General features: G+C 35.9%; 4 protein-coding genes and 1 long non-coding RNA gene across 11 annotated transcripts in view; 4 read left to right on the forward strand and 1 right to left on the reverse strand.

Annotated features, from left to right (window-relative positions):
• LOC132303544 (protein WVD2-like 7) overlaps window positions 1-3,857 on the reverse strand; it is a 10,780-nt gene extending 6,923 nt beyond the window's left edge. The window contains exons 1-5 of one of the 4 annotated variants that reach the window (XM_059800847.1): window positions 3,399-3,856; window positions 2,266-2,675; window positions 1,999-2,056; window positions 1,603-1,671; window positions 1,365-1,484 (exon numbers count right to left, since the gene is read on the reverse strand). In XM_059800847.1, the coding sequence (XP_059656830.1) occupies window positions 1,365-1,484; window positions 1,603-1,671; window positions 1,999-2,056; window positions 2,266-2,663 (645 nt within the window). In that variant the 5' untranslated portion in view covers window positions 2,664-2,675; window positions 3,399-3,856. The other 3 variants (XM_059800845.1, XM_059800848.1, XM_059800846.1) reach the window with 3 other exon arrangements.
• Window positions 3,858-5,160: 1,303 nt separating this feature from the next.
• On the forward strand, window positions 5,161-6,823 carry LOC132303543 (putative glucan endo-1,3-beta-glucosidase GVI). 2 transcript variants are annotated; one of them, XM_059800844.1, is made up of 3 exons: window positions 5,161-5,628; window positions 5,732-6,415; window positions 6,533-6,823. In XM_059800844.1, exons 1-3 carry the CDS (start codon window positions 5,562-5,564, stop codon window positions 6,685-6,687), a joined length of 906 nt encoding a protein of 301 aa, XP_059656827.1. In that variant the 5' UTR covers window positions 5,161-5,561; the 3' UTR covers window positions 6,688-6,823. The 2 variants fall into 2 exon arrangements, with proteins under 2 accessions (XP_059656827.1, XP_059656826.1); XM_059800843.1 differs by having other exon boundaries at window positions 5,195-5,628; window positions 5,732-6,823.
• Window positions 6,824-18,140: 11,317 nt separating this feature from the next.
• On the forward strand, window positions 18,141-19,178 carry LOC132305128 (L10-interacting MYB domain-containing protein-like). The gene is made up of 3 exons (XM_059802807.1): window positions 18,141-18,524; window positions 18,613-18,693; window positions 18,774-19,178. The coding sequence occupies exons 1-3, from the start codon at window positions 18,141-18,143 to the stop codon at window positions 19,176-19,178; spliced, it is 870 nt and encodes a 289-aa protein (XP_059658790.1).
• A 297-nt stretch (window positions 19,179-19,475) lies between these two features.
• On the forward strand, window positions 19,476-20,782 carry LOC132305129 (protein ALP1-like). The gene is made up of 2 exons (XM_059802808.1): window positions 19,476-20,208; window positions 20,290-20,782. Exons 1-2 carry the CDS (start codon window positions 19,476-19,478, stop codon window positions 20,724-20,726), a joined length of 1,170 nt encoding a protein of 389 aa, XP_059658791.1. The 3' UTR covers window positions 20,727-20,782.
• Window positions 20,783-22,495: 1,713 nt separating this feature from the next.
• On the forward strand, window positions 22,496-48,268 carry LOC132303545 (uncharacterized). Of its 3 annotated transcripts, XR_009481276.1 has the most exons (5): window positions 22,496-22,614; window positions 22,711-22,873; window positions 24,404-24,452; window positions 46,266-46,357; window positions 47,971-48,268. It is a non-coding gene; the product is annotated as an uncharacterized LOC132303545 (long non-coding RNA). The 3 variants fall into 3 exon arrangements; XR_009481275.1 differs by lacking the exon at window positions 46,266-46,357 and having other exon boundaries at window positions 47,971-48,263; XR_009481274.1 differs by lacking the exons at window positions 24,404-24,452; window positions 46,266-46,357 and having other exon boundaries at window positions 47,971-48,258.
• Window positions 48,269-72,089: the final 23,821 nt, after the last annotated feature.

Consider the following 72,089-nt stretch of genomic DNA (forward strand, 5'->3'; position numbering starts at 1 on the left):
CCAATAGCCAGTTTATGCATTCACCTGGACGAGAACACTTTGATGCAGTCTACAGAATTCTCAAATACCTAAAGGGACCCCTAGAAGAGGTCTACTGTTAAAAAACCGTGGGCATTTGCAAGTTGAAGCCTATACTGATGCGGATTGGACTGGGAGTGCTATTGATAGATGGTCAACTTCTGGCTACTACACCTTTGTTCGAGGTAACCTTGTCACCTGGCAGAGTAAAAAACAGAATGTAGTAGCAAGAAGCAGCGCAGAGGCCAAGTTTAGATCAGTTGCTCATGGAATTTGTGAGGTGTTATGGATTAAGAGACTATTGGATGAATTAAAGGTCTTTAATCCGTTGCCAATGAAATTGTACTGTGACAATAAATTTGCTATTTCGATTGCTCACAATCCAGTGCTTCATGACAGAACAAAGCACATGGAGGTAGACAAACACTTCATCAAGGAAAAGCTCGGAAAAGGATTGATATGTATGCCGTACATTCCTACTACCGAGAAAGTTGCAGATGTGCTTACAAAGGGACTTCCTACAAGACAGTTCGACAAACTAATTAGTAAGCTGGCTATGGAGGATATCTTCAAACCAGCTCGAGAGGTAGTGTTGAAAAGGAAAGATTCGGTAGTAATACTACCAAATTATATTAGCTGTAAATATAATTCTTTGGAGGATATTTGCTGTAAATAGAATATTGGTCAAATGCTGTAATTAGGAAATTATTAATTAGGCTAGCTAGTTATGTGCATGTATACACTCCTATAAAGAGAACCCGTGTAAACTTGTGAATGGTGTGCTAATACAGAGAAAATGTTTATTCCATATTTCTTTCCTTTCAAGTTTATAGACTTGAAACTACACCTCTCTCCATCATCTTGCACTTGAAGCTACACTTTTCACCATCTCTTTTGGAGTGCTAAGTGTCTTTCTAGTAGTTTTAAGTAGTTTGCTTAGTCCTTTGTGCTGCTACTTACCTTCTTCAAAACCCTTTTATCTTTGTCTTCTACTTTGTTCTTTTCTTTATTGTGCAGATGCTTATTTTGTTGGCTAATCAAAGGTGATTTGGGATATGTCGTCGGCATCTGTATTTTCTCAATCAACCATAATTATGATAAATTTAAGAATTAAACTCCACATTTCAACTTAATTTTACCTTAAATTGGCTTGAAATGTTACAGATATACCTATAGCTTGGTGTGAGATTTTCATATAGTATGCTTAGTTAATCAGATCGAGTTTATTAAAGAGTTTGGATCTGTCAAAATCCATATGTTGTTTGTTCTTGTAAGTTGTGCTACTATTAGCATTCCCAAAAATTTCTAACTTGCCACCAAGTTAACACACAAGTTCAAAGGCTTACCTTCTTTGATACTGGTGCTGAAATGGAATCTTTTCTGTGATAAAAGCTCGGCAATGGCAACGCTTTGAATGTGGAACTCTTTTGAAATTTAGTGCTCTCCAGTTCATCACCTTCCGGCTTCTTCACTCATACATTTATGGCAATAACTCTAATTATGTATTGAAAGCTTTGAATTCAATCTTATTAGGTAAAAAGATGGAAAACCAAGAAATAAGAAATGTTTAATCTCATTTCTCACCTTGGCATTGACTTGTTTCTTTCTTTCAACCTCTTTTACTTGAACTTTATCCTTTGTTTTAAGATGATTCTGTATCAGGAGCCAATGAAGAGACAAGTTTGCTAACTGCATAAAATTTTATAATAAGCATAACAAATTGGTTTTGATATATAACAACAATGGATGGAAAATGTTGTGTAAAGAAGCCTTAATCATCATCTCTGTTCTATATAGTGATAAAAGTAATACTCTTTCCTGTATTAGATATATATATATATATATATATATATATATATATATATATATATATATATATTTTTCAATCTTTGGAGAAATTCCTTAATTCAGAATATCTTTTAATTAGAACTTCAAATTGACAGAGGCTTGTGCTTCACAATTAGAATATATGCTTCTTACCTCTATATTTTTATCAACATGCTCATTAGTACTAACTTTAGGCCATTGAGCAGAGAACCTGTAGTTTCAAACAAAGCCAAGATTTCACATTCTTTGACTTTATACCAAGAATACAAGCCTTTGCTAATATATATATATATATATATAAGCCATAAAACTTGGGAGGCCATGTTATCCTTAGGAAAATATATTGGCTAGAAGGCAAGGTCCAATTTTTCCAAAGGAACAAATAATGAAAATTTGAGATTATGATATGTTAGAACTTACTTGTAATTCAAACTGGCAGATTTGGCTAGGGTTCTTTTCGAGTCCTTTAAATCCATTGACCCTCGCTTTTCTCTAGACATTCTTTTCTCCGTTGCCAAAGAAAATGGCTGAGGGATGGTGACCTTTGCCTTGAGATTATGCTTTGAACCTTGTTTTAGTTTCTTTGATGAATCAGTTTGGCCATCTCCATCTCTTCCTTCTTCCATTGCACGGTTTTCAACTTTGACTTCAGCTTCATTTTCATGTCTCTCTTCTGTCATATTATCTAGTAACTGCTTAGCTTCGAGCATTGGAATAACTCTCTCTGTTTGATTGCTGTCATCTTGTTTATCAGGCTTCTCTTCTTTACTCTGACCTTGTTCTTCAAGACAATGTTTAGTATATTCTTCCTCTTCCATTTCTACGGAGTTCTAAGGAACGAAAACAGATCGTAGAATTTTAAGTACAATAGAAAGCAAGTTGTTGAACTTGTTTGTCTAGTTTTAATATTAGGCTGCAAAAGTTATATCCATATATGAAATGCTTGCTTGAATGTTGCATGGTTGATAAATAAAAATAAAAATAATAATAATAATCTGTTTTGTTCTAAGCTTTGTCTCTTCCCTAAAGCTAATTTGTCCTGCAATTCTATCCGACACAGAAATCTCTTCAAATTTTTCCAGGAAAACCAGCTTCTGTTTGTTTTATGTTTGGTAACCATTAGGGTGAAGCATAAGTTGGTGATACTCATTTTGAGAAATTTCATTGGAGTTAGTTTCATCTCCGTGATTTCATATTATATGGAACTTTTGCAGTTTTTATGATTTCATAGATAAAATTTTGACAAGATTAAACTATGCTTATAACATATGATAATTTGTTAATCCCCTGAAGAGCCTAATGAATAATTAAGAAGTCTCCTAGTGTCTTGTCTGTCTAAACACTGTGAATAGCCAAGATTTAGAGTACAGTAATTGCAGAAGACAATCTGAAACATCCCATGAATATTTTTGTACATGGCTAACGATTCTCGTAGTTCACAAAGACTATCAAAACATCACAATTATAAAACCCAAATTCAATTTTTGTATACAATTGATCAATAAAGATGTGGACATGAACACAATGAGACAGAAAGAGATAGATGAACTTACCTTTAGGGGGGTCCTCTAAGCTCTCTCTAGAGGTGTAAAGCTTTCCCGTGAAACTGAACACTAAACACTACTTAAATGAATTCTTTTTAGTCAGTAAGATAAGCATTAATCGTAGTTTAATTGTAATTAGATATGGTCTGTTGATTCAGTTAAATATTATTTGATGACTATGGATTCCAAAATAGGTGCAATTGTCATAAACTTAAGGACGTACATACCCTATCTTGCAGTTGTCCTTGTAACTGTTTGTGCCGGCTACTTATTATATATCCTCAATGCAGTTGTCCTCACTAACACCAACATTTTACAATTTAGATACCAATCCAGTGGTGCATAAATCATGTCTATCTTGCTACTTCATCGATTCGAAATTAATTTCTTTAATGATTTTGCAGAAAAGTAAAACGAGGGGAACAAAATAGACCGAAAATGAACTCTAGAATTCTAAATTCCCTATGGTGGTATTGAAAAACTGTAACTTCTTAAAAAAAATATTATTTCATTAGCAGTGAAAATAAAAGTTAACTTTGTTTGAATAATCTAAATTCCCTCAAGTACAAGCATAGATGCAGCTTAAAATTGCAGATTATAAATATGCTTTACAATCTGTTTGTGGTCTTTAGACATACATTTTAGGATGGACAAGGTCAGGTACAAGGATTCAACTCAAGTTTCTGACATTGATTCTTGAATAATTACCATATAAATCAACTGCTGCATATATATAGGCTGGTGGTGGTAGTTGTTATTTGCTCATCTGGAATTTTTTTTTTTTTTTTTTTTGGGGGGGGGGGGGGGGGGGGGGGGGGGGGGACTATTTAGTCATTTGAAGCTTTTCCCAAACATTTTTATGAAGAAAATATGGCAACTTCTATGCTTATTGAATCTTATCGGCCAGCTAAAATGATATAAAATTAATACTACTTCTAATATAGAATCATAGTATAAAGTATGAATTATTGTTGACAACTTGATGAGCTTTGCTTGGAGCAATGCTACAAGTGACATATTCCATCTTAACCATATCTAAATCTTGTTTGCTAAGGATAAGAATGGAGGAGTTGTTTAAGACAGATACATTAGCAACTTAGAACCAATTCATTGTGCAGAGAACATAGATTGATAAATAATAATATATGATTAAATTACTAAATGCACCAAAACACACTTACAAAGGCATTTTGTGGACTGATTCAGATTTTTTACATTATTTGTGCACAATGTGGCTGGCTGTCCAATGTCCTTCGACTCGGATCAGTATTTTCGTGCTCGGCAGGCAGTCCAAAATGGCACTTAGTAGAGTTTCATGTGACCTAAAAATTAAAGAAGAATCCATCAAAGTTCCAAATGCCTCAAAACCAATTTCCTCCATGACACACATGTATATACTGCTTTGATCTAGTGTTAGGAGACTATGAAGAGGGCTTTAAATATACAAAATTATTTTTACCCACCATAAGAATAATTTTCTGAAATAAAAAACAGAACTCAGAGATGAAATACACTTAAGAATACAGGACAAAAACAATAATAAGAAACCACATCTCTTAACCTTTGGTCCTGCATTTGTCCCTTCTATCAACTGTGGAGCCAAAGATTAATGTCTGCTAACTATATTTTAATGTCAATATTTAAAAGACAAACTGCCATTTAAAATGATACACAAATGACAAGCAATATAATAAAAATCAACAGAATATGCCTTACTGTATAGAACAAACCAGATTATCAATTTTAATTTCAAAAGGGACAATAATATCAAACAATATTGAACTACTAGGTACCTAATGTCAAACCTGAAAAGAACTTTGACACATTATTTGGGCTTTGAAAATGCAATAATACATATGAAATCAAGAAAAATGTTTCTTGGCTATAAGAGATAAACCTTGAGAGACCCTACAAACAAACAATTTTCATATGTAAAATATGTATGAAAGTGTGTCCATATGAGTAATCCAGACGTGGTATTCCCCAAGTCATTTTCATAGTAATCGTCGTCAGACGAAAGGTTGCGTTAATGCTAGGAAGCTATAGTTTTAATTTACTAAATTCTCTCCTCTATATATATTATTGTATACATCAAGTGATACATTGAGATCTTTAGGCCATAGATGATCACTCTGTCTTCAGAGGGCAAAAAAGGTTGAGAAATTTGTTTCAATGGGTTGGCTTTTCTGTAGAATCGTCGTTTTCTTTCTTCTCGTGCTTCAATTTAATATATTTACAGGTATATACTTCATATGTGATTATAAATTTATATTGTCACTAGCATACATATCTTTTAGCTCATAGTTTTTGAATCATCCAATTTCAATTTCTTTGTCATGTAGAGGCTCGACTTGTTGGATTGAACTATGGATTGCTAGGGAACAACCTCCCACCACCAAGCAAAGTTGTTGCACTCTTGAAATCAAGAAACATTACAAGAATTCGCCTCTTTGCTCCGAATCACACTGTCCTCAGAGCATTAGAAGGCTCTGGAATTGAAGTTATCCTCGGAACCCTCAATGAGGATCTCAAAAATATTTCCAGTGATGTTACATATGCCTTAAGCTGGATCACAAGTAATGTAGAACCATACTCAGACACAATTAATTTCCGGTGCATATCAGCTGGCAACGAAGTCATACCTGGTGACTTGGCAGATTTTGTGTTACCAGCTATGAAAAATCTCCACACTGCCTTAGCAGCCTCTAATCTGATCAATATCCCAGTAAGCACATCGGTTCCAACTTCAGTTCTCGGGACTTCATACCCTCCTTCAAAAGGGGAATTCGCAGAGAATGTGAACTCTATAATGACATCAATCACAGCTTTCCTAGCAGCAAAGAAGAGTCCTTTGCTTGTCAATGTGTACCCTTACTTCGCATACATTTCTAACCCGAATGACATCCCATTGTTCTATGCACTATTCAACAGTACTGAGGTGGTTGTGCAGGATGGGAAGCTCGGGTACAAGAACCTATTTGATGCCATAACTGACGCAGTTTATTCCGCGCTAGAGAAGGCAGGGGGTGAGTCTCTGGACATTATCATCTCGGAAAGTGGATGGCCATCTGATGGAAATGGTGGCATTGCAACAATACCAAATGCTAAAATGTATAACAATAACCTTGTTGAGCATGTTTCAGGATCATTGGGCACACCAAAGAGGCCTGGGAAGAGTATAGAGACCTATGTGTTTGCCATTTTCAATGAAAATCTCAAGCCTCCTGGGACTGAACAGAACTTTGGCTTGTATTACCCAAATATGACACAGGTTTACCATCTAAACTTCTCTCAATAGACACCTTTGACATATGGAGGCCTATTTTTCTTCTATATTACCAATAATACCCTCTTTCTCTTTTCTTTTCTTTTCTTTCCTCTTTTTTTTTTTTTTTTTTTTTTTTTTTTTTTTTTTTTTTTTTTTTTTTAGATTTTTGAGGTTAGATAAGATATGCATACAAAAAGAGAAGGAAAATAGAGACAGCACCAATTGCTTTTACCCTTCACAATTCTTATTGATCAAACAATTAAGATGATTGACTTTCGTTTATCTCCTTTAATTGATCCATTAAAATTGAGCTTCTGGGATTTGAAAATTTTCCCTACTACACATAAAACTTGGTCACATCTGTGTGTGTTAAAGCTCAATTGTCATAAAAAGTGAACTAACATAAATGAGTGCTTTAGAAAGTAGAGAGTGCTAGTTCAATAGTCACAAACATAAAAGTTGATATTTGGAAGTAACATTGACTACAGAGCAGTTTTATACACTAGTTTTTAACATATGTAGTAGTTAATCAACGAGGCACAAGTAAAGTCACATAATTTTTTAAATGCGTGCCGCTCTTATACTCTGTGCGCGTTTTTACTCACACTTTACGCGCGCTCTTGCTCTGGTTCACATTTTGGGTAACTTAAATTTTGTCACTTTCACGCTCTTGCTCCCGCTTTATATAACTTGGGGCACAACTCTCCCTCCAATTCCCTTGAACATGTATCCTACCACTACCCGGCCTATAAATCTCAGAAACAATCTTTTATCCATTGAGAAACAATACCTAAACAAAAAACTGAATAATGCTTACACAAAGCTGACACATTTCTCAATCTCACATAATTTTTTCTAAATTAAATTTGACAAGTGGTATTGGATCCTACCACATGTTGAAATGGGATTTGTCTCGTAACACGTTTGGGGGGGGAAGAAAAAAATGTATGAGACTTCACTTAAATCTCTTATATGCACCCACATTAATGTATCAGTTAGTTGGATTTGGTAATTAATATTATTAAACAATAAATAAAAATAACAAGTAAAGTAATGGAATTCATGGGAAAAATTTTGTGAGTCTTTAATTGTCTCAACTTGATGTATAACAAGTAAAGTATCCTAATTATTTTTTCAAATTGGGCTATTGCCTTAAAGTGTACAACGAATAAGGCCCAAATTTACCCTAATGATTTATGGGCTTCATGGAATTGGGCCATGCCTATAAAGCAACCTAGAAGTATTTGACCAATTTTTTTTGTATATCCTCATACTCCAATAAAATTTTTTTTTGTATATCCTCATACTCCAATAAAATTTTTTTTTGTATATCCTCATACTCCAATAAAATTTCATTGCATTTACACATATATTGACAAAATTTGCATGACTTCTAAAAATTCAGGCACATTGCACACACATTATGCACTTCTATAGTGAGAGACTACCATCTAATGATCACATCCTTAAATAGCTGTCAATTAAGTTCCATTTGATCAATCATAAAGAGAGTATTTTCGGTATTCTCAGAAATAAAAAATGTAGTACTCCGACCAATGATTAGTTGTTGTTTTCTATTGTCAAGGGACAGTGAGCGTTTAGACCTAAAATATAGTGTTGAAAAGGAGAAAATAAGAAAAAGAATTATCCACTTAAAAAACTTTTTATTCCTTTCCTTGGTTTTTCATGTTCCACTTGATTTTTTTTAATACAATTAAAGCTCATTAATTTCACATGGTTTGAGGTGATTGTCATCGATTGTTCGTATATAACAAATTAGATTCCCAAATATATATATGATCCGTTATGTCATTTTCTTGATGCTTTCATGATGCTAGTAAGTTGATAAGAAATTAAATCAAGCGGGTGGAACGAACTACCTTTATGTTAATATCAAAGTGCGCAATTAAAGTTGCCTAGAAAGAGTAACATTCATGATTCAACAATCCAAAATGCGGTGGTAGTAACCATTCAACTCATTAGCTATTCCAAGGATTGTAATTTAGTAATATTTTTTCATCTTTTAAATAGAAGGTCAAAGTTTAAGACTCTACAAGGTCGGCTCTGGGTCTAGGTGGCCAGGGAGGTCGCCTAGGGTCTCAAATTTAAAACAAGGATCCAAAAATAAAAGACACAAACAAGTTTAAATGGCTACAACACAATTATCAATCGAATCGAAGTCCAACACACTTTACTTTTCTCTTCTCTTCCCCGAACGAACCCTAGACATTCGAATTCACATTGACAACTCCAAATGTATATCGGAAAAACTTGATTGGAGTACTTTAATTGATAATTTTTACAGCTCAAAATGCAAGACGATCAGATTTACTTTGATATGACGTTGAATTTTAATTTTTGTGAAAAAGTATTGTTAAATATTTCCTTTTAATTTTTTGATGTAAACTGGATCGTACTCTTCATAAAACACCAAGATCGTTTTAATGAAAAATTTGCACATGTGAAATCTTAAATATAAAGGGTCTCACATTTTAAAGTTCGCCTAGGACTTGTCAAAAGTTTAAAAATCTCAAACCGACCTTGATTCCATAGGAAAAATATAAGTCTGAATTTTTGTCAAGGTTAAAAAAAATAGAATAGAATACACTTGTTAACGGTGAAAGATTAAGTAGAGGCACTAAATTTGAAAACATTAAATAACAGATATGTCAAATTCATAAAAATGGAAGAGGTGAGATGGTGTTACAGATAGAGATGTACATCTACATTCATACTAGCATATTAAGGCATCATAATGATTGGCGTCACTGTTGTACTCATCTTATAAATTGAGTTGTGCATGACATTGGTTGGTGAATGATATGTCTTCACACATATATCATATGCATAGATAGTCTTGTGTTGTTATTTTCTAGTAATCAACAAAGGCACATGCAATGGATTGGACCCTTTTTACCAATTTCCCAGGTGAGACCAAAACTTCAATAATGATTTGAAATTTCCTTATTGTAACTTCGAAGCCTTCCTTTAGCTTATGTGCTAAGCTCTCACTTTTATAAAAAGTACTCTATATGTGTTTGATTTATACATGTTTGGTAATAGGGACAAGGAATTAAGAGGAAAAGAAAAAAAAAATTGACATGTGAGTCCAAAACCTCAATAATGGTTTGATATTTCTTTATTGTAATTTGGAAGTCTTACTTTAGTTTATGTGCTAAGCTCTTACCTTTATAAAAGTACCCTATATATGTTTGATTTATACAGAGTACTTATTTGGTAATGGGGATAAGGAATTGAGAGGAAAAGAAAAAAAAATTGGTATGTGAGTCCAAAACCTCAATAATGGTTTGATATTTCCTTATTGTAAGCTCTTACCTTTATAAAAGCACTCGTTATATGTTTGATTTATACGCAGTACTTATTTGGTAATGGGGATAAAGAATTGAGAGGAAAAGAGGAAAAGAGAAAAATTTGATATGTAAGTCCAAAACCTCAATAATGGTTTGATATTTCCTTATTGTAACTTGGAAGCCATACTTAGCTTATGTGCTAGCTCTTGCCTTTATTAAAGTACTCATTATGATTTATATGAAGTATTTATTTGGTAATGGGGATAAGGAATTGAGAGGAAAAGAATAAAATTTGATAGGTGAGTCCAAAACGTCAATAATGGTTTGATATTTCTTTATTGTAACTCATAAGTCTTACTTTAGCTTACGTGCTAAACTCCTACCTTTATAAAAAGTACGCGTTATATGTTTGATTTATACTGGTTTGGTAATGGGGATAACGAATTGAGAGGAAATGGAAACAAATTCATATGTGAGTTCAAAACCTCAATAATTGTACGATATTTTCTTATCGTAACTTGGAAGCCTTGCTTTAGCTTATGTGCTAAGCTCTAACCTTTATAAAAAGTACTCGTTATATGAATGGTTTATACTTGTTTGGTAATAGGGATGCGGAATTGAAAGGGTAAAAAATCATATGTGAGTCCAAAACCACAATAATGGTTTGATATTTCCTTATTGTAACTTGGGAGCGTTGCTTTAGCTTATCTGCTAAGCTATTACCTTTATAAAAAGCAATCGTCATATATTTGATTTATACTTGTTTTGTAATTGCGATAAAGAATTGAGCGGAAATGAAAAAAGAAAAAATTCATATAGGAGTCCAAAACCTCAATAATGGTTTGATATTTCCTTATTGTAATTTGGAAGCCTAGGAAAAAAAATAAAAAAATAAAAAAATAAAAACTTAGGGGCCTGGCTTTAGCTTATGTGCTAAGCTCTCACCTTTATAAAAAGTACTCCTTACATGGTTGATTTCCACTTGTTTGGTAATAGGGATAAGAAATTGAGAGGAAGATAAAAAATAATAATAATAATAATAATAAATAAATAAATAAATAAAAATCATACGTGAGTCCAAAACTTCAATAATGGTTTGATATTTCCTTATTGTAACTTGTAAGCACCTTATTTTAGCTTGTGCGTTAAGTTCTCGCCATTATAAAAAAATACTCATTAATATGTTTGATTTATATTCTCTCTGTCCCAAAAAAATAAATAAATAAATCAAAAATTCCATCTTTTCATTTTTGGTTATTCCAAAATAAATGTTCTAGTCGAAAAGTCGAAGTACAATTTTTTTGTAACATTGCCAATTTAACCTTCTTGTATTGAACTTATAAAAGTAAACAATCACATCTATGTGGACCCATGGATATTTTGGTAATTCATTCACTAACACTATATGTTGACACTAAAATCAGCTGGCTAAAGCCGATTCTAAATTTGTATGTTATGGGCGTGCCAGAACCACCAATGTGGTTCAAGTGTGTTTAGTTAATGATTGTCTCTTTGAGATTTTAACTTTCAGGCGATTATAGGAAAAAGAGAACGTAAAACCTCCTTCGTAGGTTCAAAATTACCTTAGTAAAAAGGACTTTCAATACTGAGTTAAATAATAATAGTTTAGATCATAGAAAGGGAAGAAGATATAGATATAGAAGGAGATAGAGAAAGAGATTGAGAGGAAGAGAGATAGAAACAGATAGAGACAAGGGGATCGAGAGGGAAAAATAGACCGAAATAGCAAGGTTGCTATATGGGAGAAGAGCTTGAGAAAGTAATAACATTAAAATAAAAATTCTAAGGGTGTTGGACCTCTAAAATAGCATGCCTCTACAATTATTTATAGAATAATAATAGGTAAAACAAACTCATACCCTTATGTAACCTAATTATATTATAACTCTATACCAACTAAATGTAAATTTAAAATAAACTAATTCCTATACATAAGCATTTTACTTGATTACGACTCTATCACCAAACCAACTGCATATTTAAACTAAACTATCCTAAAGATAACTATTAGCTATTACAAACCTTACCCAATTAATTCAAATACTACTATCCATACCACCTTTGCATACAGGTTTATGCAATTTATTCTACGTTTCCATTTTATCACCTTGCCCACGTGTTACATCATCACCAAAAAGGCTGCCACTTCATCAACACAAAATTTTATCAAAATGGGTGTCAACACTATAATAAAAAATATATATTAAAACTCATCTTCTTAAAAAGTTAGATTCCAAATGGACGTTTAATTTGAGACTGAAAGAATACTTGTTTGATAATAGGGATAGAAAATTGAGAGGAAAAGAAAAATGAGAAATGAAAAAGGTAACTTCTTGTCCATTCCCTTTTCATTTCCTTTCCTTCTTAAAAATGTTAAGAACTCTACTGATCATCAAATCTTTCTTCTAATTCTCGTACTCACATTTGCCTCCAACCCAATGGAGCATTGGACCTAACTCATCAAAATAGACATGGACTTTTCTTCATTATTTTTTATTTAATTTTTTTCCTTTAGAGAACGTGTATCGGCTCCATAACACACGCACTATTCAAGTCAGAAGTGCGGTTCAAAAGCGAAATCTCAAAGACTTACCTCCCTAATCCCTACTAACCATAGACTTTTCTTCATACAATATGAAAATGCCCATGTATTAATACTTGTTAGAAACAAGATATAGTAACATCACTTTCCAATAAACATGATATTGTTGCACCACATTAAGGGTATTCAAGAAAACCAATTGTTCGGCCATTAATTTAGGTGTGCATGTGTGGATTTTTGTAACACAATTTTCTACTTATATAAGATGGAGATGTTTATCCGTGAGATTGTTTAATTTGTCAAAATTGGAGAAGGGTCCCTTTAGTCATTAAATTCACGCAGATTCAATTTTCTAATATTAGTTTTCTATTCTTAAATATCATAAAAATAGAAAATAGTTTAAAAGATTGTTTGGTGGGCAAATTTGAAAACTGTTGAGATAAAAAGAATAATATTTACCCCCTCTCAACTTAGAAGGAACCTCCTCCTCACAGCTTATGTGTCGTGTACCACATTAGTAGATTGAGTATCGGTTCGACCAACTTTAAATAAATAAAAAAAGATTAGTTTTTTCCTTTTTATTTATTTTATAATTTTATAAAAAAAATAAGTGGTCCAGTGAAATTATGACACATTAGTTATAAAGAGAATGTTTCTCCATCGGCATGTATTGTTTATTAAAAAATGTTTAAAAAAATGACAAGACTTGCCTACTCACCAGTGAATATGTCATCCCAATGACAGCTGATGTGGTTCAATCACAAATGCACAAATAATCTGTAATTACAAAATTTAGAAAGTGATAAATAAGGAAATGAGGTAAGGTGACTGAATTTATTCCCAAAAAAAAAAAATTAATGTCCTTATTTATCACTTTCTTGATTTTGTAGTTACAAATTACTTGTACTTTTGTAATTGGACCACATTAGCTATAGTAGGAATGATCTATTCACATGTGAGTAGGCAAGTCTTGTTTTTAAAAAGATGATGCTATATGGATCCCATTTGAATAAATCAAAGACTTTCAAGCCCTCGGTTAGCCTCTTTGCAAGCCTTTTAGGCTTAATTAATACTTTCCTTCTAAAATAGTTTTTCAATTCTCCAAATACTATTTTCTACTTTTTAGAATTTTAGAAAATGGAACTAAGTATATTTTGTAATAATCTTTAGGGTAATGATATTCGCACTCCACTTTTCAAAATGAACTCTACTTATTCTTTTTTTTTTTTTTTCTTTCCTTAATGTGAAAAACAGTATATCTAATTTCATAAATGTTTAATTCTCTTATTTATTAAATTAGGACAATAATGACATTTCCTATAAAAGAGGAATGCATTTATAAAAAAGTGAAGTTGTGCTAATTAATTTTAGTATTTGTCTTTTTATTAGAGGGGAGGAAGGGAGAGGGAGAGATGAGAGGAGGGATGAAACTGGAGAATGTGAGATTTGAAACTAATACGGAAGCATTAATAATATATATATATATATATATATATATATATATATATATATATTGTAGAAAACAACTAAAAACTTTTTGGTATATTGTAGAAAACAACTAAAAACTTTTTGGTCATTGCAAAGGAAGAGTAGGACTTTTTTATTATTTTATCCTGGCAAGAAAAATAATCATATGGTATTTACAAACGCAGTCATAAATATCGTAAAAAGGCAAACAAAAAAAATAAAATAAAATAAAAAAGAAAAGAAATAGGCCTCCGATATATTGAGAAACAAACCAAAACATATTAGCGGACCACCCAGAGAGAAGAGCAGCAACAGGAGTGACCCAAAGATCAGGCCATCATTAAGGCAATAGCTCCAAGACTGCATTCACAAGGCGCCGCCGATTGGAAAAAAAATCATCCAAACCCCGCACAAAAAGGCGAGGACACCAAAACCCGATATAGATCAAAGATCTAAGCGGAGGCAAAACAGGACTTGTTAGTCTGTCAGACTATCACAACTATTTACATGTTTACAATGAACAAGTATAAACCCTTTGAAATAAAAAATACAAAATTTAGTTGCGTCAGATCCTAAATCACATAATTCTTCTAAACGGGTATTGCTCTTACACTTCGCGTCACTTTCGTTTTTGTGCTCTGCGCGCTCTCGCTGTTATTTCCTCCCACTTAACTTAAATTTTTACCGTTTTCAGGCTCCCTCTCGCACTCGCTTTATGTGACTTAGGACTCAGACCACTTAGAGCATCAATCCCATAATTCACATTTGATCATATTCAGTCTCTCATCTCACTTGCCCAAAGTAATTACTAGAAAATTTCCAAGATGTGATTTTATGGAATTCGAACTCCCGACCTCCAATATATGAAGTGGTAATCTTTGTCTTTGGGCAAGTTCATGTGCACCATATCCCGAATCTTAGTCAAAGGAATATGCTTATTTAATTTTGCCACGCCCAAAATTTTTTAGAATAATTAGGGCCTGTTTGGGAGATGTTTTGTTTTGTTTTAGACTTGCTACAGTAACCTCTTTTAAGCCCAAAACATGTTTGGTTGGGCTTGTTGTGTTTCAAACAGTTGTAAAACATTTTCAAAATTGGGCCCAAAATATGAAACACCAAATTGGTGTTTTTTGTTGTTTTGGTTTTATTTGGGGTAAGAATTACTGTAGCGGAAGAAGCAAAAACGGGCATTTAACTGTAGCGGATGTAACACTTGTTTCACGTATAAAATCAAAAAGTTGCAACAATCTAGGGTCTGGCGATTGTGGGCGATTCTTGGCGACGGCTGGGCAACAACTGAGAAGGACGATTCCACTGTTTTCGGCCGATCTCTTCGACGATCTCTAACCAGGTGCATGCCTCTCTCTCTTGTTTTTATCTTTTCCTCCATTTTATTTTCCTCTGTGAAACCGTTCTTGCCCCTCTTGTGTTATTTCGGCTTCCACCAATTGATCCTTTTCATTAAAACCTCAAATAAAACCCAAGTAAACCCTCAGTCACCAATCTGTAGAGAGAGAAAGAGGGAGGGAAGGAGAGTCTAGTGAGAGAAAATAGGTATGGCGAAGGATAGCTGTCTAACTCAAATTGCAGCAGGCGTTGCAATCGGTGGTGCTCTTGGTGGCGCCGTTGGTAATTTCATTTTCCCCATCTCTTTTTTCAAAACCCTAATCTCCGTTTGTTTGGTAAGAAAACGCTGGAAAAAGAAGAGAAAGAAAAAAAAAAATTGAAACTCGTAGTTACTTGTTGTGGATTGTTGTTTTTCTTAGGTACAAATTGTACCTTCGAGTTCTCAGAATCCTAGTTTCACTCCTTGAATACTTCACTGAAATAGCATTGGCATGATGATTGATGAATTTCCTAATTATTAGACTTGTTATATTAGATATGCTTCATGATTTGTTCTTCAATTTAGTTTCTGGGAGTCGGCCATTTTTTTATTATTACAAAAGCAACTTTTATAATGCTAATGCGTGTGTATGTTTGTATTTGTATGTGTTTGTACATGTGTTTGTGTTAACACAAGGGATTAGAAGTTGACTGAAAGTATGTATTGGGCAGATAAGCTTTGTTGTTAAAATTAATTGAATTGAAATATATGTTTGACTTCATCCAATCTCTGCAAATTGCAGTATTTGTGCAGTGCGCATTAGAACATTGTAGACATCATCTAGATTATTGGTAACTTGGGCCTACTGAATCATTGCAGTGCAATTTATGAATTTCTATTACATTGAAGTTGTGCTATAAGGAATGTGCCTTCTTGCTTATATATGTTTGTGGTGAAACTACATGCTTAAAAAATAAAACATTCTTGAATTGCAACAACTGGCTACTAAAAATTAGACCCTGTAAGGAAAAGTAAACTACTGTATTCTTACTTCGTCAAAACATCTCCCAAACAGGCCCTCATTCAACCCACATGGTTGATTCTCAATTTCTAAGGCTAATTTGCCTACTTGTATTGCGTCCAGTCTATTTTTGTGAAGGTTCTCTTGTTAACAGTGATAGAAACAACACAGTGTCTGTAATTTTATGTTAATTAATTTATCTTTCTCATTATACTGGTCATATCTTCTGCGTTCATTTACAACTTTTTATAAATTTGCATAATTTTGACAGGACAATGGTAAAATTTAGAGTCATAAGTCTAGTACATTGCACAACTTGAGTGGAAGGTTTTATTATGCAATTTAGCTGTAATCTCTTGTAACAACAACACAGACTTGTATAAATAAAAAACAACAACAACAACATTGTGTCATTGACGTTTGTAGTGTTTCCCTTTCTGTAAAGTTAAAAAATCATCCTATAATAAGTAGTCCAGAAAGTGCAATAGAAAAGAAAAAGGAACAAAAAGGAAAAAGAAAAAAAAGAGGAGGTTTTTAATGGTGTTTATTTTGGTAGATATGTTGATTTTAAGTTGAATTGGATGTGGCACAAGAGTGGTGTTGGATTTTGGGTAGATAGTGGTGATGCAGGTTGATGTTACTGGAGCGTTGTGACTTGGGTCAATGAATGACTTTTTTTTTTTAAGCAAATATGTACACATCCTACTACCTCCACCGAGGTTCAAACTCCCAACCTCCCATTTGGAAAAGAATGAGTGATAATGCTGGGCCATTTGGGTCAATGGATGATCGGTAATGTGGTAGTTGTGCACTTGTTTGGCTTATTGGATGGTTAAAATCATGTCCCAATATTCACCCTATTTTATTGCATATCTTCATTCATTATATATCTTACTGCTTATGCATTAAAAATTTGTCTTAGAAAGAGGGGGAAATATATATATATAGACACACGGGTTGGTTTGAGCTTGGTTCAAATTTCTTGAATGTGGTATGAATTACAAAAAATTAACAAATGTAGTGGTGGTAGAGAGGAGAGGCAGTACCGTAATTTAGTAATACTTTCTCGATTTTTAAAATAGAAGGAGTGAGGATTGAAGTTTAAATAGGAAGAAAGTGAGTGCGCATGTGGGGTTTTTTTTTTTTTTTTTAACATATATAATAATAATAATAAATAAATAAATAAATAAAAATTAACTGAGTGATTAATGGGTGAGATAGTGGAAAGGTGGGTCCTATATGTTGCATCACTCTAGAGGACCAGAGAGCCCAAAAAATGGCCTAGCGAATATAATGATCGTTATAACTTCCAAGTTACAAACTTAGAACTGATTGTACACTGTATCAATTCTATTCCCTTTTCTCGCCGCAACTTGTGGAGCTGCATCTGTCAACATCTTTTTGAACCACCATTTGTTCACAGTAATTCTTTACCATTTGGCTGCGAAGAAAATAATATTGAAAACTGAGTAATAAAATGTTGAAGTAAACGAAAGGGAATATATATATATATATATATATATATATAATTGGTCCAATTCAAGGGTTCGTGCCCTAATTCACATTTCCATCCCCAATTGTTTTACTTTTAACTCATTAGATGCTTGAATTGCTGCTAGAGATCTATTTTTCTCTTCTATTTTTCTCAAGTTCCATCCCCAATTGAATTACTTTTAACTCATGAGATGCTTGAACTTATATGGCTTTGAGTTATTGAAGTAATAGTATGAGTTATTGAAGTAATATATATTATTTTTGTTGTTATTAATTATAGTGTTGTTATTAATCTGTTAGATGGATATCAATGTTGAGAATGTGGAACAATGTGGTGAATATCTGACAATTGAAGAAGAAGGGGTGGCTGAAGTTATGAAAGATGGAAAAGTGTTATGGGATGACTCACTTACTGAAAAATTCTGTAATATTATGGAGGAACAAGTTAGGGCTGGCAATCGTACTAACACAACATTTAATCCAAAAGGTTGGACTACTATGGTAAAAGAAATGAAGGTTCAAACAGGGATAAAATTTGACAAAACCCAACTTCGGAATAAGTTTAACCAATTGAGGACAATTTATATCGAGTTTAAGAAATTGTTATCGGAGACTGGCGTGGGATATAACCATGAGACGGGCATGGTTATAGTTGAGGAAGAGAGATGGGGCAGGTTGAGCAAGGTTAGTAATTTAATTATTAGTCCTAAATAAATAATAAAATATCGTATATTATTTGTTATGAGGTTAATATTGTAACAAAATTTTGTAGGTTATTAAGGGTACAAATAAGTTTCGTAGACATGGATATAAGCATTTTGACAAGATGTCGACTATATTTGGGGACACATATGTAACAGGAATGCATGCCCACCCCTCCACTACAGCACCCCCCACAATCATTTGCCCACTCCCAATGATGACGATGATGAGGAAGAGGGTTGTCATGTCAGTCCCCCACCTTTACGTAAAAGTAAGAAAGCCAAAAGAGATAGTTTATCTCCTAGTATGGCTGCACTCTTGTCAGGCATGGATGAGAATTCTGCGAGGAGAACTGAGAGAATGGAAGCTGCAATAGAGAAAGCAATTAAAGCATCTTCTACTTCTACTCGTGTATCTTCATGTGAGAAAGGAGATGATGAAGTTCTCTCTCCCTCTAAAAAGGATAAAGATGATGAAATGTTTGAAGCCTGCATGCTCCTTTTACAAAAAATACCTGGAATTGAGATGGCCCAATTTGCTAAGGTATCGAAGTTGTTACATGATTCTGAGAAGTGGCAGAAATTTTTTCTCAGTTCTCCTGAGGAGATAAGAATTGGTTGGGCATTAAATGTTTGAGTCTTTCTTTATGGATGATTGTGTTTTGTTGTTTGTTTAACCTATTACTATCTCACATTTGGATGACTGTAATAACTAAATACTTTTATTTCTTGGATGACTGTACTGCTATTATTTAAATGTTTTTCTTATTAAGTTAAATGTTTTGCTTATGAACTTAAATATTTTATTTATTACTTAAATGTTAAGCTTATTAACTCAAATGCTTTGTTTATTATTTAAATATTTTGTTTATTATTTAATTGTTTTGCTTATTAACTTAAATGCTTTACTTCTATTAAATCTTTAAATAGGGCAATGGATATGTGGAATCATATAAGAAGAATAATTCAATTTTATGACGATGAGGAGGACAATGAGAGTGTCTTAATATTTGCTACTCTTTTAGAAGAGCAGAACTTCTATCAAAAGAGGCGTTGTAGGGATTCCATTTTACAAGGGGAAACGTATGTTATGGAGATTTTAAACGGCCACAGAGAAAGATGTTATGAAAATTTTAGGATGTACCCTGAAGTTTTTAGAATATTGTGTAGTACCCTGAAAGGTATAGGGCTGAAAGATTCTAAATTTTTAACTGTTTATGAACAAGTGGCAATCTTTTTGCTCACTTTATCTCATAATCAAAGGAATCGTGTTGTAGCTGAGAGATTTCAACACTCCACTGAAACCATTTCCAGACACTTCCATGCTGTGTTACATGTAGTATGTCAGTTAGGCACCCATATCATTGCCCCTCCTGATTTTTCTGTGATTCTGAATAAGATTAGAGAGTCTTCTAGGTTTTTCCCTTACTTCAAGAATTGCGTGGGAGCTATAGATGGAACCCACATTCCTGCAACTCTGCCAGCAAGTACACAACTTCCATTTCGTGGTAGAAAGGGTTATACCACACAAAATGTAATGGTTGTATGTGACTTTGACATGAGGTTCACATATGTGCTAGCTGGGCGGGAAGGCTCCGCTAATGATTCGAGAATCCTAAAGGAGTGTATTGAGAATGAGGCAATGAACTTTCCAGCTCCACCAGCAGGTAATATTATCTTACAAATTCACTTAATATATGGTTAGTTTATCTTACTGTATATATCTTTATGTATTTTAAACATGGCAGGTAAGTATTATTTGGTGGACTCAGGATATGCCAACAAGCCTGGTTATTTGGCCCCATTTCGAGGTCATACTTACCACTTTCAGGAATATCGTAGGACTAGACAACCTCGTGGTCGGGAGGAAGTGTTTAATCATAGGCATTCATCTTTGAGAAATATAATTGAGCGATGCTTTGGGTTGTTGAAGATGAGATTCGCTATTTTGAGGGCAATGCCTCCTTATAAGTTTTCAACACAAGTATTGATTGTAATGGCTTGTTGCACATTACACAATTTCATCAGAAATCAGCATCAGCCTGATGATTTATTTGATAGTAACGATCCTCCTCAAAGTGATGGTGAAGATGATGAGATTGTTGAGCATGTGCCTTCGGCTCAGCTTCGAGAAATGGATCAGTTGCGTAATACTATTGCTGATCGAATTTGGAATTCTCTTTAGCACTTTTGATCCTTCTGAAAGTGATGGTATATTTTTTCTTTTATATGTCATATATTTGTTGCTATTGTAAGCTTGTAATATATATATGTAATATAAATCATTTTTACAGATATATAATTCAACTTAAATGCTATTATTGCAGATATGAAGTGTGTTGATGTTCTCTTAAAGGCCACATGTGCTGTTATGAAGATGATGTGTCGTTGCCATTGTCATCCACTTTATGAACTTCTTATCAATTTTTACTGACAACTATATATTGTTAATGCTTTGTTCCAAACATTTTATGTACAACTTAAACTTGTTTAATTTGTTGGTTGAATATTTAAAGACTTGTAAATGGTATACACTCTATTTCAATTATGCTTTCAGTTGGGTTTGTTTTTATTTTAATGTTGTGTTGGACTATACAGGTAACAGGATAATAAAATTGAAGCAGGTTATTGCAAAGAACTTGTAAATAGGTTATTACTAATTTTTTTTACAAATGTTAATTCTCATGTAGTATAGTAAAATGTGACTAGAAATATTTTTATTTTTAATGTTGTGTTGGACTATACATGTATAATGATAATAAAATTGAGGTGAGTTATTGCAAACAACTTGTAAATAGGTTATTGAAAAAATTTATATATATATATATATATATATATATATATATATATATATATATGTTTGTGGGTTCAAATTTCTCCATATTTATTAAAAATATGATAACTATTTATAAATATACATAAAATTTATAAAAACAAATAAAAAACAAGGATAACCAAACATGTTTTTTTTTTTTTTTACAACAGTTGGACTGACTAAACATATTTTGTTTTCAAAAATTTTGAAACGCATGACTTACCAAACATGTTTTGCATGTTTTTGCTTTCGACATTTTCATAGCAAAACATCGTTCCCAAACGAGCTTCCGAATTTTTTCCAAAACACTCCTACAGCAAAAACACTGTTTCCGTTTTAGCTAAAAACAAAACGTCAAAAACAAAGCACATGCCAAACGGACCCTTACAAGAGAAGTAGAACTCTATTGTGTGCTGACCTTAGCATGTAAGCCACAAAACTAACCTAGCCAAGAAACCAGAGCAGACAGAGTCGGAGTTGGCCATGTATGGCGTTACAAAATGAGCCGACCAAGCATTTAATGATCACAACCCTGTTAGTCACGCATATTCAAAACCATTCAACCACTATCCACTATGACCTCATATTGTCCAAGAAGTTCCAACCTCCCCAACTATCAACTGTGCCCCAACAGAATTCATTTATCACTTGTTATTCTCATTGTAAGTTCAACAACATCTTGGGCCTCATCATCTCCACCAATCATTAGAGGCTACCCCTGGTTAACCAAGCAATTATGCTAATTTGGTACCACATAACAAGGCTAAAGTAAAAAAAAAAAAAAAAAACTTATTATCACCTAAGTCACGTAATCTTTCACGAGTAATTTTTCACAACGAATACTTCTCTCATGTTTTAATTAAGTATGCTCTCATGTTCATTCCCATATTATATGGCTTAGATTTTTTCGATCGCACTACCATTTTTTAATTCGCTCTCAATTTTGTTCTGTTCTGTGTGACTTAAATTATGACCCTTTTTATTTCTTTTCTGTTTTTTTTTTTTTTCGAATTCATAACAAAACTAAAACCAATGCTACTCAAATCGAAAAAGAAGGCTTAACAAATAGTACAAGAGAGAGCGACGAATATATATATATATATATATATATAAAAGTTTTCGTATTATATCTTCTCATCAATATGTATGGATAGGTTTTCTTTCTTAGATGGTCTAGAGACTCTAGACCGTTTATATTTTTCCTTTGAAAAGTATTTTTCTTTCCGTTATGCTTGACGACATCTAAATTTGATTCTAGGTTGGTACACGCAATTAATAAGATATTAGCTACCTATAATTAGTATTATTGTTGGTAGCTACCTAAAATTAGTATTAATATTGTTGGGTTTTGTAGTTTGTTTCTTAGGCTCGAAGAATAGGAAGAAAAGAATACATTGAGAAAAGCTAGATGGGAAGGGAACAAAAGGAGGGAATTAAGTGGATTCCCTCCAAACACGCCATACCTCCCTCGACATCACCATTATTTTTGCCTTACTTTCGTATGAATAGCATGAGCGGTATGAATTATGAATCTCCGATCTTTTCATTGCATGCCATTTTCACATACTATCTTTTATATTTTAAGTCATTTTTAATAATTTTATCTCATATTATTTTTAGATCTCATATTATTTTTAGGCCACCTTTTCAGCACTTTCTTCGTTAGATTAGCGCGTCACTAGATTTTCAATTTATGTATGTGTCTCAACCATCTAAATCTACTCTTTATAATTTTCTTATCAATTGTTGTCACCTCTAATTTTTTCTTACACTTCCTCTATCTCTTCTAGTTACTTTACTCATTCATCTTAACTTTCTCATTTCTACCACATAAACGTTATTCTTGTTTCTTTTTTAGGCCTCAACGCTCTAAACATTCTTTCCACATAGAGATAATGATCTTTTACTCACCAGCCGAGCAAAAAAATCATCCATACCATGCATGGATGGCCCGTTGGATGTAAAAAAGGTAGTTATCACATCCAACATCATCCATGCATGGGATGGATGAATTTCTTAAAAATTATTTTTTGTATTTAACATTTCAATTAAGTTTTTTATATCCAATGTCATCCATGCATGGTGTGGATAATTTTTTTTTTTATCGGCCAGTAAGAGATCATTTATGCATATAAGATTTCAATGGGAGTAATTTAAGCATCATTTTTATCCTTTCAATCAGAAGGGTTAATTTCTTTTTAATTTCAAACAAATCACACAAAATCTAGGAAGTGCATATACGGATACGGGATACAATACGACACGATACGGGTACAGCGATACGAAATTTTTTTTAAAAAATAGGGTACAGGTACAATAGGATAAGGTAATAAAAAAATAATAATAAATTTTATTTTTATATATCTATAAAAAATAATTTTTGATTAATTTTTTTAAAATATTATGAATCTAAATGCAATCATTAATAAAACTTAAAAGTTCGTTTCACAACACATAAAACAAGCATCCCTAGTCATCACCTAATAAAATTTGAACTTTTTTTTAACAATTATATTATGTTATTATTGTTAAAAATTTTCCAATGTTAAAATTTGTTAAAAATGTATTATGAAATATTAAAAAAATGTCACATACATAGCCGAAATGCTTAAAAAATATTGAATATGTGTTAGAAATTAAAATATATATTTTAAAATTATAAATACGTTTAAGTATAGAACATGTATTTGCATATATTCATAAAATATCAATACCTAACACATATTTAATACATATCCTTTACGAGAACGTTGCTTTCTTATAAGTATCATGCTCCATAGAACAAAATCATTACTCCATTCATTGTTTCCTTTCTGACTCTGCAATTTGACAGTGGTAATAACTCCTCTCTGTACAGAATAGCATACCTCTTCCATTTCTTTTCTTCTCCTCATATTTTCTATTTTTTATGCACAAAACAGGGCATACCATGTAATTATTTACTAACAAATATTCAATCATTGACATTTGTTACAATTCTCTGGACCTCGCGTCACTTTCTTGAGTGTCAACTTTCTTAACTCTTGGCGTTTTTTTTTTTTTTTAAGGTAAAAGGTTAACTCTTGGTGTTGGATTGATAGAGCCTTTTGTTTACAGGTACCCCACTTTTGACACTCCTTACTGTGAGTGACAAATTAAAATTCTTTTTTGTGTCGGAACATGAAAACTACAGTGGCAGTAATCTTCCATTCTATGAACTTACTTGGAAACTTCATATATCAACGCATATATGATGTTGGACTTTGTTTGGTTGAGTAACGTCGGTTATAAAATTAAAAATTAATTACTCAAAAATTTAAGATTAAAATTTTAAGTGTGGTATTAAAATAAATAAAAAAATTATTTTTATTTTTAGTGTTCAGCATTTATTAATAACTTTATTTCATTTTAAGTAATACTTACCGTTTTCGATCATATTCAAATTGTCTTATCAAATACATTTAATTGAATAAACGTTTAATATATTCAAAATTTAACATTTAATTAAGTTTTCAAAGACCACCTAAGACTCGTTTGATTAAATTTTGTGAAAAATGTGTTAATACATGTAGGTGCAAAAATTCGTTTAATTAAAAAGCCAAAAGTATAAATACAACTCACTCAAATAAAAGAACAATTAATAACAAGAACAATTCAGAGAAAAGTTTGTAATGCTTGATGATCTTTATTGGAGGTCTATGCCTCTATTTATATATAAATTGAGGTAAAATTATCGTAAGATTCGCTATACTTGTCCTCTACGTTTTTTCCACAAAAATTTCATTCCATATATAATTCATTACATAGAAGGTTCCTTCTATATATAATTATTTCCATGTAGAACTCTTCCTATGGAAAGTTTCCTTCTATGGAAGATCCTTTGTTAGGCAGGATTTGATTGAACTGAACTGGGCTTGGACCATAATGTCAGTGGGCCGGACGGGTCTTTTAGCAGGCCGAGAAGTTATTGTTAATAACATTGGGCCAATGATGACTTTACTTGGGCTTGATCAAGAGTGGGCACTGGAGGGCTAGTGGAGAAATAATGTGATAATACCTTTTTTAATGACGTGGCTGATTTCTATTGGCAGAGGGATTTTTCCCTCGACACTTTGCCCCCAATTCCCTCTTAAATTGAACTACGGCTCCTAATTAGAAGGGAATTGAATTTGCACAGTTGCCAATTGTGTAAGAGGCGGTTTTAGAAGTGACTATTGACATTCTGACCAAAGAACTTCTTCAAAGTTTGCTTCTGCCTTCATTGCGTTCACTGCTACGTCATACTATCAGGTTAGTTTCTCATCTATCTTACTGATTTAATATCATGAACACTTCATCCACTCACGACCACATAGCGATTATGGATTCTGAAACCACACCTTTAGCATCTTCCGTTCTTTTTAGAGTTCCTCCTTCTAGGGTTTCCAACCCTCTTGAGGCTACGAGTGATTCTGCTATGAGAGGGGATGATTCCTCGCCTCAAGCAGAGGTATCCACTTCTAGATTGGACAGTATTTTTACCAAAAAGGAAAAAGAAATGATTTTGTCAGTCCGGCGCATCAAGTTTACCATTGATTCCGTAATGGAAGAGTTTGAGATCCCCGAGGGGGTAGAGATTGTTGAATACCTAAATGATGTCGATTTCAGTTCTGGTGAAGGGGTGGGTGAGAATGAATTGTTTTTATCTGTTAGACATCTTAATGCCCTTCGTTTTTTCCTTCATCCTTTTTATCACTTAGTCTTCAATAAGTTAGGTATTGCCCCTCTTCAAGTAAACCCTAACTTTTTTAGAATAGTGTTGACTCTTCTTATTCGTCGAAGGCTAGAAGGACTTGATCTGACCCTTGCTGACTTACTGATTAGCTATACTATTTCCTGGCATTAGACCGAACTTGGTCGCTATTACTTTACTTCTTCTCTTCAACAAAGGATATGCACAGACCTTCCTACTTCCGAAAAGAGATGGAATGAGAGAATGATTATTGTTAGGGGAAATTAGTATGTGTCTCAATCAAATAAACTTCCTATTCCTCGCAAATTTGGGATATTAGGTATAGAAGATCTTTCTTCCTTTCATCCAGAATGCTCTGGTTGCTTCCCATGTCAGATTTTGCTTTTTCGTCATATTTACGAATTTCTTGGTGTTTTTTCAGCAACATTCCCATCTTCTGTAACTAGGAAAAGGCTTGTTTTCCTCGAGGAACGAGTTTAGAACAGTCCTCCTTCTGTAGAGAACCTCCTTTCTTCATCCAATCTTAAGGAGCTTACGTCTAGTGCTTCAGTGGCCGATCTCATGGATTTGTCACTTCTTTCTTTTGACAGTTTTCCTCTAACTAACGAGGAAAAGAAGAAGGCTGAAGCTCTCAAGAAGAAAGCTACAGAAAGCGAAGCCCTTACAGTTATACGCTCTACTGAGCAAGAGAAGAAAGTTAAAGAACTTCCTTTAAAGAAAAAACCTAAATTGAACTCTTCCTCAGCAGTTAGAAACAAGGGCATTAATCTTTCAAAGAATAAAGGGAAAAAAACTAACGAAGCCGAACCAAATGAGGCGGTTAGGGTTTTTGTCTTAGCAAAGGCAGGGGAACCTTGGAGGCCCACCTTTTTCAGGGCTGATAAATTAGTCATTCATTCTGGGAATTCAGTAGTTATAGATCCTTCTACTGCATTGGCAGTTGCCCGAGGGATGTGGCTACCAAAAGATGAAGAAATAATGGGAAACATAGGGTTAGAGCAACTTCTGCCATCTGCCTCTGTTACGGCTATAGAGGTTTGTCTTTTCTCCTTAATCCATGTTTCTTTTACTTGCCACTACGTTTTACTTATATCTTGATTGACTTTGTAGAATCTATACCACACCATATCCTTATGTGCAACCACGGAAGCTCAATCTATTTCTATTCAAAAATTAGAGAAGGACCTTGCTGCTGCTGAAAAGAAGCTTTCTAATGAGCTCTTGGATGTCAAGATGGCCTATGATACGAGAGACGTGCATAAAGGTCGTCTTACACCTTCTGAAGCCAAAGTAAAAGAATTAGAAGTTGAGAACCTGCGCTTAAAGGATGCAGTTAATACTTGCACAACTGTTAGGAAACATATGCAGGAACGTTACTCCTTTCTGATGCGTTTGTCTAGTACAAGGGCTTTCCGGTTCGGCTTTATTCAAGGCTCAGGTGATAAGCTAAAGGATCCGGATGCTTTTGACAGAGACATCAAAGTAACCTTTCCTTATGCTGAGGGTCCAAAGGCCCAAAAGACTAAGGTTTTGTTTGTTGAGATGGTGAAGAGCCATTGTGATATCCTTCGATTCTAGAGCCACAGGTGATTAAGTCCGAGTACAGATCCGAGGGATACCAAATAATTAATATTCAAACAAGCATGATTACAAGAAGAATTTAATGACTAAATAAATAAGCTGAAAGAATTCTAAATAAAAATCCTTCAAAGTTATATAATCCAAAACTGCCAAAACCTTCAATATTATTACAACTCAGGAATCTATCTAGTGGACCCTAATAATATTTCAGCTGGAAAATAAATAATTGACTAAAAGAAAGCCAAAACTAAAGCATAAGTAGTAGTCCTACGTAGTCGGAGGAGTGAGTGAGTGTCTCTGCTCAGCACGATCAAACTCTAAGCCTAGAACTGTCGAACACCTGAAAAATGATAGTGGGTCAAGCCCACGAGTAAGTTATATTCTACTACAATCCAAACAGAGACCCGATAGGCATGTACATCCTAAACAACTCAGCAATAGCTATATAATCCATAAATATATATATATATCCACACTAAGGGACTCTTACTGAACTATAGGCCGGTCTCAACTTGACTAGTAGGCAACATGCAAAACACACCTGAAATGGGCATGAGTGCCTAGACCTAACAGGGTACACCTCTAACTATCATAGCCAGTTATGCATCCCACTGCATAGACGTTCCCTAACCAATGATCCTGAGACTCAAGCTCATATCGTGGTACCATAACTATGTATTTAAAATCCAGCCAAACCAAAGTAATGTCATTCAACTATTTGTTGACCTGACATGAACATAAGTAGAACTTAAATTTTATAGTTAATCCGTTCCCTTATTTCAAAGTAGGTAAGACTTAGCGTTATGAGCTAATCCATACCAAATATGCCACCATCCTATACTAGTGCATATAATCTACAAATCCAACAATTGATAATACAATTAAGAAATGTAAACATCAATTAATCCATAATAAGCATAATCAAAATATGTAAATTGACATGCTTATTTTATACCACTTCCCAAAATCCAATAATTGATAATACTGATAATATATATAGACATCAATTAATCCATAATAAGCATAGTTGAATTATGTACATTAACATGCTTATTTTATATTCCTGATAGATGATAAAACTATATCATACATAAACAAATTACTAATATACATGTGGCAAATTAAACCATCCACATCCAACAACAATATGTAATTTTAATTAAAATTTCATATTGTCCAAGACACTAATTCTATGTGGTTTATTATGCATTATAATGTCCTCTGGAGTTTTAGTATGACCTTGAACATCATTTAAACCCCCGTTATAGCTCCCAATTTAATCCTGGAACCTCAAAACCTCAACACAATTGACATGTAAATTAATCCATAATAAGTATAATCAAAATATGTAAATTGACATGCTTATTTTGTACCACTTCCCAAAATCCAATAATTGATAATACTGATAATATATGTAGACATTAATTAATCCATAATAAGCATAGTAGAATTATGTACATTAACATGCTTATTTTATATCCCTAATACATGATAAAACTATATCATATATAAACAAATTACTAATATACAGGTAGCAAATTAAACCATCCACATCTAACAACAATATGTAATTTTAATTAAAATTTCATATTGTCCAAGACACTAATTCTATGTGGTTTATTATGCATTATAATGTCCTCTAGAGTTTTAGTATGACCTTAAACATCATTTAAACCCCCGTTATAGCTCCCAATTTAATCCTAGAACCTCAAAACCTCAACACAATGGCCAAAATCCATCAATTTTAACAAAAAAGGAAGGAGCCACCCCCCCTTGAATGGAGCCGGCTCCCCCCTTAGGGGAGCCGCCTCCCCACCTAATAGAGTCGGCTCCCCCTTATGGGGAGCTGCCTCTTTGCACAAGGAGCCTGCTCCATTAAAAAGGGAGCTTGCTATACCCTTGTTTTCATCACCTGTTTCACCTCCGGTGACTTCCAGTCCTTCTGTCCTCCATTGCTAAGGTTCCTAGGTGTCTGAACTAGGTCCCAGAGTATTCCAAAAATTATTTAAATGCATTATGCATTATTTACACCAACCAAAACAAGTATTCACGTAAAGAAGCTTAAAATCAAGCAATTAAAAATTCGTTAATATTCCTACTACTTTAATCTAATTCAGCATATATAATAGATTAATTTAAAATTTATTTACTCCTGCAATTAAATTAGGCATGTAAAGAACACGAGTCAAAGGGAGAGAGTTAGATATAAAACTTGCATTTGATTTCAATTTTGAAACCTTAAACCTTTTTTACTGTTAAATCCGACGACCTTAGTTACTTTCATAAACCCTCCGTTGCTCCTGGTTCAACCCACGAGCAAGCTTCAACCACCCCTCCTTGGTTTAGCCCTTGTTCCTAGCCAAACTCTAATTCTCCCTCTTTATTTTCCTCTCAAACCTCTCTGTATATCTCTCCGCCTCCACTGTTACGTGAATAGGGTTCTCAAACCCTTGGCAAACATACAACATATATATATATATAGGCATATAACCTAATTCTAATTATCTTAAGAGAAGGAAAAGAAAAGAAAAAATTATATATTTAAGCCTGCTAGCCCACAACATGATAATCCAATACAAATATTAAACCCTAAGACTATATAATAATATTTACTGAATATTACCTCTTATTTAACCATTAATTAATAATAATAATTAAATTAACCTTATATACATATATACCCATATATATATGTATAACTATCCATGGGTAAAACCGTACCTATTTAATCTCCTATTTAAGTAGTCCATGAGACCCAAACGGTTGGTCCATTACTACTGTCCAAGTCCAACTCCTTAAAATAAAATAAAATAAATATTTAATTTAATTAATGTCAACTAAACACTTAACACATAAAACAGATAGCACATAACATTTAATCACATTATTCAATTAATCAATTTATTCAAATAAATCATACAATTTTAAATTAATAAACAATTTTCAAATAAAGCATACAATTTAAATTAATAAATAATTAAAACAAATAATTCAATTAGTCACCTAAACAATTATACAAATATTCAAATAATAAATTTAAAAATTCACTAAAACCATAAAATAAATACCCAGACTATCCTTTTAAAATTAGGGGTATTACAGCCATCAAGGGGATCTTCTAGCTTCAAGTTCCTTAGTTGTTCCAGCTACAGCTTCAGGTTTCGAATGTGGTTGATGCCTTTACTTCAGCTCCTTTTGATCCCAAAAGGAAATGAATTTGTCTTCTGTAACATTTGTCTGAACCAATGAATTTTTTAAATATATATATATTTTAATTATACGATTGTTTTAACTTGCTTATTCTCTGCATTTATATATATATATATATATATATATATATATATATATATATATAAGAATTTCTACATCTTTGAGTATTTCAAAGTTGTATGCTTCTTCTCGGCAATCTTTCATGCCTTAGAGAAAAATTTGTTCTCCTTGGGACCTTCGGACTTATTATGGTCCGAAGATATATAGAAAATAATGGGCAACAAGAAGAGAGTTCCCATGATAATTAGGTCACTATCCGGAGATTGTTATATCACTCGGTGATCTACCTATCAAGGGAACCCTTCTTGTTATGTATCAGCTTATGATATGAGTATATCAGAGCTTTCCTGTTCCCGCATTTTTTTTATGTGGGTCAAATTATTTAATGGTGCTAGCAATGTTGGGCCAATATTATAAGCCTGAGAGGAGGATATCCATAAGGAATTCTTGCCCCCATTTGGGCTTAGGCCCTATTTTATTGACACCTTCAAACTCTTATGGTCTGAGGCTTGAAGTTCCTTGGCAATAAAGTATGCCTTAGTGGAATTTATTGATTCCTTCAGGCTCTTGTGGTCCGAGGCTTGAAGTTCCTCGACAGTATAGTATGCCTTAGAGGAATTAATTGATTCCTTCATACTCTTGTGGTCCGAGGCTTGAAGTTCCTCGACAATAGAGTATGCCTTAAAGGAAGTTATTGATTCCTTCAGACTCTTGTGGTCCAAGACTTGAAGTTCCTCGACAATAGAGTATGCCTTAAAGGAATTGATTGATTCCTTCAGACTCTTGTGATCCGAGGCTTGAAGTTCTTCAGCAATAGAATATGCCTTAGAGGAATTTATTGATTCCTTTAGACTCTTGTGGTCTGAGGCTTTAAGTTCCTCGGTGGTAGAGTATGCCTTATAGGAATTTATTGATACTTTCGGACTCTTAAGGTCTGAAGCTTAAAAAAGAAAAATAGGCCAAGAAAAAGATTCACCGAGACTGGGTAGTCCTCCATACATGTGATTGGGAGTATATTCGTCTCGGAGACTCGTTTTATAGCATTCACTTGTAATGAGATATGATTATATTAACCATACACTCTTTTTTATTTTTAGTCGATGTGGGACAAAAATAGAATAGAGTTAAGTATTGGTTCTAAAAAATGGGGGGACTATTGCAAAGAGTGTCCGTTAAATATAGAACTTGAAAATGGCTTGTGGGCTACCCCATTTTCCAATGGATCCTCTTTGCAATGTGCTTGTATGTTTGAGTGTTTCCTTATTTAAAGGGATTTTTCAGGTTATATTTTACCGATGTAGGACAACATACATATCTTTTTTAGGAAAGAGTATTTTGTTTTCGTAATATCTATTTAGGGTTTCGTAATATCTATTTAAAGTACTAGTCTTGCCCCCTATTACGAAAGAAAATATTAGTAAATCGAGATAAATAGTATCCCACATCGATTAAAAAATAACAACGAATATCAGTATATTTGTGTGTGAAATGCTTTTGTATCGTAATGGAGACCGTCTGATACATGAGATCGTTGATCCGTTCATGTATCTGACATTCTCCATCTTTAGGAATATCACTACATCGCTTAGTACAAAAAATGATGCAAAAAGATGTAGTAAATAAGAAATTTTATTTGGTGGGCCATAAGCGGCCTTATTCGTATGAAGAAAAAAAGAAAATTTGTCTTAATTTTATAATGGTAGTACCTTTTGAGGTATATTACATTCTATGGACGCGCAATCACTCGCCCATCAGCTTCAGCTAGCGTGTAAGCTCATTTTTCGACTACTTCTGTAAATCTATAGTATCCAGTCCAATTGGGTTGTAACTTCTTCACGTGTGTTATCTCCTGCTTCAGCACCCAATCTCCTAATACAAAACTCCTGAACCTGACCCACTTATTATAACTGTTTCATAACTGTTGTTGATATGAAGCGAGCCTTATTGCCGCAGCATCCCTCTTTTCTTCTAAGATATCAAGGCTATATTCTAGTTGCAAATCGTTGTCCCCTTCAAGAAACAGGTGCGTTCAAAGAGTTGGGACTACTGATTCTGTTGGGATGACAGCCTCAGACCCATAAGCCCTTGCAAAGGGACTCTCCCCTATTGGCCTTCATGAAGTGGTTCGATAAGCCCAGAGCACATTAGGAAAATTTTCGTACCATTTAGACTTGAGCTTCTCTAATTTTTTCTTCAGATAGTCGAAGATAGTCCGTTTAGTTATCTCAGCCTGCCCATTTCCTTGTGGATGACTTACCACAGCCAACTTCTGCCTGATTCCATGTTTAGCGAAGAACTTTCTTGTGCTCCTATTGTCCAAATTCTTTCTGTAGTCCATCATGATGACCTTCAGTACTCCGAATCGGCAAAATATATTGTTCCATAAAAAGCTTTTTACTTGTTTGTGAGTCACACTTAAATAAGCATCTGCCTCTACCAATTTTGTAAAATAATCTATGGCCAGTAATACGTATTCCTTTTGCTCCAGAGTTTTGGGTAATGGACCCACCATATCAATTCCCCATTGAGCGAATGGCCATAGATTTACCATCGCATGTAAATCTTCAGCTGGTTGGTGCTTCATTGAACCATAGCGTTGGCACTTATCGCACCTTCTGGCATATTCCTTGGCATTTCAAGCCAGGTATAGCCAGAAGTAGCCTTGAGTTAGACAAGGGATCTCCCGCCAGAATGGTTGCCACAGTCCGCATCATGTATTTGTTTCAACACCTCGATGGCTTTAGTGGGGGTTAAGCACTTCAAGTATGGACCTAAAAATGACTTACGGTATAAACGGTTATTAATGATAGAATACTTGGCTGCTGCAAACCTTACTTTTCTAGCTTCATCCTTCTAATTCGGAAGGGTTTTGTTTTTGAGATAGTTTTCCAATAGATCCATCCAACATGGCTCTCGTGGAACCTCGGGGATCACCATTATCTGCAGCTAAGGATTTAAACTAGGTTCTTCCAAGGTATCGATAGGCACTATTTGGATCAGATCTTCATCCGAGGAAGAAGCCGTTGTAGCTAATTTGTCTACTTCGGAATTTTCCTCTCTTGGTACTTGGTGAAATTCGATTTGATCGAATCCACGTGTAGTACCTTCTACAGCCTCCTTATATGCCTTCATTCTTTTTTCTTTCGGTTGATACTTTCCTGTCATTTGATTTACAATAAGTTGTGAGTCACTAAAAACTTTTAGACATTTTACCCGGAGTTAGCTTACCAATCGAAGTCCAACTAGCAAAGCTTCATATGGATTGCCCATTACAACTTAGTTCCTTCTGGAGTTGTGATGATGATCCTTGCCCCTGCGCTAGTCAGGTTTAAGGAACCATCTACATGAAGTTCCCATTGAGGTTCTGGAAGTTCTAGCTCTTCGGGTTTGTCTTCATATTCCAAGAAGAAGTCAGTCATGGCTTGTCCTATGTGCGACACCTTCAGCTCGCAGTATATATATAAAGAACTTAGTTCAATTGCCCATTTGGTAATTCTCCCTGACAGATCTGGATTGGAAAGGATGGCTTGCATAGGGTAATTTGTGAGAACTATAATGCGGTGAGACTCGAAGTAGTGCCGAAGCTTTCTTTTTGCATATACTAAGGCTAGTATAATCTTCTTTGTTTTGCTATATCTTGTTTCAACATCTGTTATTGTCTTACTTGTGTAGAAGACTGGATGCTGATTCCCTCCTTCTTCTCGGATCAGAACTGCACTTGTGGCTATGTTGGAGATTCTTAAATACATGGTAAGGGTTTTTTTAGGCTTAGGGGTAAACAAAATTGGGGGTTTAGTCATGTAATACTTTAGTCTAGCAAGAGCTTTTTACTACTAAGGTCCCCATATGTCCTTGTTCTTCGACCTTATAGCATCAAATAAAGGTTTACACTTATCGGACAATCTGGATATAAATCGGCTGAGAGCTGTTATTCTGTTGGTTAGAATTTATACTTCCCTGCAAGTTTTTGGCCCCTGATTCTGTACAAGGGCCTAGGCCTGAGCTGGGCCCACTTTTATTCCTCTCTTGTTGACAATATAGTCTAGGAATTGTCTTGAAGAGACTGCAATGGAACATTGAGAGGGATTCAACCTCATATTATACATTCTCAGAGTGTTGAAGACTTCTTAGAGGTGCCTGGGGTGATCTTTCTTCTTCTCACTTTTGACAACCATGTCGTCTATATAAGCTTAGACTGTCTTCCCCAGCATCTCATCGAAGATCTTGTTGACGAGACGCTAGTAAGTAACCCCAACATTTTTAAATTCGAAGGGCATAACTTTATAACAGTAAGTTCCCTTCTCTATGATAAAGGATGTTTTTCTTCATCTTTTGGATTCATGGGAATCTGGTTGTATCCGGAGTATGCATCAAGGAACGTGAGTCTCTCATAACCTGTGGTAACGTCCACCATCTGATCTATCTTTGGTAGTGGAAAACTATCTTTGGGACAAGCCTTATTGAGGTTGGTTGATTGACGGATCGATTATCAATTATAAATCAACCCATTTGCAAAGCACAAATCATTGTAAAATAGGGCTATTGGTCGGGTAGGTCGAACCACTGGGACCGCTAATTTATGGCAACCTAAGTGTCTAGAATCATTTTTAGAATGATAATGGGGTTTATAGAGGATTTGTTGGTTTGTCACTAAAACTATGAGTTTAAGAATGCATAAAACAGTAGCTTGCGAGAGATGAAAGAGATGAAATACACGTAAAGAAGACTAGGGAAGTGAATCTGCCTCCATCCCTATACACATGTTAGATTAGAACTAGTTTGGGGAGAAATAACATAAATGATGGTTATGATACATAGCAATACTTGGTTGCTATAATATCCTCAAGAAGTTCATTAAATCAAAAACAAGAATAATCTATCAAAGGTGAATATGTTTAGAATACCTAAACTAGAGTGCAGCTTAACACACTTACTTAAGTGAAAGATTATCAAGTTCTTGATGAAATAACGTAGCAGATGAAGCTAGGAATTAAGCATAAACCATCAAAGGGATGACCTAAGCAATGGACTATCAAAGTTCTCTATCAACATGCCATTAAACCATTTCATAACCCTTTTTTTTTTCATTATCACTATGAAAACATAGGCAATCTGATTAATATAAGACATCGTCTAAAACAAGATAATTAACTTAGAAAAATCATTCATATACATCAACATCCATTACAACAAATGAAGTGCTCTAGATCATGAAAAGACCATATATTATACATTGCAATCCCCAAATTAGAACTAAGCTAGAGTATGCTTACAAGGGAGAGCTTCATCACCTTCCTAGAGGAAGAGTTAGTTACCCATGGATGCCCTAGAAGAAGGAAGAAGCTTGGGGGAAACTCCAATTTTTGAGCTTTACCTTGTAGCCACACAAAAATCTCTCCTCTCCTCCCTTTTCTCTCCTCCAATCTTGCCAAAATATCTGAGATCCCTTCATACAAGCTCCACCTCTTCTTTTTGTAGACAAGATGTCTACCAAACCCTTCAAAAATCAAGGCTACTGCTCCAAAAGAACAACTCCAACCAACTCATAAAAGAGGGAAATTAGAAATTGAGGGAATCAAGGCACAAGTGGGTCTGCAATGTTCCTTCGAGTGCTCGAAGGTGCCTTGGAACAAAAACTTGCAAGCTCGAGAATATGGACGAGCACTCGAAGAAGGGTCTTTGAGCGCCCGAAGGTGCCTTGGACCATTCTGTCCTGATTTGGAGTGCTCGAAGCTTCTCCGAGCACTCGTATGACATGGATCAGTTCACGTGGATTTCTTGTATGTGTCGCACGAGTGCTCGAAGAAGGTACGTCGAGCGCTCAAAGGTGCATCAGTTTACATTTTTGACTTCTTCTTCTTTGGACTTCTCCCATATGGAATTAGCATTGGCCCCTTTTTTTTCTCTTTTGCATTGATGAAGGCTTCCTAGATCTCCGTTAGCATATTCTCCTCAGCGATCATCGGGTGCAACAGCCCGGAATGACCTGATCTTTACAGAAAGCCTCAAAACTTCCATTTTATTTCCAATTTGGAATGCAACCTAAAAATTCATAGAAACACAGAACTTGGAGAAAATCTATACATATAAACCATAAATGGACTCAACTAATGCAAATAATAGCGCTTGAATATGCAATATTCGGCGCTTATCACACCCCCAAACTTACATTTTGCTAGTTCCATAGCAAAAACCAAAATAAAAAACTCAACGAATGATAACCATTGTATTGCTCCCCAAAAATATCCACAATAGCAAAATTAAATACATGCATAGCTCAAATACAACTTGAAACAGATAAAGAACTGGAGACGGGGTCATTGGGTAGACTATCTTGCATATATGAAGCCTTTGATACAAAAATTAGCTAAACACGTTTCAACATGCATGCATCAACTTTATAGTCTATATAAATAATCTAATTCTCATCTCTTGAATAGAAATCAACTATAACTTCAGTGGAAGTGAACCAGATTCCCAACATGTGGCTTTTACTTTCTTTTTCCAATTTCAAGACAAAAGTCTTCAAATCATCGAATTTTTCTTTTTAAATGAAGTCACTAAGGCATGAATTTATTCAAACAACAACTGTCTATTTTTTACACAACATGGTTGTGCAATGCTGAAGTCCCTTAAGCTTTCTAACCAACTCGTGTAGCAAGCGTTAGACCAACAACTCCTAAACCAGATGGCTTTAGGGTGTTGAGTGTAGAGACACTCCTAGGGCTTAATAGCTCGAATTGGTAAGGCTACGAATTCCAACGGACCATGGTTATTATATATATATTTTTTTCGAATGACCGTGCAATATCTAAGTCTTTTAAGCTTTCTAACCAACCCGTGTAGTAAGCGTTAGACCAACAACTCCCAAACGAAATGGCTTTAGGGTGTTAAGGGTAGAGACACTCCTAGGGCTTAATAGCTCGAATTGGAAAGGCTACAAACTCAAACTGGTCATTATCTTTTTCTTTTTCTTTTTTTAATTTAGAAAAATCATGCGGAAGGTATCCATCCATTAGGTTCATCAATTTAGATTAACTAGGTCAAAATCAAGGTCAATCCAGTTGCATGCCTCACAGTTAAGCTTCCGGTGTACATCTGTGCAGTGTGAAGCTTAAAAGAGTATAAAATCCAACGAGAATCTAATTGAAACATTTATACAGACTAAATTGCATTCACATGATCATTTCAAATTCAAATTTTTCTTTATTTTCAAAACTTAACAATTGCTTCTATACACAAGATGTTAAACAAATTCCTCATCTCCGACAAGTTTCAAATTACACTATCATTGCTTTACAAAAATGCGATACCAAAAATGCAATACTGCACCCCCAAACTTGAATAACACATTGTCCTTAATGTGGGACAACAACTAACATGTACGGAAAATTAGAGAGGGTAACAAGAACAAAAATACTAAGAATAGGAGGAAATTGCATGGTGAAGTGACAAAAAGCTCCCATGCGAAGTCCAACAAAAATAGGCTTCCAAACTGGAAATGTGCAACCTGCAAGGAAACACTAAGAGAAACAGTGGGGAAAAGATACAAAAGACATAATTAACAATGAAACATTAAAAGAAAATAATTAACAGACAATAAAATAAAAGAGGGAATTTTCATTCAAAAGTAGGTGGACATGATTACAAAAGGAACTGATATTCTATCATGACTAACCAGATCAACTATGACATAAATAAATTCTGAAGTTCAAAAACTAGAACAGCAACAGAAAATAGAAACATAAACATGTGAAACAAAAGACGGGTCACGAACGGGCAACTAGCTACGGGTCAGGGGGAAAACGGCCAAGGATTGCATTGAGGAGGGATTGAGTTTCACGCCCTTCATCCTGTGCCACACGACGGTCCTCAGTTGTAACACGACGGTCCTCCTCCTCATGCAAGTAGTCCTCTCGGACTGTCCTATTATAGTCCGCCAAGGAATGCTCAAAATAATCCATCCGGGCATGGATACAATGCTAACTCGCTAGAAAAGCATGGTCCTGCTGAGAGTCAACAGGGGGCTCCTCCCATTCAGCATCCTCAGCCATGGGATCATCCTCGGAAAAAGGAGAAGATGGATCCCGAGGGGAAGGAAGAGCTGCGGGCTGAACGAGCCTAGAATGGCCAAGAACATTGTTCCAACGGTGGATAATAAATACCTGAACGTTTTTGCCTTTTTCTTCATAAGGCGGGATGATGAAACCTTTGTGTTTCAGGAGCTTAGTAATGAAGAAGGGTAAAGTCAAAGCCCAAGCTTAGGCTCGTTAATGCTGGGAGTTAAGGCAGTCGTCCCAGAACCGCATAAATTGGCTCTAAATGAGCTCCAGAATAGAGATCCGTTGGCCTTAGTCAAGGGCATACAAAGCCTGTAACATCAGACCTCGGTGCTCGGTGCTGTGCACGAAGGGGCAGATATTGTGCTTAAGCATGGAGTCAAAGAACCACACGCGCTCAGGGAGGGTGGATTTTAGTGTATAGCTCCAAGGTCGATGAGGATCATCCACGTTGCAAATGGCAGCGGCAACAACTTGCTCCACAGTTAGATTATCAGGCTCCTCATATAAAGGAAGATTCTCACTATTCATAATATCATCGAGGCACTCCAGAGGACAACCGGATACAGTCACAATGTCAGCAAGAGTGAATGAATAAAGAGTGCCATCAATTGAAGTGCTGAGAGTGTTAGGCTGGTCGTTCGGGCAATTGAGATTTTGATAGAACAATTGTACCACGCGGGGGTAGGCGATCTTTGCAACGGGCTTGTAAATGTGCTGAATGCGCCGGTTAGCTAATTCTGCGGCAGCCCACGAAGTGGTGGGAAGAGTGTCAAAGACATCCGTGAGCGGAAATAGAAGCTCATTGTTGATCTTTTTCGTGAGCCAAGGTTCTCGGGGTTGCTCACGATTAATAGCGGGGGCATCCGCAGATGGCCTAGGACAGCGAGAAGGTTCGGCACGAGACATTTGGAGAAGTGGACATGGATGGAGAATTTCAGCGAGCACCTGGCGGGCACCAAGAAAGAGGGAAGGTAAGAGTGAGAGTAATGGAAGATAAAACCCAAAATTTTTGAACAATAGAGCTCTCTAGCCTAGAGCAACAACATCAACAAACACCCAAACCTCTAAAAATGCAATGCCCACACTCCTCAAAATGAAAACAATAAAAAGCAAAAAAGAAAGGAAAGGAAGAGAGAAACGTACCTTGAGAGGAGAATGGAGAGAAGAAAGGATGGGATGAGGAGGGAGGATGGAAGTGTTGGGTATTTATAGGGGATTGGTGCATGAATGGGGGAAAGGGAAGGTTAGGGGAGTTATGGAGGGGAAATGAATGAGAGAGGTCATGGGGGAGAGGGGATGAATGAGTGAAACGGAAAAGATTGGGTGAGGGAAAATCGGTTTAAAAGGGGGAGGAATCAGCACGAGCGCTCGAAGAAGGGTCTTCGAGCGCTTGAAGATGGGGCAGAAGGCGTGGGGGAAATTGGTATCAAGGCACGAGTGCTCGAAGAAGGTACTCCAAGTGCTTGAATATGGGCCAGTGGTGATTTCAGAAGTCACGAGCACTCGAAGAGTACTTCACGAGCGCTCGTGAGGCCTGTGCAATGACGAGAAGGCCTTGATGCCAACACACGAGCGCTCGTTTTTCTATACAAGCGCTCGAAAATAGGCCAGAAGAAAAATTCATATCTCTGAGTGCTCGAAGAAGGGTCTTCGAGCGCTCGAAGACTCGGCAGTAGACATTTTGGAACTTACGAGCGCTTGAAGAAGACTTAGGAGCGCTCGAAACTGCAATGCAAAACTTTTCCAAGTCCTATGGATTTGAATCTTTACTGCACAGCATTAGCAACGAGGTCAGAGAGTGCCAATGCAGAATCTAAGTGTTCTTATGAACCTGGAAGACCTCGAAAAACTGGCATTTCGGAAATAAAAGCTCATACACAAGAGTACCATTCCGAAAGTCCGATGAAATTGCTGGATAGAGCTGAAAACTTCAGGGAATGAAAACAAGGGTTGCAGAATGCCTAAGAAAACCAGTCTGAATTTTTGGAACACAATTTAAGATAATTCTAGATAAGGTTAAATTTTGGCTTACCTTAGCAATTTCACGGAAAATTTCAAAAACCAGGCAATTGAAAATTAGGGAAACAAAGAAATAAAAAGAATTTATTCCCTTGATTTCTAAATTTAAAGTCGATAACTAGATGAAGCAAGATCATGCATTAGTCCTCGTAAATTGCGTCCGTCAAGACGACTTTCTCAACTTTGCGGATTGGGACTATGCCGCCAATATAAAGCTTAAGCCGTTGGCCATTAACCTTGAATAGAGATCCATCAGCCGGATCTTGAAGCTCGATTGCACCATGAGGAAAAACAGTATTGACTAGATAAGGACCATCCCATCTTGACCGGATTTTACCGGGAAAGAGTTTCAAGCGGGAATTAAAAAGCCAAACTTTTTGTCTCGGGGCAAAAGACTTGTTGACAATGTGTTTGTCAAGAAAAGCTTTAGTCTTTGCCTTATAGATTTTGGCATTTTCGTATGCATCATTGCAGGTTTCCTCAAGTTGATTTAGTTGCAATGCCTCACAGTTAAGTTTTTGGTGTGCATCTGTGCATTGTGAAGCTTAAAAGAGTATAAAATCCAACGAGAATCTAATTGAAACATTTATACATACTAAATTGCATTCACATGATCATTTCAAATTCAAATTTTTCTTTATTTTCAAAACTTAACAATTGCTTCTATACACAAGATGTTAAACATATGCCTCATCTCCAACAAGTTTCAAATTACACTATCATTGCTTTACAAAAATGCGATACCAAAAATGTAATATTGCACCCCCAAACTTGAATAACACATTGTCCTCAATGTGGGACAACAACAAACATGTATGAAAAATTAGAGAGGGTAACAAGAACAAAAATACCAAGAATAGGAGGAAATTGCATGGTGAAGGGACAAAAATCTCCCATGCGAAGTCCAACAAAAACAGGCCCCCAAACTGGAAATGTGCAACCTGCAAGGGAACACTGAGAGAAACAGCAGGGAAAAGATACAAAAGATAGAATTAACAATGAAATATTAAAAGAAAATAATTAATAGATAATAAAAGAAAAAAGGAAATTTTCATTCAAAAGTAGGTGGACATGATTACAAAAGGAACTGAAATTCTATCATGACTAACTAGGTCAACTATGACATAAACAAATTCCCATGTTCAAAAACTAGAACAGCAACAGAAAATAGAAACATAAACATGTAAAACAAAAGACGGGTCACGAACGGGCAACTAGCTACGGTTTAGGGGGAAAACAAGCAAGGATTGCATTGAGAAGGGATTGAGTTTCACGCCTTTCATCCTGTGCCACACGACGGTCCTCAGCTGCAACACGACGGTCCTTCTCCGCACGCAAGTAGTCCTCTCAGACTGTTCTATTGTAGTCCGCCAAGGAATGCTCAAAACGATCCATCCGAGCATGGATACCTGCAATGCTAGCTCGCAGAAAAGCATGGTCTTGCTGAGAGTTAACAGGGGGCTCTTCCCATTCAGCATCCTCAGCCATGGGATCATCTTCAGAAAAAGGAGGAGATGGATCCCGAGGGGAAGGAGGAGTAGCGGGCTGAACGGGCCTAAAATGGCTAAGAACATTGTTCCAACGGCGGATGGTAAATGCCTGAACCTTTTTGCCTTTTTCTTCATGAGGCGGGATGATGAAACATTTGTGTTTCAGAAGCTTAGTAATGAAGAAGGGTAACGGCAAAGCCCAAGCTTGGGCTCGTTGATGCTGGGAGTTAAGGCAATCATCCCATAACTGCATAAATTGGCTCCAAATGAGCTCCGAAATAAAGCTCCATTGGCCTTGGTCCAGGGCATACAAAGCCTGTAACATCAGACCTCTGCGCTCGGTACTGTGCACCAAGGGGCAGATATTGTGCTTAAGCACGGAGTCAAAGAACCACACGCGCTCAGGGAGGGTGGATTTTAGTGTATAGCTCCGGGGTCGATGAGGATCATCCCCAGCAATGGCGCCAAAAATTGATCGACGGATCGATTATCAATTATAAATCAACCCATTTGCAATAGCACAAATCATTGTAAAATAGGGCGATTGGTCGGGTAGGTTGAACCACTAGGACCGCTAGTTTATGGTAACCTAAGTGTCTAGAATCATTTTTAGAATGATAAAGGGGTTTATAGAGGATTTGTTGGTTTGTCACTAAAACTATGAGTTGAAGAATGCAAAAAACAGTAGCTTGCGAGAGATGAAAGAGATGAAATACACGTAAAGAAGACTAGGGAAGTGAATCTACCGCCATCCCTATACACATGTTAAATTAGAACTAGTTCGGTGAGAAATAACATAAATGATGGTCATGATACATAGCAATACTTGGTTGCTATAATATCCTCAAGAAGTTCATTAAATCAAAAACAAGAATAATCCATCAAAGGTGAATATGTTTAGACTACCTAAACTAGAGTGCAGCTTAACACACTTACTTAAGTGAAAGATTATCAAGTCCTTAATGAAATGATGTAGCACATGAAGCTAGGAATTAAGCATAAACCATCAAAGGGATAACCTAAGCAATGGACTATCAAAGTTCTCTATCAACATGCCATTAAACCATTTCATAACCCTTTTTTTTTCATTGTCACTATGAAAACATAAGCAATCTGATTAATATAAGACATCATCTAAAACAAGATAATCAACTTAGAAAAATCATTCATATACATCAACATCCATTACAACAAATGAAGTGTTCTAGATCATGAAAAGACCATATATTATACATTGCAATCCCCAAATTAGAACTAAGCTAGAGCATGCTTACAAGGGAGGGCATCATCACCTCCCTAGAGGAAGAGTTAGTTACCCATGGATGCCTTAGAAGAAGGAAGAAGCTTGGGGGAAACTCCTATTTTTGAGCTTTACCTTGTAGCCACGCAAAACTCTCTCCTCTTCTCCCTTTTCACCCCTCCAATCTTGCCAAAATATCTGAGATCCCTTCATACAAGCTCCACCTCTTCTTTTTGTAGACAAGATGTCTACCAAACCCTTCAAAAATCGAGGCTATTGCTCGAAAAGAACAACTCCGACCAACTCATAAAAGAGGAAAATCATAAATTGAGGGAATTAAGGCATAAGTGGGTCTGCAATGTTCCTTCGAGCGCTCGAAGGTGCCTTGGAACAAAAACTTGCAGGCTCGAGAACATGGACGAGCGCTCGAAGGTGCCTTGGACCATTCTGTCCTGATTTGGAGCACTCGAAGCTTTTCCGAGCGCTCGTATGACATGGATCAGGTCATGTGGATTTCTCGTATGTGTCGCACGAGCGCTCGAAGAAGGTACTTCAAGCATTCGAAGGTGCATCAGTTTGCATTTTTGACTTCTTCTTCTTTAGACTTCTCCCATATGGAATTAGCATTGGCCCTTTTTTTTCTTTTTTGCATTGATGAAGGCTTTGTAATGACCCGGTCATTTTTCTTCCTTTTCTTTTTCTCAGATTTTAACGAATTTTTTTTTTCATTGTCTTTTCCTTTTTGGGTTTGGTTTTTCATCACTTGATGTCGTCTCGAGTGCTTTGGAATGATTTCCGAGACTCTTTTCCTTGGATTGACAACTTCCTTTAGGGATTGTGTCATTTCCATATTTTATTTTTTCGAACACTATTCACATTTTGTCTTTTTCTTGTTTATCCTTTTTCCTTGCACAATATCACTTTTTGTGCTCGGATTTGATTCCGATTTTGCATGCATTCATGATATTTGATTTCCATGATAGTGGTATTTTTACTTTTCTAGAAAAGCATGTTGATTGCTTACTTCTGTCATAAAGGGGCATTAATGCATATTTTAGTGTAATTATTTTTAACTTGTGGGATTTTAGTGTAATTAAATAAAGTAATTATTTTTCATCTTGGGGACCATTTTTCAATTAAATTTGGAAGATATTTTCAAAAAGGACCTTTTTGCAATTTTTGAAAAGTGTGACAAGTGTCCCACTCTCATTGGTCCACTTGTTGACATTTGTGTGGAAATACTTTAATGCATTGGATGATGACATTTGGAGAGTGAGGATTTACCTATTTGTTGGCCTAGGATTAGTGCACTTGTTGGCTTAGATGGTTGACAAATGTAGGTGTGGGATTAAGCCTAGGAAGGAGTCATGGATTGGTGACAAGTGTAGGTTCACAATTTAGTCTTGCAAATATCTTTGGGCCACTTTGGGATTATGGTTTTAAAGGAGGGTTTTTGTGCAATTGACCATAGATGTGTCTGTTGATCATGGTGTAAGAGCACATAGTGAGTGGAGGATTTCTATTTCCTCCACTCACACTTAACCACATTATTTCATTCTCTTCCTTACAAGAAAACCCTAGCCTCCATGGATGGAGCTTGAAGCCTTAGGCATTGACCTTGATCTTTGAGGCCCTTCCACTTACTTTAGACCATAAAGCTTGGAATACTTTTTGTTCCCCTCATCCTCCTCTTCAAAAACCTTGAAGGATCTAGGCTAACTCCTAGTTTTGCTTTGGTATCTAGAGATTCAATTTTCTAGTGAGGTATTGATCTATTATTTTGAAATATTTTTATGTCATTATTGAGTGTTTTACATGCATAGAAGAGAATGACTTGTATTTTGCCCTTAAACTATTTTAATTTGAAATTAATCTTGTTAAATTAAATATAGAATATGAAAATATACTCAATTAGCTTTCATTTAGTTTTGGTTTCATGTAATTTGGATTTAAAATGAATTAGTTATGAATTTTTGAATTTGCAAGCTAGTTGTCGGAAATTTGAAGCTTTTCCTTTTCGGTCTGGAAATGAATTTTTATGTAGATCTGTGGAACTTTAATTGCCTTTAAATTTTTACTGGAACTTCGTCCATAGGTGGTACACTACTCAGAATTTTTTCACGATTTTAGAGCATTTCTAAATTTTTTTTAAAATCTGAAACTATCTACTGTCCATGTTTTTATTGCAGCTGGAAAAAATATTTTTAGATGATTTATTTCACTAACCTTTTGACATTGGATCATGGCTTAAATTTTCAGTTTTACACTCTCATATGTTTACTTCCAAAATAAATTAGGTTTGCCCAATTTGGATGTCAAATGAATTTTTTATGAATTTTCAAAGTTGGAAGCTACAGGCTGAAAATGTGTTTTCTGGGCATAATTTGTTTCAAAGTTGTGGGGCAAAACTGTTTCAATTGGGAAAATATTTTGTTAAACTAAATTGATGTTATCAAATTAAAGTGTTTAAGCTCTCATTGGGCTTTAGATTAATTCAATTTGGGTTAGAATTGAATTTTTTTTGAATTTTACAAGTTGAAGGTAGCAAGCTGAAAAATCTGTTTTGCGGACCGAAAATTTGGGGCGATTTCATTTCGGTGGTAATTTGGATTTTCATTCCAATTGAGGTAGGGAATGTTTTAGGATTATTTGTGTGTTGTATTGTGTGTTTGCCATGATTATATAACATATATATATGCCTTGTATCAAATCTAGAAAGTTAGTAATTTTTATTTCTTTGTATAAGATTTAAAATTTATGATGATATATAACTTTGATTTGAATTGTAACATGCTAAGAAATTATGCTTAGATATGTTGGTTAACATATATTAAATTTGGATCATTTGATTAAGAATTACAACTTTTATTTAATATTTATCTTTAGTGAAAGTTTAATTCACATGGTTGTATCAAGCATTAAATCAAGTTGTAATGTGGTATTTAAATAGGCCTTGGCATATTCTCTAACATAGATTAAATTGAGGGCATTTGGAATTGTTTAAAAATTTAGCGGAAATTAATTAATTAGCTTGATTAATTTTGTTTTAAGTGTTTTAATCACTTAACTTGTCATTGATGTTATATATATGATGACCATGACATGTCTTTCAATATATATTAAATTGAGGTCATTTGGATTAATTTGGAATTTAGAGAATTTAACTATTTATGTTTAATTAAATTCTACTTTATTACTCCATGAATTTAATTGCATTTTGGAAGTTGTTTCTATATTTAAATCATGGATTTGGATTTGATGTATGTTCACTTGATTACTTTTGAGCATTGGATAACATAATTGTTACTTTTATATTCATGAGAATATGTTTTTCCTTATTGAATATATTGTTGCTATGTGTAAGGAATTGCACACCTTGTATTTAACATCTTACATGCTATAGTAGTTGTGAATTTTGAGCTCGTATTGTATAAGTTTCCAAAATTTGGATTGTGCTTGGTAAATAGTTGATATCTTGTATATACATGTTGATATATATACGTTGTTGCACAATTTGTTGATTTTGGAAATTTGGGGATGTCGTTGTTTGGCTACAGCTAGGACTTGGTTCTAGTACGGGGGATTGTCCCTCTATACAGTCTAGTGCGCACATAGGGAGGTTACCCATGGGCTAGTAACCCTAAAGTAACTATGTTGTCGGTCTGATCCAGCGTGACGTCCTAGTATCCACTTTGTTTGATTTCGTATTTCATTTCAAGTTGATAACTAGATGATATCGTAACTTGTTGTTCCTTATTTGATTTCCTATTTTGAGCTTAAGATGTAGCTTTATGAAAGCATGCTTCATGCGTTGTATTGGAAGTTCCATTATTGGTTAAATTGCATCGATATCATAATTTGTGTTTTGATGTTCAAATGTAGTTTAGGAATGACCTTATAGATTCATTTTGAACATAGACGTTAGGTGGCATGACCCACACTTGTTGTTTTCGTAATTTGGATTTCAAGTTGAAGACTTTGAGAATCTATTTCTTGTTGCCTTGTATAACATGTTTCCATATTGTTTGAATTGCATGAACAATGTGATTATGATATAAATGATCTAGGGAGCTTAGGATGCTCCCTGGGTCTCATCTTGACATAGACGTTAGGTGGCATGAGCCTCTTTAACATGTTTCACCATAAAGTGATAAAATTGTAAAATGCTAGGTCGACGCATGTTCATCTCCTACAAGTAGCTTTATGTTACTCACCCCTACGATATTGGGGCATATTTCAGGTACAGGACTCAGGATTTGAAGATTCCATTGCTCCTTGGATGGCTTACAGTTTCTAAGTTTCTATTTTATGCAAGTGTTAGCATAAGATGCCTCTTTGTAGCCCTATTTGTTTAAACTTGTATTCGTTAATTCGTATATGTAAAGTGTACGTAAGTGAACTCTTTTCAATGTATTTAACATGTATGAGATGAGGCCGGAGGCCAATGACATGTATCTCATTTTCAATGCACTTTTGTTTTCAAAGTTTATTATGAAAATATTGGAAAATGTTTAAGTCATTGCTTCATAACTTTCGCATCGGGTGTTGGAATTTCATATCTTTTCTGCCCAGACTCAGAATCAGACGATCCTTGAGTCTAATTTTGTTCATTTTTCGTTGTCCTTCTAATGGTGTGCACGGTGGCACCCATTTCAGTGAGAAATGACCATTTTGCCCTTAGTACATCTCTTTTCGGGTTAGGCATTCTTGCTTCATTTGCTTGGCTCATTTTAGTTCCGTGGCTTCATAGAGAGTCATTTTGGGGTCTTAGGGATGACGTACATCTCTTGAGGTCATTTGGCTTCTTTTGCTTCCGCATTTTGGGTCCGTTATCGGGTCAACTTCCGGTTCATCACTAACGCACCGGGTTGAGAAATCCGGGTCGTTACAGGCTTCCTGGATCTCCTTTAGCATATTTTCCTCGGCAATCATCGGGTGCAACAGCCCGGAATGACCTGATCTTTACAGAAAGCCTCAAAACTTCCATTTTATTTCCAATTTGGAATGCAACCTGAAAATTCATAGAAACACAGAACTTGGATAAAATCTATACATATAAATCATAAATAGATTCAACTAATGCAAATAAGGGCGCTTGAATATGCAATATTCGGCGCTTATCATTGGTGAAATCTATGCAAACTCTCCACTTTCCATTCTTCTTTTGGATCACCACTACGTTCGAGAGCCACTGAGGGTAATGTACCTCCCTGATGAAGCCCGCCTGAAGCAACTTATCTACTTCTTCAGCAATGATTCGATTTCTTTCAAGAGCGAACCTCTTATGTTTTTGTTTGACAGGTCTGAATGAAGGATCCACTCTTAGGTTATGGCATGAGACCGAAGGGTTAATTCCTGGCATGTCCGAATGGATCCTGGTGAATGTATCTGCATTTCTTCAGATGATATCAACTAAGACCTCCCTCTCTTCTACTGAGTGGGAAGAACCCATATAAGTGACTTTCTGTGGATTGCCGAGGATAACTTCGACAGTTTCATCGGTGGTTTTTGCTGCTTCTGCCTCTGCTTCCAAATACTTAAGCAGAAGGCTCTGTAATTGCTATTTAGCAATTCCATTAGAATATGCATTCGATCTAGGTACTGTAGTTCCTTTCTTTGCTCATTTCAATGTCAACACATAACATTCCTTTGCAGCTGCTTGATCTCCCCAAAGATTGAAGACTTTTTTCCCATCTGGAGACAAGTATCACATCACCTGGTGCAAAATGGATGGTACTCCATTCATTTGGTGAATCCACCCTATCCCCGTGATAAGATTGTAGGAAAGGTGAATTTCTGTTAGAATGAAGTTCTTTTTCTGTGTTCTTTTTGCAGTAGTGACTAATAAATCTATTATCCCTTTGAGATCTACCTTTGTTCCATCGAATCCTATCAAAGGGCTAGAAGTGGATCTAATTGATGATGATGGGATCTCCAATTGCTCAAAGACTACTTTAATTATAATATTAGCGCTACTGTCAGGGTTTACCAGGTGATGAGCGCTGAAAAGTGCGCATTTAAACCCTTTAAGCTTAGGTATTCTAGGACCCTTATCTATCTTACTTTCCCGTTTTAGATTAATTTCATGTTATTGCCCTTTTTAGGTGCTTATCCCCAAAATAAGCTGATTCGGCCAAATAAGAGCTTAAAAGAAGCTAACTCAAGCTGGATGGAAGAAATGAGCAAAGTGAAAGCAGATTGAAGCAAAGTGTGAAAATTCAACAGGTTCGATCGATCACAAGGATACTTCGATTGATCAAAAGTTCATCGATTGTAATACCCCTAATTTTTAAAAGGATAGTCTCGGTATTTTGATTATTATTTTAATGGATTTTTATTTGTTTAATTGTTACTTATTTGTTTAATTGGTTATTTTGGTGTGTTTAATTGTTTAATTTATTGGTTAGGTTATTAAATGGTATTTGAATTAAATTGTTAAAGATATTATATTTTTGTTTCATTCACTGTTTTATTTTATTTCTTGTAATATATTTCTGGTATTGATTATATTAGGTTTTAACTTAAGGACGTCGTCTGGTGTAGCCGACATAGAATTTAATCGTTGGTTTTGTTATGGGCCGACTAGGATTAAGTTTAGGGCTCTATCTCTTTTATAACAAGGATTAGGGTTTTAGTATTAAGCCTATAAATACACCATTATGCTTTAAGCCTAGGGTTTACGTTATATCACATAGCACATACACGCAGAGTTGTTCTGTAAAAATAGAGGGTAGAGGAACAGAGCATTGTAAGGATTGGCAAGGAGGCAATTAGAGAGGACCAAGGAAGGATTGTGGTGAATTATCTCAGAGTACTAGGAGGCTTGACAGTAGTTCGGGGTTGCCGGAACAGCGGACACGACGTCGGGATTTCATAACTGAAATCACAGGCAAGTTCTTTTCTTTCTCTCTCCCGTTGGCCTGTGTTCTGTGCACCTAGATAGTCTCTAGGATTTAACTAATTAGTAATTGAGACTTACAGGTTTAATATATGCTTTGTTGATGATCTGTTTGCCTTAAATTCAAATCTATTTACAGTTCGTGTATGGTTGCTCCCAGTTCTATTCATTAAAGCATGCTAAAATCTGTTGTGATTTTAATTACTATTCTTGCTTTTATCTTCTGTAAACGAACCATGGGGATGTTAATGGGATGATATAAGACTCCTAAGATTAGTCTGTGAAGAGGAACAGAGGGGTTAGAATAGAACTATAGTTTCAATTTTGTTCTTAACGCGTGATAGTTCGGTAGCAAATTTAATCTCTATAATTGATTTTAATTGTTGTTATCAAGCCATTGGGATGCTACTGGGTATTAATATGACACCTAAGATTAGTTTTAGAAACCAAATAGAAAGGTTGCAACTGGCCGGAGTTGAAGCAGAGGTCAGAAACAGAGCAAACGAAGCTAGAATAGAGAGATAGCTCATAGGGGGGGGAGAGCCGGCTCTGGAATGTCAAGAGCCGGCTCTTACCTATTAGAGCCGGCTCCAAAGAGGTTTAGAGCTGGCTCTATGCTGCATTGAGCCTGCTCAACTTTTCTAGAGCATGCTCTTTTATTATTTTGTGCGTACAGTGACTTTTCAGTTACTATTTGGCCACTTGGGGTTCTTGATCAGTTTTAGAAATTTAATGGGTTTTTAAATAATTATTTTAACATGTAACTAAGGTCTTGAATTGCATAAATTTACTCCTTAGTTTTAAAAGAATTAACAGTACGCTATTTGACCACTTTGCGTGCGGTTAACGGCTGGAAGGAGATTTACTGATTAGTTTTAATCTGACAATTTAGGGTGCTATAAAATGATTCTAAATTTATTTTAAATGCACTATGAAGTCTTTTAATTAATGAATTGGACCTGTGGCATAGTGTGTGGCTCTGTGCTAAAAGATAAAACAGAAGATAAGTATATAACTTAGTACGCTGTTACCGAATGAAATGAACTAAATTGCTTAAATTAATTTAGCGATTTATTGGACTATAATATGATTATAGAACTTATTTTAAATACATGATAGAGTCATTATTATATTAAATTGAAACTATACATATTCTGGATGTTAATTGTTAGAATATTAAATTCTTTTATCCAATTACATGGATTAATAATGGATTTTAATTGCTAGATTGTTAATCTTCTTTCTGCAATTATTTAGATATTAGTTTTGGATTGTAAATTACTAAATTGTTATATATATGATGTAAGTTAGAAGGATATGGAGGATTGTATGCACCGGTATGGGACGGTGACATACTAGGGACGGTTTAGCCCAAAACGCCTAAACCTAACCTAACAGATTAAAGGAATGGATTTAAAATTATTAAATCCTAATTGTGCTTAAGTCAAATCAACTGTAACTAAGTTGAGTGGCTTCTTGGATTAATGAATAATGGTTAAGTCATATCAACTGAATAAGTTGAGTGACTAACTAATTTGTGATTGCATGTCAGTTCGATAAATAATTGAACTACATACCCTGGTTTTGGACGGAGTTTATATATATATTTATGGTACCACAAGATGAGCTTGAGTCTTAGACTCATTGGTTAGGGTGCGTATATGTAGTGGATACATAGCTGGTTAGAATAGGGTGAGGTGTACCCTGTTAGGTCTAGGTACTCATGCCCATCTTTGGGTGCGTTTTTGTATGTTGCCTTCTATTCAGGTTAAGACCCCTATTATAGACCAGTGAATGTCCCTTAGTGTGGATATATTTATGTATGGACTAGATAGTTATTGTGAGGTATCTACGGTGTATCTGCGTATCGGGTCACTGTATGGATTGCAGTTAGATTAGAACTTGCTCGTGGGCCTGACCCACTCTTCTATTATTTTTACAGGTATCAGACGGTTCCAGTCTGAGGCTTGATCGTGTTAAGTAGAGACTCTCATTCATTCTATCGATGATGTAGGATTTCATTCCATGCTTTAGACTTGGTTTATTTTCTAGTTACAGTTTCAGTTGAGATTTTCTTTAGGGGTCCACTAGTTGGATTCCCAAGTTGTAACCTTAAAAGTTTTGGAGGATTGAATTAATATTATTTATGGTTGAAGGATTTTATATTTCTTTTCGTTTCCTTCGGCATTAGACGATTCTAAACTTCGTTCTTCGGCATCTGCATCCTCATCAACCCACGATGAGGCTGAGCATACTCCATTACCTTCTCCATCTCTGCCCCATCCACAGCCGGGCCAGGCATTTGACAGACCGCTACCGAGATACTCACGCCTTAAAGTGGCGCATGAGTCTGTCTTTGATATTTCATTCTTCTCCCGGTACATCTTAACTCGGGCAGCCGATGAGGACATTGACCGTAGGGGCATTTCTGCCATTCTAGCCACGGTCACTTACCCAGTTTACCCGAGGCTTGTTCGGATGTTCTTCCAGAACCTCCGACCTGCCCCGAGTAACCTGGCGGAGCTGCGCACTACAGTTGATTGCCATCCTATCCGCATTGTGGTGGAGTCTCTGGCCCGATCTTGCCACTGCCCACATGCTTGCCCTCCTGGCCTTTCTATGCAATTATGGCCGACGCACTTACAGGCCATTACAGTAAGGGCGGCACTTTTTGCTACTCGCACCTATCTACCCGATGACCTGTGGTTCTTTGATTCGGTCCTGTACCGAAATATCTTCATGACCAGCCATAAGATTCAGAGGCGCGGCGATTATTTGACAGCTTTATATGCTCTCTACACAGGGTGCTGCGTTTCTATTCTGGCCCTTTACTAGACAGTGATAATGAAGTTCTATGCCGACTACATCAGTAAGGCCAAGCCCAAGCGGGCTAAGTATCTTCCATTTGGCCATCTAATCACCCAGATACTCTGAGACCAGCGTTATCCATTCCATCCGGATGAGCGTTCAGAGACAGGAGCTTGCCATTTTGGCAAGAATGACTGGAACAAGAGCTACAATGCTCTTATCAAGAGTCTTCTAGACGACCCTATGATAGCAGCAGAGAAGGCAGAGGAGGAGGAGATGGCAGCAGCTGCAGCAGTAACCGCAGCAGCAGCCGCAGTAGCAGCAGAGGTAAACGCACCAGTAGAGGACGATCCAACAATCGATCTGGCTGCCATACATATGGACATAGATTTGGAGCAGTATCCTGCAGAGGGTCTACAGCATCATTCTCCTGCAAGGTCGTCAGTTCATTCTCCAGAGCAGGCTCAGGATGTACCACAGTTTCCCGATCCAGTAGTACCTGAGGCTCCAGTTCAGACACCCGACTTTGGAGAGTGTCCCCAGGCTTTGGAGGATGCCGTAGTCTCTATCCGCACAGACACTATCTTCATCTGAGCTGACATTTCTTCTCTGCGTACTGATGTCATGACTGCGCTGCGAGACATATCCCAAGATATCCGCGGAGCGCGCCATGCCCGTCCTACCTCCTCAGCATGATCTTCACATCTCTCTATTACCTGCTTTACATATGTGCAATATTTTCTATCTTTGCTACTGTTGTGATATTTTTACGGCCAGTCTGTTGGCCCAGACATTCTAATGTACATTATTTTTATCATTATTCTTATCTTTTGTTATACATGCTATATTTTGTTATATTTTGGATGTCATACCTGGTATTTATATATCTGTATTTGATTGATTCCATCAGGTGCATCCCAGTGATTTCAGTGAGAAAGAGTGCTGCCCAAATTTTCAGGACCACCCTTTTTCCTCTCTTTTTACTTCAATTTCTTATCCCATTTACACTTGTATGTCCATTGTGCACTGTTATTATTCCCTTTTGTTATCTAATGAGCTTTTATCCAGTGCTATCCTTTCAGGACCACAGTTAATCCCAAGTTTGGGGGGGTTATACCACCCAATTTGGATACTTGTGTCCCAGCCATTCTTTACTATAGATACACTAGTATACGCTTTCCTTTGTTCTCTTTGCACATTGAGGACATTGTGCCATTTAAGTTTGGGGGGGGGGGGGGGGGGGAGGGTAACGGTATTAATTGTGGTATTTGCTTTTAATATTTTAAGCATGACTTGTGTATTTGAGGGATTGTCTATGATTGGTCCATAACTAGCGATGATTTTGATCTTTTGAGGACTATATTGCTTAAAATTTAAAAATTGCTTGGCTTGAGAGTCCAATACTCCTTATATGTCTTGTGGATGCCATTTAGGAGTAAATTTTTCAAAAGATTGATATCTTGCTTGCATTTGTGGTCCACATCATCCTGATTTTGTGATTATTTTGAGATTCACTCTAGGATTCTACACTAGCACAGGCGCACACTAGCATTCATTTGTGGGGTACATGCTTTGTTAATTATTGAATTGGTTATATCCCAATTGGGCTAGTAGTGCATTGAAAGCTTTCATTTCGATAAAGGTGGAAAACAAACCCTTTTCATTGAGTAGCCGGGATTCTAGCCTCATCAAGCATTGAATTTCTCGCGCCGAAAGATGGAGGGCCCAAACTCTAGGTTAATAATTGAACTTGAAAAAAAAAAGTTGTAAAATCAATAAAAAAAGTGAGGACTTCTCCCAAAAGGTGAGAAGTGAGAAATGATTAGATGGCAGTTGTTTTCATTTATAACCTAGTTGATTTGAGTTTGTAAGTCCTTAGGGGTGTTTGAACCCCTAATGCCCTAAAGCCGTCTAGTTTGGGAGTCATTGACCTAACGCTCGACCTCATGGATCGCTAGAAAGCTTAATAGATCAACACATTGCACTATACTTCCATCTTTGATCCTTAGGATTAGAAGGAAAAAAAAAAAAAAAATCGAGTGAAAAGAATATGCGCACCTAGTTTAATAAAGCTTTAATCAAAGGTCCACTCTTTGTCTTGATGATCGGTACTAGATTTGTGTGCTAGTTTGAGGGTAAGGATGTGATCATTTCTCTAGTTGGCTAAGATAGCAACACATTTGATGTCGATCCACTCAAAAAGGATTCTAGTGTTGTTTTGATTTACATGATCATCTCCTTGATATGTGGAGGACCATACATGCTTGCTTGATGTTAAAATTTTGGGAGATTGCTTAGAAATGATTGAAAAATTGCATACTTAAGGTAGTTTTCTCCCAATACATGTTTGCAATAGTAATGCCTCTTTTGTGAGAATGAGCTTAATGTTTGTGGGTATCATTTCTGGAAACCCTCAATAGACTTCATTCATCCATTAGGGATAACCTAGGGGTTTAAAAGGCTTATTGCATATGCTAAAAGTAATCGTGTTCCCTACGAAAGTGGCGTTATCCATTTATTATTTTCTAGATTCATACTTGTATAGTTGTTCATTTCATTCATTTACTTTCTAGTTCATTGCTAGGGACTACCAATATTTAAGTTTGGGGGTGTGATGAGCGCAGAAAAGTGCGCATTTAAACCCCTTAAGCTTAGGTATTCTATGACCTTTATCTATCTTACTTTCTCGTTTTAGACTAACTTCGTGTTATTGCCCTTTTTAGGTGCTTATCCCCAAAATAAGCTAATTCAGCCAAATAAGAGCTTAAAAGAAGCTAACTCAAGCTGGATGGAAGAAATGAGCAAAGTGGAAGCAGACTGAAGCAAAATATAGAAATTTAGCAGGTTCAATCAATCACAAGGAAACTTCGATCGATCGAAAGTTCATCAATCTAGACTCTCCAAGATGGATCCAAGTTCTTTTGTCCTTATCCAAAGATCCCACAAATTTCGATTGATCCAACAATTCTCAGATCGATCGAAAAGATTCCATCTTATCTTGTTGTACCACCTTACCTACCACTTTTGTCTCATTCCCCAAAATATCTCAGATCTGTCCTTATCAAAAAAGGCGCTGCCATTGGAGGATCGATCCAGCCAAAGTTATATAGATCTCAACCATGTTCTATCGATCACAGCACAGGTTCGATCGATCGAAACCTCTCAAATCCGAAAAATATATATTTTCAGCTTATTAAAAGTTGTCTCATTGTGTAATCATTGAAGAAGCCCTTGTATACGAGCTTAAACCATTGGGTGTGACATTTGAGCTACCTATATAAGGAATATGAGCCACTTTTACACATATGTTTTTTTAGGTATATGTTTTTGGTAGATTGTTTTTAGAGACAATTCTTAGAGAGGAATAAAAGAGAAGAGCAGGCTATAGACATTCTTGAGAGGTTTTCCATCTTTTTTAAGAAAATGAGCTTTTCTACCATGGGTATAACCCTTGAAGGTTGGAGGACACCATCCATGAGTGGCTAGACATTCTCTTGGGGCTAGAGTTAGCCCAAAACATGATTTCTTTATATTGATTCATGTATTTTTGAGGAGATTTGTGTTGTAATACATGTTTTGACATCCTTATATCTATAGATCATGTTTATTCAATGATTTGTGTGGTTTAATTCTTCCAAGTGACCCTTTCATTCTATCCATATGTCTATTTATGCTATAATAGATGTTCATGTGTTTATCTCTATTTCTTGTGTTGTTGATGCATGTCTATGTGTATTAATGCTATAGATCTAGAGATTATCAAGACATAGTGCTTAATATAATGCTCTAATGGTTTATTTGATAGTTCATACTCATTTCTCGATGGATTATGCCTCTCCCTTAGTCTAATTAGTTTAATTTCAATGTCATTAGCTTAGATGTAGTGTAGCTACCTTAGTTGTTAAATGGGAGGACAATCTATGCATGTTGTTTGATGTTCCATACTTATGAATGCAAGTAGTATATTTTTCTAATTATGTGATCTGTTTGGATTGTGAGCTTAAAGAGGGATTAATGACTTAGTTTGATGTATTGTGCTATTCATTGTGTTGTTTAGACAATATATACTTAATTGGTCATCCATGCTTGTTAAAACAACCACACACACTCATTATTATTGCAACATATGCCTACCCCTTATTAATTGTGAATTGAGTATAGAGAAAAGTGATGCTTAGTGGTGATCTCTAAGTTCCAAGATCTCTCTCTCTTGTTTTCTCTATCCTTTAATTATTTACTTGATATTGATCTTGTTTAGTTTTAATTGTAGTTTAATCAACCAAACAACCTACCTTTGATCACTCAACCTATTAACCCTAAGCCTTGTTTCCACTACTAGTGCACCCTCAATCCCTTTGGACGATCCCTACTCACCCTTGCTATATTTTTAGTTAATGGTAGTAGTGGCATTTATAATTGTAAAACTTGGCCATACTATTTTGCACAAATTTGGTTGCATACCGTGTGATGACCAAGTCTTATTTTTATTTTTTTTTCCTTTTTTTATTTTTTTTTAATTGCATTTTGTTATGTTGTGGGGCCTAGGTTGACTAGTGGGTAAGATATGTGTGGATGGGAGTGTGTGTGATATGTATATGTGTGTTTGTATAGAGAAAGAAAGTGGAATAAAAGCCAAAAATCCTCTCATTCTCCTACTTCACCGACACACTCTCTTTTTTCTCCCATTCTTTTATTTTTCATTTTACTTCAACCATTTCTCCACCATTTCACCCCCAACCTTTGAGATTTTGAGCTTACATAGGAGAAAAATTGATGGGTACTACGAGAGGAACAAAACTCCTCAATCAATTTTAGATTTGGAGCACATTTTTCTTTTGGAGTAGCTAGGGTTTGCTCCTAGCTTGAGGTAAGGGTGTATTGTGCTTATAACCTAGGAGTTCCTGGAATTTTATGACCATTGTGTGAGTTATGCATACACTTGTGTGTGTGGGTCTAATTAGAGAGCTTATATAATGATTTAATTGCATGTCCATAATGTTTTATTGAGTTTTTATATAAATTTTCATGTGTAATATGTTATTTGTTCCATTGTTGATATTATGGATGTTAATTAAAGTACTAGATCTTAATGTGTACAATTTCTTGTAATTAAAGTGCCTTATATGTTGTGTTTATTTATGGAATTATCATGTATTTGTTATTTTGTGAAGGTTAATTTTGAAGATGTAAATATCAATGATGATGTTAAATTTTTACACACTTGAAATTTGATATAATGATAACAAGAATTTAAATAACTTTAAAATATCCAATTTATTGACATTGCATCAAAGAGTATGCCATTATAGTGATTTGGACCATAGGACATGAATTGTGTGATTAGTATAATTTATGTGCGCATGTGAAGTTTAATTTGGGCATATCATGGAATATAGATTATTTTATGGACTTGTTTGTTGATTTTGTGAGATACTCGAGGGTTGTTACTTTGAGAATACGAGGGCTAGGCGCTCGCGGGTGAAATATGAGTTTCCCCACTTTATATTGGCCAATCGGTTAGTTTCCAGCGGACTAGTAATCTGAAAATGACTATTTTTATTTAGGCGCATAGCATGGCTATGTGACCGGGAGTGTGGGTGTGTTTCGAGTTATCCCGTTAATTGATTTCGACTTTTATTTTCAAGTTGACATTTATGTATTATTGCAACTTGTGAATTTATGTACATTACACTATATTATTTATGTTTGTCTTGATGAATGAATTAATGTTATTTATGCTAGACTAGGATGATCCTATTTAGCTTCCCCTTGAGACTGGACATTAGGGAGCATGTTCCTTATATTGTATGACCATGCAATGTTTGTAGAATTTTGAGAAACCTAGTTTATATTCGTGAGACATTCCTACGGAGCAATTCGTTGCTCACCCCGTTGATTCTTATACTTTTCAGGAAAGGGCATTGCCCGAGGTTCCTCATCCCTAGTGTAGTACCCCTAGTTTTCAAAAGGATACGATTGGAATTTAAATTTTATTTTATGTGCAATTACAATTTGATTTTGTGGATATGTGTTTAGGTGTCAGATTTTAATTTGATTAGTGGTTTGTTTTAATTAATTGTTTTATTTAAATGGTTTGTTTTAATTAATTGTTTAATTGTAGTTTTATTTTCTTTAATTGAATTAAATTCATTTTTAATTGTTTAAACGCTTTGTTATTTTAATTAAATGAGTTAATTAGGTTTATATTATTAGTGTATTAAATTGTAAGGTTAATAAGGTTTTCCATCGGAGGTTAGGATTTAGGGTTCCTTGGTGCTTATATATATATATATATATACTGTTATACTCTCAAAAAGGGTTTTGAACCCTATACACGTACAGTTGATAGAGAGAAAACAGAGAGGAACAGAGAGAGGTTGTGAGAGACAAACAGAGCCACTTTGGTAAGGGTTTTGGCCGTGGCTTGAAGGACGGAGAAGGGAAGATGGAGCAATAAGAGATTTAACAGTGAATTGGATCACCGAAAAAACTTAGAACGGCGGCAACAGAGTTTTGAATCCAAAACTATTAAGGCAAGTTCTTTCCTTTCTCTCTCCCGTTGCCTATGTTTTATGCATCCTTAGACTGTCTCTAGGGTTTTAATTGATCATTAATTAAATTATACATGCTTGTTATATGCTAAATCAGATGTCTGTATGTGTGGAATTATTCTGTTATAATTCTTGTATCTCTGCTTTCCAGTTTAGAGTGGAAGCATGCTTAATCGGTTAAGGTTTTAAACACTGTATTTGATTTGAACTTTTGTGAACAAGTCATGGGGATGAGATAGGGTATAAATAGGACTCTTAGGTTCAGTATTAAGGTGAACAGATGGTCAAGAATGGTCGGAGATGAAGCTGGTAGTTAGACGGAGCAACAACAGAAGAGATAAGGCTCTCAGAGAGGGGGAGCCGACTCTAGAATGCAAAGACCCGGCTCCCCCCATTGTAGAGACTGCTCTAGGAGAGGTAGAGCTAGCTCTACCCTTCTAGGAGGCGGCTCCATGGTTTTTGTGAGCCTGTTCTCCAATTTTGAGAGTAGTCTCTCTTGTTCAAGTGTGTGATCCTAGGGGTTTTAGCATACTATTAGGACAAATGGGGTTCCAGAATTTGTTGTGGATGTTATCAGGGTTCTAAACTTTAAGTCATGATGTATTAAAACCATTAGGACGCATAATTTGAACTTCATGCTAAGGATCTTGAATAGTATAGAGGATTCAGAACAAGTCGTATACTGTTAACGAACGGAGAGAATTTAATTATGTAAGTTGATGTAGCAATATACATTGTTTTAAAAATCTATTTTGGATGTGTCATAGGGTCATGTAATTGTTAAACCTTATTTGTGCAAAGGTTGGATCTTAATTAAGGAACTAGCAAATTAGGTTTCATTAATTAAATAGAGGTTGTTATTTTAATTGTTGAACTGTTCTGTCTGTTTCTTCAATTATTGGTTAGAGCTGTGGATTTCTTAAGTTATATTTTATCCTTCTCAAATTTATAAATTAAAACTTTACTATTAATAAATTAAAGTATCAATGACATGGATGGATTCTGGATTTTAACTTGATGAAACATTAAACTTTGTCTCGTTAATTACATGGATGGATTCTGGATTTTTAACTTGATGAAACATTAAACTTTGTCTCGTTAATTACATGGATGGATTCTGGATTTTAACTTAACGAATTAGTAAACTTTGTGTCGTTTAATTATATGGATGGATTCTGGATTTTTAGTTGATGACTTGTTTAAATTCTGTGTTTATCAACTATATGGACACTGTAGACTTTATTTGATGTATTGCTTATAATGTTGCATCATTTACGGATCATTTGCATGTATGCACCGGTATGGAACGGTGTCATACGGAGGGATGGATTAGGTCACAACGCTAATCCCTACCCATTCATACATATGGAATGGATTAACTAAAACAGTTAAATCCTACATGGTTGCATGTCTTGTCAACTAACACAGTTGAATGACATACTTGATGGTTGTTTATATTTCTGTATTAGGAAGGATAGGGTTTTAACTAAAACGTTTAAATCCGGATTACATGTTATGTCTTGAGTAATGAACCGTTGATCAGCACAGCATTGTATTTGGAGGGAACTCATATATAGAATTGGGATAGGAATTTAATTAAAACATTTAAATCCTAATTTTATGTCGTGTCATGGCAACGACAGTTGAGCGGCACTACATTGGTTTGGATGGGAATTTATATATATAAAGTATGGTACCGCGATCTGAGCTTAAGTCTCATAGTCGACGGTTAGGATGCGTATATGCAGTAGGATGCGTAGCTAGCTATGTTGGTTGAGGGATACCCTATTAGGCTTAAGTAGTCATACCCACTCAGGAGCGTATTGCATGTTGCCTTCTATTCAGGTTGAGACCCTCAGCATAATTTAGTGAGAGTCCTATAATGTGGATATATATTTATCTATTACGGACTATATAGATATGGTAGAGACATCTAGGATGTATCTGCGTATCGGGTCTCTGTTTGGATTGTAGTTAGGATAGAACTTGTTCATGGCCCTGACCCACTATTATTTTTCAGGTAACAGACGGTTCCAGGTCTTAGATCTTGTTCGTGCTGAACAGAGACGGCTTCTCATTCTACCGATGAAGTTGGAGTTTCTTCATGCTTTAGCAGTGGAGTTCTTCAGTTGATGATTTCAGTGTTAGAGTTTTTAGGGGTCGACCAGATGGATTCCCATGTTGTATTAGAAATGGAGAATTTGGATGTATCAGAATAATTCTTTATTAATTTAATTTTATTCTGAGGTTTCAGTATTTGGATTATCATTTTAGTTTCTTTTCAGCAACTTTTTATTTATTCCTTTTTCTTTATTTGTATTATGTGTTCGTTTATTGCTAATTGTTTTGATATCCTCGGGTAGTCGGGCGTGGGCCTGGCTAACCCACATCCGGGAAAATCAGGGGTATCACAGTTGGTATCAGAGCACTCCAGGTTCTAGTGTCCTTAGGAGTGTTTTCGTTATAAGACTTCTGCGTTGCGTCTCTTAAAACTTATAGCCATGTTAGGATTCGTTGTACTCTCGTTACGGATCGTTAGGAGGAGTTGATGTCAATTAAATTCTGTAGATACAGAGTGGTTGACATGAGAAAGAGGATGGCGTTCAAGGCGAAAGCGATACGGACCCAAAGGAGTAACGGAAAAGGTTGTCAAGTTCTTTGCCAGAAGCAGAACTTAGGATCGAAGGTTTAGTTCCAAGGTTGGCATTACTTAGAAAGTATATGCCAAGGAAGGATTAAGGCGTAGGTGCTAGGTCACCGCTTATCGGGACCAACAAAACTTTAGTTGTTCTCAAAAAGGAGGTAAGCGAAGAGTAGGATTCTGAAGAGGATCCTAAGGGATGAGATATCAGCGTCTCCAAGAAAGGGGATATTGAAGCTTGAAGATAAAGGATCGCACGAGGGTGCTCACATTCACCAGTAGTATAGTGAATGGTACTAGTGGAGTTGGTGTGAACCAACCTACATATAGTTAAAGTTTCGTAACATCTCTCCGGGAGTTATTTGCGAAGTACTCTTTAGGAGTTTGGGAATCGGATGGAGTTCTTACCAGAACAAAGACGTGATTTTATATCACATTCCGGAAAGTATGAGGATTTGGTTGTGACATTCTAAGTTGGTTTGTAAAGCCACGATAGACGGTTTACATTCCGCATATTAGGAGGATGAGGGTTAAGCCTTTAGAAATTTGTTTAAGCAAATGATTGTGCAGTTAAGCTACGGTTAATGGATAAGTTTCAAGGTTGGATAATTACCAACGAAACTATGGAATGAACTTTTGTGAACTTGAGTTCAAAGGATGTTATCTTCTCTGGAATGGAATATGTCTTAAGTGGAGTTATATTTTGGTTATTTTGTGTATTGTGTGTACTACGTGTTGCATCTTTGATTGTTATGTGTTTCAGTTTTGTTATTACGTGTTTCATTTTTGTTAATTAGTCCAGATTGGGAGTATGGATTGGTTGGGAACACAAGTATGTAATCAACCAACTATTATGTTGATGACATGGATAATATCGCTATGTATGCTAGGATTTGTGAAAGTATGGTCATAAGATTGGGTAGAAATACAAACTTCTAGCCAATCTAATGGATCTGGATATGCATCAATATGGCATGCTAGTTAGGATGGGATAGTTAAACTATCAAAACGAGTCAAATAATCGAAAAGGATTAGTTTGATATGCTTAATGCTAGGTGGGGATTCGTTTTTACAACGCTATAATAATAGTGGTTGTTAGTGTCTTGGGGATTTGTGAGGTTGTGGTAGGTAAAGATCACTGTAATGCAACTATGGTTCAGACGGAGGATTTTGTACTGGTAGGTACTTATTAGAATGACGCCGAGAGAGGATAGTGGGCTGATAAAATCTTTAGCAGTCTATTCGTAATCAAGACATGATTTTTCGAGGGTGTCATTTAGAGGAGTTGTTGGTGTTGCACTCGGAGGAGGAACCAAAGTTTCTACACTGTATAAAATGTGGAATTTTTTTTTTTTTTTTGTTTTTAGGGTTATCTTTCGCAACAATTAGCTATTGCTCCAATATTGATGCCTCTATGGGGGATGGAAAAGTTTCATATACATTTGAAACGAGCCAAGGAGTCAGTTTAACACTTACCTATATTAGAGAAATAGGATGTGTTAAGGACAGGAAGGAGAAACCGAACGTCTATATAAGGAAGCGGTGCACAGTGTGTGTGGATAGTCATAGTGAATTGACTTTCGCTGAATGGAATTACCGGTTGATTTTGTTATCGGTATGCTTATCACTAACTGGCAATGCGTAGCTACAGTTGCAGGGTTAGCTTTTGAGGATGCTCCGATGTAAGCAATGAGTGTAAACAAAAGCTAGTGGTACCAGACCAGTTGGTATTTCTTGTAGGCAAATGGGACGAAGGATGTAAGAACTGAGATTCACAACTCTTAGTTCTTTATTCATCCTGGTGGAAAACAAAACGCTTCACGATATGAAACTGAGGTTTGGGGAATCGGTAAGTAGAGGGACGTAGTGATTTTGACACCATCTCTAATATGATCGAGTTGGACCATTCGAGATTACTAGATCCTTGTAGACATTTCTATGTTCATCGGATAGACCATTTTCACGGATTTGGATGAAGGGTTGCTAACTTTTACAAAGGGTCAGGATTTGGTTAGGATGTTGGTTAGTTTCTTTATTAAATCAGTTAAACTTTGGTTTATTTCGAACTGGTGGGTTATCAGTTCGTATGAATAGAGGGGATTACAAGACGACTTGGATGCATCAAAGTGGTAATTCACAATTTGCATTAAGTTCTGTTCGGTGGAAGGGAATAGGGGAGTGGACGTTTTCAACAACCGCTAGGAGATTGCGATTCTTTGTTGAGTTTGCAGTTGAAATTTACCATGTATAATAATGACACTGGCTTTTATCACGGAAATAAGGAAGTCAACTGCAAATGTTGGGGTTGATCTTCGTGGAGGTGTTATTTTAATCAACTTGAGCTTAAGGTACTGACGAAGGAGTAGGTCGTTTTGTTAGGGTTGTCAGAAAGAATGCGATTTCAAATCGGCATTTCTTCTTAATGCACTCGGACGATTATAAAGGTGCATCAGGACACCGACTGTCTGGTCACGTGAACCGGATGATGTAAGACAGGTTTAATTTGTTTATCTGGATTGGTTGTTTATTTAAAATTAATGTTAAGCATTTGATATGCATGCTCGGACTATGGGTGATTTAGTTCTTTGTTCAGTTTCAAATCGGTATATGGTTAAATTAAGACATGGTCGATTTGTCAAGTATAACTAATTATACTTAAGGCGGCATGGGTGATTTGCCACAAACATGGTTGAATTGTCGGCATGGTTGATTTGCAAAGGTTTAACACAATATACGAAAAGGGGGCATGGTTTTTTTGCCAAAGCATAAATAATTATACTTCGGGAGGTATGGGTTAGTTGCCAAGTTATGACTCAATCTATTCGTACTGATAGAGCGGAGTCCACACGAGAATGGAAATGAATTTTAAAAGGAATAATTCAGAATTTCATGAATTCCGAGGACGGAGTTCCTTTTGTTAGGGGGGAAGAATGTAGTACCCCTACTTTTCAAAAGGATACGATTGGAATTTAAAATTTATTTTATGTGCAATTTTAATTTGATTTTGTGGATATGTGCTTAGGTGTCAGATTTTAAGTTAATTATTGGTTTGTTTTAATTAATTGTTTTATTTAAATGGTTTGTTTTAATTAATTGTTTAATTGTAGTTTTATTTTCTTTAATTGAATTAAATTCGTTTTTAATTATTCAAATGCTTTGTTATTTGAATTAAATGAGTTAATTAGGTTTATATAATTAGTGTATTAAATTATAGGGTTAATTAGGTTTTCCATCGAAGGTTAGGATTTAGGGTTCCTTGGTGCTTATATATATATATATACTGTTATACTCTCAAAAGGGTTTTGAACCCTATACACGTACAGTTGAAAGAGAGAAAACAGAGAGGAACAGGGAGAGGTTGTGAGAAACATACAGAGCCACTTTGGTGAGGGTTTTGGCCGTGGCTTGAAGGATGGAGAAGGGAAGATGGAGCAATAGGAGATTTAACAATGAATTGGATCGCCGAAAAAACTTAGAATGGCGGCAACAGAGTTTTGAATCCAAAACTATTAAGACAAGTACTTTCCTTTCTCTCTCCCGTTGCCTGTGTTCTGTGCATCCTTAGACTGTCTCTAGGGTTTTAATTGATCATTAATTAAATTATACATGCTTGTTATATGCTAAATCAGATGTCTGTATGTGTGGAATTATTCTGTTATAATTCTTGTATCTCTGGTTTCCAGTTTAGAGTGGAAGCATGCTTAATCGGTTAAGGTTTTAAACACTGTATTTGATTTGAACTTTTGTGAACAAGTCATGGGGATGAGATAGGGTATAAATAGGACTCTTAGGTTTAGTATTAAGGTGAACAGATGGTCAAGAATGGTCGGAGACAAAACTGGTAGTCAGACGGAGTAACAACAAAAGAGAGAAGGCTCTCAGAGAGGGAGAGCCGGCTCTGGAATGCAAAGAGCCAGCTCCCCCCATTGTAGAGCCGGCTCTAGGAGAGTTAGAGCTAGCTCTACCCTTCTAGGAGGCGGCTCCATGGTTTTTGTGAGCCTGCTCTCCAATTTTGAGAGCAGGCTCTCTTTTTCCAGTGTGTGATCCTAGGGGTTTTAGCATACTAGTGGGACAAATGGGGTTCCAGAATTTGTTGTGGATGTTATCAGGGTTCTAAACTTTAAGTCATGATGTATTAAAACCATTAGGATGCATAATTTGAACTTCATGCTAAGCATCTTGAATAGTATAGAGGATTCAGAACAAGTCGTATACTGTTAACGAACGGAGAGAATTTAATTGCGTAAGCTGATGTAGCATTGTACATGACTGGTTTATGTTTTAAAAATCTGTTTTGGATGTGTCATAGGGTTATGTAATTGTTAGACCTTATTTGTGCAAAGGTTGGATCTTAATTAAGGAACTAGCAAATTAAGTTTCATTAATTAATTAGAGGTTGTTATTTTAATTGTTGAACTGTTCTGTCTGTTTCTTCAATTATTGGTTAAAGCAGCGGATTTCCTGAGTTATATTTTATCCTTCTCAAATTTATAAATTGAAACTTTATTATTGGTAATGTTGTCAACTGCTGGACTGTATTAGGGGTTAGTTGAACTTTAAGTTAGATAAATTAAAGTATCAATGACATGGATGGATTCTGGATTTTAACTTGATGAAACATTAAACTTTGTCTCGTTAATTACATGGATGGATTCTGGATTTTTAACTTGATGAAACATTAAACTTTGTCTCGTTAATTATATGGATGGATTCTGGATTTTAACTTAACGAATTAGTAAACTTTGTGTCGTTTAATTATATGGATGGATTCTGGATTTTTAGTTGATGACTTGTTTAAATTCTGTGTTTATCAACTATATGGACACTGTGGACTTTATTTGATGTATTGCTTATAATGTTGCATCATTTACGGATCATTTGCATGTATGCACCGGTATGGAACGGTGTCATACGGAGGGATGGATTAGATCACAACGCTAATCCCTACCCATTCATACATATGGAATAGATTAACTAAAACAGTTAAATCATACATGGTTGCATGTCTTGTCAACTAACACAGTTGAACGACATACTTGATGGTTGTTTATATTTCTGTATTAGGAAGGATAGGGTTTTAACTAAAACGTTCAAATCCGGATTACATGTTATGTCTTGAGCAATGAACCGTTGATCGGCACAGCATTGTATTTAGAGGGAACTCATATATAGAATTGGGATAGGAATTTAATTAAAACATTTAAATCCTAATTTTATGTCGTGTCATGGCAACGATAGTTGAGCGGCACTACATTGGTTTGGATGGGAATTTATATATATAAATTATGATACCGCGATCTGAGCTTGAGTCTCATAGTCGATGGTTAAGGTGTGTATATGCAGTAGGATGCGTAGTTAGCTATGTTGGTTGAGGTATACCCTGTTAGGCTTAGGTAGTCATGCCCACTCAGGTGCGTATTGCATGTTTCCTTCTATACAGGTTGAGACCCTCAGCATAGTTTAGTGAGAGTCCTATAGTATGGATATATATTTATCTATTACGGACTATATAGATATGGTAGAGACATCTAGGATGTATCTGCATATCGGGTCTCTGTTTGGATTGTAGTTATGATAGAACTTGTTCGTGGGCCTGACCCACTATTATTTTTCAGTTAACGAACGGTTTCAGGTCTTAGATCTTGTTCGTGCTGAGCATTGACGGCTTCTCATTCTACCGATGACGTAGGAGTTTCTTCATGTTTTAGCAGTGGAGTTCTTCAGTTGATGATTTCAGTGTTGGAGGTTTTAGGGGTTCACCAGATGGATTCCCAAGTTGTATTAGAAATGGAGAATTTGGATGTATCAGAATAATTCTTTATTAATTTAATTTTATTCTGAGGTTTCAGTATTTGGATTATCATTTTAGTTTATTTTCAGCAAATTTTTATTTATTCCTGTTTCTTTATTTGTATTATGTGTTCGTTTATTGCTAATTGTTTTGATATCCTCGGGTAATCAGACGTGGGCCTGGCCAACCCGCATCCGGGAAAATCGGGGGTATCACACCTAGCTTGATTGGGATCTTGACAACATTTTTGAGCTACTTGTGATAATTGTGACATCCATTGTATAGCTTACTTTTGGACTTGTATTTTGACACATGGTGTATTTTGGATATTATATTTGATGACATGTTTGTAACATTCTTTTGGAGGAGGGAAATGACGTAAGAACTCACCCATCTATCTTTTGGAGTTCTTATGAAATGTCCTCTCTTATCTTTACTCATGTAATCCCTTAACATTATTTCTCACCTTATGGATTGTAATAAGGCCATGGTGGCCATGGCTTATATAATGGGATTAAACAATTATTGTTTAAGTTGTGTACATGTAGGTTCATTTGGATAGTCTAATATAAATGGTTAATTAATTAGGCTATTATTTATTTTATGAAACTATTATTATTATTATTATTTTTATTTTTATTATTATTATTATTATTGTTATTTATATGGTGAATGACACCGGTTTTCTCCAATTAATTATTTATTTACTCAAGTGAATCTAATTAATTATTTATTTATTTAATTATCTATTTTTATTATTATTTTTCATTTATTTTTATTTTTATTTCTTCGCGACCCGAGTCGTGGAATTCGGGGCGTGACAACGTGGTATCACAGCGTCCGGGTTCGAAAACTTATGGACGACGGGTTGGGTTTATTTCGTGTTCCATGTTTACATGATAATTATTTGTTACGTGCTTATGTGTTTAATTGTTTAAGACATTTTGTTTTATGACTTAGCATGATTTACATGTTAGTTCGCATTATCATGCATTACATTTCATGCTTCCATTGAGTGAATTGCATGGGATTAAGAGCACTTCCATTTAATTATTGACTTACATCTATATTCATTTGTTTCCATTATACTTATAGAACCATGCCGCCTAGACGTGAGACTAGAGAGACTTCGCGTCCTAACCTTGGGGAGCATGTGGATGAGACACAACTTCTTAGGGATATGGTTCACCCCAGGAGGGATAGGAGCTGAGGCGTGGGTGTTGACCCACCACCTACTTCTTTTGATGGCACACAAGTGATGATGGAGATGGCACGTGGATTCACAGTGGCCATGGAGGAGATGGTTCAGAGAGTTACCGTAGGATTCAGGCCTCCTGAGCCGGTAGTGGCTAACCTGGCTATGGACTACCTTGTGACGTTTCAGGGGCCCAAGCTTGAGCCATTTGCAGGGAGATTTGATCCACTAGTGGCAGAGTTTTGGCTTGACCAGGCGGTCAAGAAACTTGATGGTATAGCGGTGCCCACAGATCGGTTGAGGATTTCTCTAGCATCCTTCTCATTCACAGGTGATGCCGAGGTTTGGTGGAGATCTATCACCAACACTCATGATATTGAGACGATGACTTGGGAAGTCTTCCAGGGGCTCTTTTATGAAAAGTATTTCCCAAGGACCGCAATGAGAGAAATGAGAAAGAAGTTCGATGGCCTCTACCAAGGGAGTATGAGTGTCATAGAGTATGAGAATAAGTTTACGTCTTTCTCTCTCGCTATGCACCGGACTTGGTGCGGACCGATAAGGACAGGACCTTGAACTTTCTGGATGGCCTACACCTTGACATTAGGCCTCATGTTTCAGTTTTGGATTTAAGGGTCTATTTTAAAGTGGTAAGGCGAGCATTGCTTGTGGAAGCAGAGGACAAGGACTCACAACGGATTAGGGAGTCCAAAAAACATTTCAGGGGTAAGGCTTCATCTTCAGGGAGTCAATCAAAGAAGTTTAGAGGAGGAGGGGGCAATTCATACTCATAGGGGTCTCGGCAGCAGGCACGTCCTGCACCCACAGTTCCCTTATCTTTGGGATCCACACGTGAGGTAGTCTGCCACCATTGTCATTAGTCAGGACACATCAGGCCATGTTGCCCACAACTTCAGACACCTACCACACAGTCTTTTACTGCTTCGACCGGATTTCTGAATACTTACTTCAGTTGTGGTCAAACGGGACATTTCAAGAGGGAGTGCCCATAGAGGGGGAGTGGATCACATAGTGGTATGGGATCACCGTACAGGCAGTCACAATCATCCGTTGTCCAATCTAGATCCAGAGTTCCTCAGACATCACAACCTGCAGCTTCAGTTCAGGGCCCACGACCTGCTAAGGGCTCTACACCTAGTACGTCTTCACAGCAGTCAAGGTATCAGGGTGGTGGATAGCAGGGTTCAGGAGTGCAGGGCAGAGTTTTTGTTCTTCCTCAAGCGGGTACTTCAGTGGGACCTTTAGTTGTTTGAGGTATATTTCCTATGTTCAGTTTTTGGGTTAGAGTTTTGATTGACTCAGGTGCATCACATTCATTCATTTCATCATCATTTACATATTCATTGGGGTTGGAGATCACGTCCTTGGATGGGGTTTTTTGTGTTGACACACAGTTAGGGGACCAGTTACGTTGGATAGGATTTGTCAGGGTTGTGCTATTGAGATTATCGGGCGGACATTGTGGTTCGACTTCTGTAACGACCCAAATCCTCATGGATCCGGATCATTAAACGGGTCCTAACCCGACCCAAAAACATCCAAGGGTAAAACAGTCATTTCACGTCAAAAATAAATAACAAGGTTTAAAAAGGGCAAATTAGTAATTTGCCATGAATCCATAAATTGAGACTCAAGGGTAAAACAGTCATTTACTTGTACCACATAATAAATAAATTAAGGTTTGGGGTAACATAGTCTTTTGAGGCAAAAATATAATTATTCCATTTTGGTGGGTCAGAAAATAATTATGTGCAACATCACTTGGGGCCAAGGTGTAATTTTAAGAACTTAAATTGGTAATTACATGAAAAGGCAGAACCGGTCGACGTATGCTCCTTATACGTCGACTGGTTTAGAATATAAACAGTGGGAAAACCTACTGCCAAGATACCGGTCGACTGGTTTGGGATACCGGTATACTGGTTTGGGATCAAGATACCGGTCGACGTATGGGGTGCCATACGTCGACTGGTTTGGAACATCAACAACTCAAACATATACTGTGAAGATACCGGTCGACCGGTTTGGGTTATACGTCGACCGGTTCTTGAAATTCTTCACTCCCACTTTCCACTGTCCTGTGTAACCCCAATACACCAACTTTTGTTCGTTCAACCACCCACGTCACAACACTTACGTGCAAAATTAATACATTTCAACAATAAATTGAAGTACAACAACCACGTTATTAACGTAATTTACCACACGTCACTAAAATACACTAGAAGATTTATGTTTGAATAAAACTTAATTACATTATCCAATGGCCAACATTTGCAAAATTATTTACATTCTCCAAAAACTATGTTTATACATGGAATGGCCGAAAACAAAATAGCAAAAATCATCTTCTAACAACTTTCAATTTTGAGGTGGATTGGCATCCGCCGGTTCTTTTCCAAGACCTGAAAAAAATAATATATAGTAGGGTGAGCTATATGCTCAGTAGGTGAC

The sequence above is a fragment of the Cornus florida genome, unplaced genomic scaffold (assembly GCF_030987335.1).
Source record: "Cornus florida cultivar Cherokee Brave unplaced genomic scaffold, ASM3098733v1 CherokeeBrave_3.0.0_Hap2_Chr04, whole genome shotgun sequence".
NCBI classification, from domain to species: Eukaryota; Viridiplantae; Streptophyta; class Magnoliopsida; order Cornales; family Cornaceae; genus Cornus; species Cornus florida.

What these genes read in the sequence shown, in the direction of transcription:
- LOC132305129 (XM_059802808.1), top strand. Translation starts at nt 19,476, where the DNA reads ATGGATATGTGGAATCATATAAGAAGAATAATTCAATTTTATGACGAT. An exon ending in CTTTCCAGCTCCACCAGCAG is followed by an intron (nt 20,209 to 20,289) that starts GTAATATTATCT and finishes TAAACATGGCAG; the next exon opens with GTAAGTATTATTTGGTGGAC.
- LOC132303543 (XM_059800843.1), top strand. Translation starts at nt 5,562, where the DNA reads ATGGGTTGGCTTTTCTGTAGAATCGTCGTTTTCTTTCTTCTCGTGCTT. An exon ending in TCAATTTAATATATTTACAG is followed by an intron (nt 5,629 to 5,731) that starts GTATATACTTCA and finishes TTTGTCATGTAG; the next exon opens with AGGCTCGACTTGTTGGATTG.
- LOC132305128 (XM_059802807.1), top strand. Translation starts at nt 18,141, where the DNA reads ATGGATATCAATGTTGAGAATGTGGAACAATGTGGTGAATATCTGACA. An exon ending in GATGGGGCAGGTTGAGCAAG is followed by an intron (nt 18,525 to 18,612) that starts GTTAGTAATTTA and finishes AAAATTTTGTAG; the next exon opens with GTTATTAAGGGTACAAATAA. An exon ending in CTATATTTGGGGACACATAT is followed by an intron (nt 18,694 to 18,773) that starts GTAACAGGAATG and finishes GACGATGATGAG; the next exon opens with GAAGAGGGTTGTCATGTCAG.